The sequence below is a fragment of the Canis lupus genome, chromosome 31 (genome assembly GCF_003254725.2).
Source record: "Canis lupus dingo isolate Sandy chromosome 31, ASM325472v2, whole genome shotgun sequence".
NCBI lineage: Eukaryota > Metazoa > Chordata > Mammalia > Carnivora > Canidae > Canis > Canis lupus.
In genome coordinates this window covers 24,321,470-24,385,248 of record NC_064273.1, presented here as the reverse complement: position 1 = coordinate 24,385,248, position 63,779 = coordinate 24,321,470, and the positions used below count along the sequence as shown (strand labels likewise).

Sequence of the window (63,779 nt, the reverse complement as noted above, 5' to 3'; positions counted from 1 at the left end):
ATTTTCAAAGTTTCCATTTGCTTGCTGTGTAAATTCTTTTTTTTTTTTTAAGATTTATTTATTTATGAGAGAGAGAGAGAGAGAGAGAGAGGCAGAGACACAGGCAGAGGGAGAAGCAGGCTCCATGCAGGGAGCCTGACGCGGGACTCAATCCCGGGACTCCAGGATTGTGCCCTGGGCCGAAGGCAGGTGCCAAACCGCTGAGCCATCCAGGGATCCCCACTGTGTAAATTCTAATTTTGCGATGTTTCCTTGGTCATTAGCTTGTATGTTACTCTTTCATGGTGCTTGCTTACTTTTGACATTTGCTTTCTGGTTGCATGCCTGTCTTTGTAGTTGAAGTTGGGTCAGCCTGCATATGAACATAACATGTACACCACAGTCAGCCACAGGGATTGTAGAAGAGGGGGTGTTCAGCTGCCGGACAGGGCATACCAGTAAGCTTCTCTTAAGGAAGTGGAGCTCCCTCCTCCTCCTGAGCTTGGCCTCTCATACCCAATGTTCCAGCCTATCTCTGTTCTCTGCTCCAGGTAGGAGTTGATGAAATCAGTCACCCTGGTGGTTGCTCCATCCAGGATTCTCTCCGATAACTTGTGTCCACAGCCTCTACAACTTAGAGTTCTTCTAGAATTGCTCCTGGCTTTTCTTTGTCAATCACATGCTTTCTATTCTCTTTTCAGGATGGGTGGGACACTGTATGACTTCCCTGAGTATCCTTTCCATCTTTCTTCTAGAATGCCAAAACAAACAAATGGTGGCAGAAGGGGAGGTGGGCAGGGGGATGGGATAACTGGGTGGCAGGCACTAAGGAGGGCACTTGATAGGATGAGCACTGGGTGTTATATGTTGGCAAATTGAATTTAAATAAAAAATTTAAAAAATAGAATGCCTTCCTGAAATACTGAGGCTGGAACCCCCTAAAGCTCCATTTTTTAGATTCCCTTGAAGCTGTAGTATTGGATACGATTTAGGTTCCACTGATCATTTACAACATGTGAGTTTTAGAAGGCACAAGTAGAACACTATGAAGCAGAGGCTGACTTTGTCGTTTCTGTTATTGTGGCTGGCAAGCTGAGTTGGAGGGGAACTTGTAGCAGGAGTCTCAGCATTAGGGCTCTAGCTTTATAGGTGATGAGGTGTTGAGAGGCAGGGCACATCTTCTTTATTTTGCTGCTGTGGATGGTGGCATAGGTGGCCAGGCGCTGGAGCCAGCAGCCGCAGCAGCCAATTCCTTCTGGCAGGGCCAGAAGCTCAGTTCTATAGTGTGGCTTTAAGAGGTATTCTCAGAAGTTCAGCCCAGAGCTGACCTTCTTCAGACCTCTCAATGACTATGATACCCATTAGATATCTTGTAATAAATTCCTTTTAGCTTAAACAAAGTAGAGTGGGTTTTGTCTACAGTAAAACTCTCACTGGTACACAGAGATTCTGGCATTTTCTGGTATATTACAGTACAGCTTTCATATTACAGAGGTATTTTAGATTTGTTATTTTAGGGATGTCACTAGTGGTTTTGATAGTAGTAGGATCAAACACTAAGGCCTATTGATTTCATCTTCCTAGTAAGAATTCATTTTTCTTGGAGATAAGAGTTTAATAGCATACTGTAATAAGAGATATGTTTACTCTTAAGGCTTTGGCCCAAGTCTCTTGCAGTATAAGAGATAATATCCTTCCTTCCTTCCTTTTTTTTTTTTCTTTTCTTTTTTTTTGTGGCAAGAGTTATTTAACAGGTCCTTGTCCCACCTAAGCCTGGCTTGCATTTTAACAGAAACCACAAGCTGCAACTGATGCTCTCCACAAATCCAAGATTGGCACCAATCTTGACTAGATTCCAAGTCTCCTGTTGATATAAGGGGATTCTCTAGGAGATTTCAGTTAATTTCACCATATTTAGTAGTTAGTGAAATAATTGATGAATCTAACATAGTTCATTTTCAGGGCATCTTTAAAAATGAGCCTAAATTTTTACAACCAAAGAATTCTATTTTTTTAAAAAAGATTTTATTTATTTATTCATGAGAGACACAGAGAGGCAGAGACACAGGCAGAGGCAGAGCAGGCTCCCTATAGGGAGCCTGATGTGGGACTTGATCCCCGGACCCTGGGCTCCCCACCTGAGCCAAAGGCAGATGCTCAACCACTGAGCCACCCAGATGTCCCCAAAGAATTCTTTCTAAATGCTTTTTTGTTCCCATAAATCATCAATCCATTATGGTTGATTCTTACACTTAAAACACTATGACACAAGCTGGAGAAAGTATTTGCACAAGACATATCTGATAAAGGATTGTTATCCAACATATACAAAGAACTCTCAAAACTCAACAATAAGAAAAAAAAACAGATTAAGAAATTTGGCAAAATATCTGAAGAAATTATACAGATTGCAAATAAGCATGTGAAATTATGCTCAACATCATATGTCACTAGGAAATCTCAAATTATAACAAGATGATACAACTGTATACCAATTAGAATGGTCAAAATACAAAACACTGATAGCTCCAAATGTTGGTGAGGATGTGGAGCAATAGGACCTCTCACAGCCTGCTTTGGAAATGCAAAATGGTATAACCACTTTGGAAGACAGTTTTGTGGTTTCTTACAAAATTAAACATACTCTTACCATACAACCCAGTAATTATGCTCCTTGATATTTACCTAAATGAGTTGAAAACTTATGTCCACACAAAAATCTGTACAAAGATTTTTTTTTAATTGGAGTTCAATTTGCCAACATATAGCATAACACCCAGTGCTCATCCCATCAAGTCCCCCCCTCAGTGCCAGTCACCCAGTCACCCCCACCCCCCGCCCACCTCCCTTTCCACCACCCCTTGTTCGTTTCCCAGAGTTAGGAGTCTCTCATGTTCTGTCTCCCTTTTCCACTCATTTTTTCTCCCAAGATGTTTGTTGTAGCTTTATTCACAATTGACCAGACTTGGAAGCAACCAAAATTATTTGGTCCTTCAGTAGGTAAATGGACAAATAAAATGGTCTGGAAAAATATTCCAGACAATAGAATATTTTTAAAAAGATTTTATTTGTTTTGAGAGAGAGAAAGAATGAGCAGGGAAGGGGCAGAGGGAGAAGCAGACTCTCCACGGAACCTGATGCAGGGCTCAATCCTAGGACTCTGGGATCATGACCTGAGTCCAAGGCAGATGCTTTAACAGACTGAGCCACACAGGCATCCCAGGCAGTAGAATATTTTTGAGCCCTAAAAAGAAATGAAATGTAAAGCCATGAAAAGATATAGAGGAAACTTACATGTGTATTACTAAGAAGCCAATCTGAAAAGGCAACATGTGTCACGATTCTAACTATATGACATTCTTGAAAAGGCAAAACTAGAGAGACAGTAAAAAGTTCAGGGGTTGGGGCTGGGGGAAAGGATGAATAGGTGAAGTTCAGGAGATTTTTAGAGCAGTCAAATGACCCTGTATGATACTATTTTGGTGGATACATGTATACATTTGACCAAACCTTTAGAATGTATGACACCAAGTGTGAACATCAGTGTGACAGATGGACCTTGGGTGATAATAATGGGTCAAGATAGTTTCACTGGTAGTAATAAATATATCCCTTTGGTGTGTGTGTGATGTTGATAGTGAGGGAAGCTTGGTGTGTGTGCGTGTAGGTGGTATATGAGAACTCTTTACTTTCCAGTCAATTTTGCTGCCAGTCTAAAACTGCTCCAAAAAAATAAAATTTATTTAAAAGAAACATTATGACACATTAAAAACATATTTTTAGGGGTACCTGGCTGACTCATTTGGTAGAGCATGCAGCTATTGATCTTGGGGTTGTGAGCTCAAGCCCTACATTGGGCATAGAAATTACTTAAAAATAAAATCTTTAAAAAGTATATATTTTTGTTATTTGGTTAGACAGTAATTTTAAATATTTTTACTAAAATTACACTTAAAGTAGAGTGAAAAAGTAAGCATGTTTTAGTTAATAAAATGCCTATTATTATCATCATCATAATTATTATTATTTGACTATAAAAATCCTCAGTAGGCTTTAGAAATTTAGTGATCAGTGATATTCATATTGAGAAAAATATATCTATACTTGACAATATTGCTTTTGTTCTTCTGATGTTGCTATTGTTAATATTCTCATGCTACAATGATCTCAGTTAAAAATGTAGGAAAGAATCCTTCTAATACAGCATGACCAGTACAGTAAGCTGCATGCTTCCTGCCAGGACAGCTTTGTTTGCCTCAGCCAGTTGAATTGTCAAGATGGTTACTCATCCACTGGGTAACTTCCCAAGCCTCTTCTTAAATTTGGTTGCTTTGGACACATTTTATCCTGGAAACAAAATCTAAGCTCTATAATACATTCAGAAATAGTGGATTCGTGTCTTTTTTTTCCAGCTGGTACTGGTAGGGTTTACACATTTACTCCTGCACCATAGGAACAGCTGCTCGAAAAACCGAGGGTGCATTCAATTCCATTGCTTTGGCACAATAGAAGGTCAATAAAAGAGGGAGACTCTCTCAGCCTGTCGATAGTTGGAAAATTAATTCTTTTAAGTGCTTTTAAAAAAATCTTTACAGGTGGTCAGATCTTATGAACTTAGGACCAGCAATGACCTCATCACCTTCAGCTGGTCGAAAAGTTATCTTTGGCTGCTGAGTACTTTATGAAATCTTGTTAATTATGATGTTTTTTCCTAGTTATAAGTCCTTCTGGATAAATTTTTATAAAACATTTATTTTTATGGCTTACATAACTACATAAAATATTTTCATTGGTGTCAAAATGTCATGTTATTGCCAAACAGATTCCATTTCAATTTCTAGAAATTATTGGAAAGTTAATATTCACATTTTAATGGCACCCTTGCTGTAGTATTAAATCATGCTTTACTGAAATTTGCAACAGAAGTCATAATTACATTGTATTTATACAAAAGAAAGGACAGAATAGGCAACCTTTCCAGTTAATCTCTATGGTTAATAATTATATTTTCCTTTCTTTTAAAGATAAATCATGAATGAAATTCAGTGTCTTTTTGAAACTGAGTTTTCACGGAAGTGATTTTCACGGATACTCATCATTCACTTCTCTTTTCAGCACAGTAGCGTTTTAGTTTAGGAATCATAAATTGAATTTTCTCCTGGTTTGTGAAACTTTACCCTATCTATTTCTATGTCAAGAAAAATAAAAATATTTTAAAAAGTAAGATTAGGTAGGAAAGTCGTAGTCCTACCTACACGTTTGGTATCTTCTTGAGATGTCATGTCAAGAAAACTCACTCTCCATAGACATCATTTCAAGGATGTAATTGTTTTAAGTGCAAAGTTATACTTTTGGGTAAAAAATATCCTTTGGAGTCACACATTGAGGCTCATTTAGTCATCCTGAGAAATGAGCTTTTAGCAGTAATCACATTTACTCTGTGTTCCTGGCTTGGAAGAAGCCCAGGAGAGCTGGAGGGTAACCAAAGGGCTGACTTTAATCAGGTCTGCCAGGTCATATACCACCACTTGGAGGCTCTTCTTTGTCTGGATCTTGCATCTCCCCTCCTATGGACTGAATTGTGCAACCTACTCACCCTCTCCCCCTTCTTCTGGAGGTGTGGTCTTTGGAAGGTAAGTAGGTGTATCTTACATCATGAGAGGGCAGACCTTCATGATAGATTAGTGTCTAGTAAGAAGAGATATCAGAGAGCTTGCCATCTCTCTTCTGCTATATGAGCACAGAGTGAGTAGCCAGGAAGAAAGCTCTCAACAGAACTCAACCATGCTGGTACCCTGATCTTGGCCTTCCAACCTCCAGAACTGTGAGAAATAAATGTCTGTTGTTTAAACCACTCAGTCTGCGGTGTTTTGTTATGGAAGCAGCTGACTAATACATCCTCCAGGGAAAACAGATTTAGAGCCTAAGCACATGTGAAAGGTGCAGTGAGGAATTCAGATGGTGGTCTAGGGAGTTCAGGAACACAGTGTTATAAAACTTCATTTATTGGCTCAATACTCTCTTTTAGTGTATAAATAGAACCACAGAAGTAAGAAGATTAAGTTGAAGAGATGGGATTAAAAGAACAGTATTCTGGTGGGATCAATTAAAAGTTTGGAAGTCAATTACCATTTTGCCTGTACTGCTTTTCTAATGAGAGGAAATTTTTAAAGTAGGGATATTTTTAAGAAAGCTGGATACTATACAATCCTCATAATATTCTCATTAAACGTTTGTTGATATGACTTAAATATTTGTTGACCTACTTTATAGCATAAATTTAGCAAAGAATATGATTCCTATCAAAATCTTTATATTTTTTGTTAGAAAGTATACCTTTATGGCTCACTCATGCTAGATGTCATGCTAATTGCTTGGCAGTGATGGTAAACATTTGCCCTGGCAAATCTGGAAAAGCAGCTAAAAAAATACACACCTGGAGGCCCTTTCTCACCAGCCTCAACTCAGGTACCTATTCTCTGGTCTTTCTCTAAGTCATCAGAGCATATCTTTAAATTGCTTCCACCCCCCCCCCCCATTTTATTGAAATATAATTTGTCTTATAACCTTGCAATGATCATTGCAATAAGTTTTTAGTGAACGTCCATCACCTAACAGTCACAAATATTTTTCTTGTGATAAGATCTTTTAAAATCTACTTTTCTCATAAATTCCAAATATACACTTCAGTATTGTTAACTGTACTCATGATGTTATATGTAGTGTTCCCAGAACATATTTACCTTACAAATAGAAGTTTGTATCTTTTGACATTTTTGCACCTTTTGAATTGGGTGAAGGTGGTCAAAAGGTACAAATTTCCATCTTAAATTACTTCTAGAAACTGCCAAATCCTACTTAATAAAGACAAATGCATATATTTAATATTTATTGTGCTACATTTTTATTCTTATGAAATATTGCTTGAAATAAGCAGGGATTCATCTAGGATATAGCTAGTTTTTGTTACACGTAGATCTATGTCATAATTAAATGTTACTAAATGTGAAAGAATTCTACCTATATACCTGAGTAGGACATATTCCATTGTAATATAATAATGGTCCCCGAAGATGTTCACAACCTAATCCCCAGAATCTGTGACTGTGTTATCTTATCTGCCAAAAGGGACCTTGCATATGTGATAAAAATTAATGATTTTGATAGGGGAAGATTATCTTGGATCCTCCAGGTGTGATCAATATGATCATAAGGCTTCTTCTAAGAGAGAGGAAGTAGAGTAAGGGTCGAAGATGTGATGGATACAGAAGCCAGATTGAGGGAGAGACAGAGACAGAGAAAGAAAGGGGGTGGAGAGAAAAACAGAAACAAAGGTATTGAGATTTGAAGATGCTCTGCTCTGGATTTGAAGCTGGAAAAGGAGGCCAAGTCAAGAAATGCAAGTGGCCTCTAGAAGCTGGAAAAGGCAAGGAAATGATTTCTTCTCTAGAGTCTTCAAAAGGAATACAGCCCTGCTAACCCATTTTAGACGTCTGACTTCCTGAATTACAATAAATTTGTAGTTTTCTTTCTTTCTTTTTTTTTTTAAAGTAAATCTGTACACACAACATGGGTCTCGAATTCACAACCCTAAGATCAAGAGTCAGATGTTCTGTTGACTAAGCCAGCCAGGCCCCCTTGTTTTGTTTCAAGTCACTAAGCTCATGGTAATTTGTTACAGCAGCAATAGGGAAATAGTACATAAGTCACCACTGATTTTATTTTCTTAACACAGTACAACAGACACCAATTAAAAGCAATTTAAGCTTTAGACACTAGTTTTCAAATCTCTAAAGAAACAAGCATGGTGCATGTAAGACTGGCTAATTACACTTCTGACATGTTTTGGAACATCAAAAGCTGGGAGAGCTGGCGGTGAGCATTCAGTGCCTGTCCATTACTACTCAGCACTCTAGATTTGCACTGTTTATTCACCTGGGCTACAGAGCTCTGGAAATGTGACCAGTGAGGAGCATACTGCAAGTGTAAAATATACCATGAGTTTTGTAAAGGAGAATGTAAAATATCTTATTAATAATGGTTTAATATTGATCACACTGTCATTGAAATGTTACTATTTTGGATAAATTGGATTAAATAAAATTCATTATTAAATTAAATTTCAATTTCTCTTTGCTTTTTAAATGTGAAATGAAAAAATTTAGAATTACATTTGTGCATCATGCTATGTCTCTATTGGACAGTGCGGCTCTAAACAGATAATTCTATGTAATGATGTCATAGACATACTATAGATTATTTACTGTGTCGATTAATGTATTATTAAGTAATGAATATACCAGTGCAGCTAAGAGAGTTTGATGGGTTCATTTTCATACATTTTATACATCTTAAAACTAGTATCTCCATATTTTATAGTCACAGGCTCCTGAGCTCCACAATCTCAAGTTAAATTGTGGTGAGTTCAGTCAGAATTTAAATAAAATCTAGAGGGAATGCCTAAAGGATGTGGGAAATACTATGAGCATCAAAGGTGGCATTTTTGCAAGAGGAAAGGTGGGGTTTTCTGTGGTGGGGTTTTTGCACAGGTTTTGTTTTGTTGTTGTTTTCCAAGAAAGGAAGGTGGTCTGTAGATAGGAAGATAGTGTTACTAGGAGAGCCTTAATTTTTAGTAATGTTTCTTTGTAACATCAAAAACATGTTTTTCCTCTAGTACAGGAATACTCATAGAGAAGGTTTAGAAATAAAAAAGAAGAGGCAGCTTGCCTGGATGAAATAATCCCATTGAAACCATTAGGAATAATCTGAAACTTCTGGGCTCACGAAGACAGACATGTCTGGATGAAAACAGAACATGCTATCAAATGAATGATTGGGTTAGAGATGCCTAGACCACTGGTGCATTTCTATATGGTTTAGGAAAATGGAGAAATCCAGTATGACAGCTTCAACATTTGGGATACATATGCCTTTTACCTGCACATAGTGAGAGCATTTTTTGTCTTCTTTCAAAGACCTCATGGACATCACATCTTTCTCTTCCTGAAGAAATATAATTTCTTTTGAAATCAAGTTAATGTTTCATGACTGCATCTAGCCAGTATAATTTCCTGGATCAGATTAATGTTTGTAGGATCAAGAAATCTTAGGAAACTAAACAGAATCTGTAAGCAATTATATTTTGGGTGATGATTACCTTAGACTTCAGTGAGGAAAAAACTATATATGTGTATTAGGAATATATGGAATATATGTTTTTATACATAGAATATGTGTGTGTGTTTAGGATTAAATATACATATATATCAATACACATAGGGGTGCTTGGGTGGGCTCAGTCCATTAAGCGTCTGACCCTTGATTTTGCCTCAGGTCATGATCTCAGGGTCATGACATTGAGCCCCACGTCAGGCTCTTTGCTCAGCAGGTAATCTGTTTAGGATTCTCTCTCTCCCTCTCTCCCCCTCAGGCTCTCTCTCTCTTTAAAATTAATGAATAACAAATAAATAAAAATACATATATGTTATATATGTGTGTGTGTATATATGTGTATATATTATATATATATATATATTCCTAACATATACACACAGTTATATAAATGCAAAAGCAAAGTGATAAACATTTGGTAAAAGACAAATACAGACTTTGTCTCCCGGGTCCTCCATGACATTTTGGAAATGCCAAATATCATGTAGGACCTGAGGATCATAGTTTTTCAGCATGAGAAAATCTATATATTAAGGAAATTATTCAAACTTTAAAATTTCAGTAAGTGAGTAGATGTTTTAAACCACTCTTAGTGGGAGGATTTCTCTGTAATTTCTTGGATTATCCTCCCTCATCCCCTGTTGTCCACTTTATTTTCTAGGGGCTGCCACACCCAGCATCTCCCACTTGGTGTAAGTATCAATCATCTCCAATGATCTATAATGAAATGAGAGCCTTGGAAAAGGTTTCCCTACTTCCTGATAATGTCCCTGTGTATGTGTGTCATTGTGATACATGTACAGGGAAGTTATCAGGCAATAGGAAAAGCTTTCCAAAGACTATTTGCATTGGATGGAAGTCAGCTATCAGAGGCTACTATCCAACTGGACTTCCATCGGCAAATGTCCTCGTTTTTTCCCAATGGGGAGTGGAGTGTAAATTTCTTGGCTTCCCAAGGATATGAAAACAGCCCATTCATTAAAATAACTTAGCTTAAATACTTCAAATAAATAATCTGATTTCTTAGATAAGATACCAACTAGATACAAATGCCTGTAGGCAGGACCTATTGCCAACTGTTTTGCCAAATCCAGAACTGTTTTTGTTTGCAAAGGAGGCACTTCAAATCTAAGTACTCTTGGTTAAAATTGTCAAGGCATGAGGCTGAGTGAGGATATACCAGCTTTACCTGCCTTGGGGCACTACTGAGACTGGTTGGCTCTCTCTCTGAGCCACAAAACTTTTTATTATTTTTCTGCATATATTATGCCATGGAACCATGTAGCCTTCTGGGACTTCTGCTGCTTGTAAAATGGCCCAACATTTTTGTTGGCTGAAGTGCAGGGTGAGAATTGCTCATCACCCTTGCAGAGCAACTGGAGACCTCTTTCAGGGTTCATTGGTTAACCTGCACTAGAGAGCAGTTAATAAGCCAGTGAAGGAAATGTTAACCATTAAATTAAAATGTGAAGGAGGATTCCTGTGAGCATCAGATAAGCTACATGCAGCAGATGCACTGAAAGTCAGAATTCAGGGAAAGAACCAAGTGCTTTGTTCTTTTCTAAGGCATGCAGAACTCATTATTGTTTATGGAAATGAAATCCACAGGGCTGAGTGCCTCAAATAAGTCAGGGGTTGGAAACCCTTTGATTCAACTTTATTGGCCAAAGAGTTTCTCTAAAGAGAAGCTTGCTTACCCTACTGTGAGAACATGCATTATAAATCAAATATAAATAATATTTCATAAGTATTATTATAATTATTTCACAAATAATCACCATACATATTTCTATATATAGTTTCATCACTTTTTTTTTTAGAATTTAGTTTCTTCATCGTACAGAAGTTATGGATAGATTAAAATCAAATGCTTATAATTCACTCCCAAAGAATATGGTATTGGTCTCAGAACAAAGTGATCTTCAGACTGATAGGTAAATCATGGTACTAGATGTCACCTCTTGGTAGGTCCTACTGAATTCTTAAGATTCTCAGTGATTATAATTGAGCCAATTGGAGTAGTCAAAAGAATGATAGAAAGTATATGTAGCAATGATAAATCAGCCTTGGAATTTTCAGACCAGGTGCAAACTACCTATTAATTTCAGTCTTATTTGACACATAGAATTTAGTAATATATAGTATAACAAAATAATTGTGTAGAGTTTTATTTAGCTCTTTGTGTTGTAAAGACTAGAGTCACCTATTCCAAACAAACAAAAAAAAACGTTTAAATGTTTAATGTAGCAGTATACATATATTGCTTGGGAAGATAATGTCTCAGAAACCCAAGAACAGGGTGCAGAGCAAACATCCCTGTGAATGGAATAAGAACTGGAAAATGCTTTGGGATCAAAGGCAAATCAGAGATCCTCCAAAGTAGGAGCCTATTAATTTCACTCTGGGTGTCCAACTTTAATATGAAGACAATATGCATTCAGGATCTTCTCTACGGCTATCCTATGGCCTGCTTTTACTGTATTTCACTATTCAGATTCCTGGAAGAGGCATTCTGATCTGTTGAGGTGAGCATTTATTGGCCAGGCCAGGCCAATCTGCTAGTTCCTGGGAATTTGTTATGGTTGGGTTTGGTCTACATGCCATCTTATTTTCTAATTGCATTTTTTCACAATCACTGAGGCACAGGTAGAAAGAAGACAAAGACTCTCTTTATTAGAGACCACATCTTTTGAATGTCTGTGAATGTCAATGAAACTCAAGATACCTTCTCTAGGTAAGACTCAACTATTAACCTGTCTACCTTACAGTTGTAAATCATAGATTTCCTACAGGTAAGTGACAGAGCAGAGCCAATCTTAGGCAAATGGTCAAGCAGGCAATGAGGCTTTGTTTTCAGGGTTATTCTTTCTTCTCAAACCCAGAGCTATTTTATATCCTAGCAAATTAAAGGCAGCTGTAGTTTGCTAGGAAAAGGATATGACTTAGTGTCAGGAGATGCCCTTAAATCATACCTTTGCCCATATCTGGTAGCCTTGGGTAAGTTAATGAGCTCCTCTGAGCCTTAGTTTCCTTATTGTAAATTGTAACTATCATACAAGGTTGTTTTAAATACTGAATGGAAGAGATGGACATATGGTAGATCATGATTTAATAAATACTTGTAAAAAAAAAAAAAGAGGTGGAAGGGGCCCCTAAGTGTTCCATTTTCCAGATGTGGAAATTGGGTCCAGATATGTGATTTCACTTGTTTAAGTCCAAGCAACTACTTAATTGCAGTCAGCACTGAAACCAAGTCTCCTGAATTCCCAGACGAATGCTTCTGCAAGTTTTCTTTCAGCTTGTACGCAATTCTCAAAATTTGCTCTTCAGAAAGAACGTGTATATGGGTGTAAAGTTATAGCTTCTAGTTTCTTTCAGTGAACAAGACATATTTTTATAATTAGACTAAGAATTTCTGAAGTACTTTTTTTTTTTTTTTAAAGAAAAGATCTGATTCTTATTCGCTGTAAACAGTGAATAAAAATTAAATTGTCTAGGAGTGCCTGGGTGGCTCAGTTGGTTAAGCATCTGGTTCTTGACTTCAGCTCAGGTCATGATTTCAAGGTCAAAGGATAGAGCCCCACATTGGGCTCTGTGCTCAACATAAAGTCTGCTTGTCCCTCATCCTCTGCTCCCCCACCCCAAATCAATCAATCCATCAATCTAAATTACTAACTGTCCTTGAGAAACATGTGTTTAATAGTAACTCCAGTCTTAAAGGTCTGAAACTCCTCAGTGAGGTGTCCCTGGGCCTCCTGCAGTCACTCTGGCCACATTTTTTCCTCCTGTGGCTCTAGGTCAAGAGCAAAGCCAAGCCTCCAACTGGCAGCCAGATGATTTAGACTGAATGGCCATGAAACCCAAGGTGATCTGGGCTCACCTGGCTGAACACCACAACCCAGAAGTATGCTCCATGCCACACATTCCTCTGCCTCATAAGCGAAACATGGCATGATGCAGTGGAAACTGTGTGTAATCCATTATGTTTTCAAATACCAAGGAGTTGACTTTTAAGAAATGTTACAGCACTAGATTCCAGATCTCCTTAGCAGAATACAGTTGGTTTGTCCACATAATTATTTTCATTGCACAGGAGTGCAAGATTTTTGAAGCATGTCTTCCTCTTCCACTCCTTATGATTCCCTCATAAACACCTATTGTCTATTTGGTGCAAAGCCACCCTGGGAGATACAAAATGGTATCTGATGTACTCTTTCTTAGTGGAACCCATTTTCTTATTGAGATGAGAATGGAGGTTCTTTGAGGTCTGGGATCTTGTCAGTCTTATTTACTGTTAGGGTTCAGAGTCTGGAACAGTATCTGGCACAGAATAGGCATGCAGGAAATACTTACAGAATGCAGTAATGGATACACCTAAATGAGACATTAATCATAGCTAACATTTATGCTCACTAGTTTTCTCAATGCCTCCTCAATGACCTCAAAACTCTTGAGATAGGAGGTATTAATATTCCCATTTTGGAGATGGTAAAACTGAGGCTTAGGGAATTAGATAACTTCCCCATTGGTGACCCTGAGCTTCATACCAAAGTCATCTGGCTCTGAAGTCCATACTGTTAGCCACTCTGTTGCCCTGCATGTCATGCTGCTGTTTTCCTTGGGGCAAAAGGCACTCTTTCCATGGTTCTAGAACTAAAATCAAGGAATGTTTACAGTGGAATCTCATTTGTGGCATAGGCAACAAGCAAGTTAGAAAGTTTTGTAGAGTCTGAAACAAATGTGAGATCAAACTTCCGTGGCGGATAGGAAGAATTTAAAAGATGAGAAGTAGAGTTCATCTCCCTTTGACTTCTGGGAGATGACCTTGAAAATCCTCTTTATAATACGATTATATTATAAACGTATACAACATTATAATATTGTTTTTCTTTTTTAACCCCATTTCATCATCTTAAACAGTTCGTGTGGGGGAGAATCCAGTCTTGTTTATATTTCTATTCACCCTCAGTACTAGCATTGATTTGAAAGGAATTGAATTTTCACTAGAACGGTAAGCATGATGGACTGGGGAAGGCTAACTACACCAAAATATCCTAGCCAAATTTGAATTCTGGTAAGCTTATCTCTTTCATGCTTTGCTCCAATGCACTCCCCTCTTTTTTAAGAAGTCCCAAAGAAGAAAAAAAAAAAAACCTCCACAATTATTCATATGAAATCATTTTTGACCTCTTCACAGATTTCTCTAGGTTCTGGTCCAAGCCTGACTATTGTTCAATTCTACCTACATTCTTCCTACACTTGAGGGATTTCAAAAAATGTACTTAATGATTTGGACTTGTTTTAATTTTCTCTAACTGATTTTCTCTTGAGGTTAAGAACATTTTGTAAATTTGCAAATACCAAAAGTATTTTGCACACAATGAACAGGCTTAAAAAAATAATCAGATCAGATTCAGAACATTTCCCCATGGAAAGGAAGTACACAAAATAGTCAAATGATTAATTGAAAAACAAAGGAAAGAAACTAAAATATCTCCCTGAACTAGTTCCTAAGGTATGCTCTTTTTCCAATTATGAAACTGACTAGTCTGCAATGTTTGTTTTTTGAAGTAAAACTTTGATGGGAAAATTAATAACTGAATCCACTGTGTATTTCACACTAACATTAACATTCCTTTTCTTGCCAAACATTTTGCTATGAGCTTTGGCATTCATGCTCAATACGTTTTCCAGCCTATTTAGGTGTCCATCTTTCTTGTTCCCATAAATATTCTACTAAATTTTCAAGTGAAGCTCCTGGAAAGGTAGAAAGTCACCATATCTTTGCAAAGATTGATAATAAAAGCAAATTTTCTTTCATTGTCCATAAGAAATAACACAAACTCTTGTTTGAATTTTACTCCACTAGGTAGGATCTCCATAGTATGAAGATCGGTTGCTGATAAACTAATTAGTTTTGGAAATTCCTGGTATCTGAAGAAGAGTGACAAACTATGCATTACCTAATTGCTAAGTTGATAAATGGACCCAAATTGCTAAATTGACAAAATGATTAAAGTTGATAAATTGATAAATACGTGTTTCTTGAGCACCAACTATCTGCAAAGCCAATTTCAAATTGAGATTCACTATCTATTAAACAGAGGCAAGGATGTTGGGTCTTGGAATACAGGCCTAATTAGGGATGTGTTTCTCGATACCATGCCAGCAAGTCACGGACAAGAGTCAGCCCTTCTTCTTAGCTTGTTGTTCTAACTTACAATAACTGAATTGGATTCTCACACCCAAATCAGTTCCTCAGCATAACTGACACTTTCTAGTGCATTCTACTCCATAGCAAGTTGTGCCACCATATAATATTACTCTTGGCTTACACTGGAGTTAACACAACTTTTCTTTCTCTGAATCTCATCTTGCTAAGAAATATTCCCCAGGCCTGCAAGATCTAATTATATCTATTTGCAGAAGTCAAACTCAAAAATGTTGATAGACTTATTATGAGGCTCTTAAGTCAGGGACTCAGGAGACTATAGAGAGACATGAATAATAGTAACAGAAGCAGCAGTAACAATAGTACTAAAAAATAATAAAAATGATAAAAGTGCTAATTAATATTTGCTGAATTCCTTCTACCGGGCACTGCGCTAAGCATTTTATATGCATTAATGACTTCATTTTATAGAACAAACCAAAATGCAGAGAGGTGAAATAACCTGCCCCCAAACTCACACAGCCCTGTGGTGGATCTTGGAAGTGATTTTTCTGTACAGTTTAGCCGAACTCACCATCTGAGAGTGTTTTTATAAAAGGGGAAGGTTTTGCCTATGATTTCAATTTCCCACTATTTGTTGGATAGATTTTCTTCTCTGGGGTTAAAAGAGATACATTCTATTTTTATCCTTATAGTGGTTGCTCCTTACTTAAGCCCATTGTCATATTTTCTACTGAGTTCTGAAACTTTTTAATGTCCATGTTTTCCCTGAACTAGACAAGTAATTTAGTATGTTCTCATGTCACTTTGCTTTCTTTCTCCATCGCTACCTCACATCTTATCCTGATATTTTCTAGAATAATTCTGGATCCCTAAGGGCATATATTATCTTTTTACTTTCATCTTATCCTTTTAATTAATTAATTAGTATTATTTTTTAAGTGGGTTCCATATGCGGCATGGAGCCCAACACAAGGGCTTGAACCCACAATCCTGAGATCAAAATCTGACCTGAGATCAAGAGTCAGACACTTATCTGACTGAGCCACCCAGGTGCCCTTCATCTTATCTTTTTTATTGTTTTTTACTTTTTAAAAATATTTATTTTATTTATTTTAGAAAGAGAAGGAAGGAAGGGGGAAGATGCAGAGAGAGAGAAAGAGAGAGAATCTCAAGCAGACTCCCTGCTAAGTTTGGAGGTCATTCCATGACCCTGAGATGATGACCTGAGCAGAAATCAAGGGTTGGACACTCAACATACTGAGACACCCAGGCACCCCATGTCTTACCCTTTTAAAGACCACTTTTGTGATGTTTAAGTCCTCAATGCCTTTACAGATTTGCTTTTGTCTTCTTGTTCTATCAGACAGATGTGCTAAAATCTCCCACTAGGATTGCATATTGCTTTTTCTTTTTTTTTTAATTTTAATTTTTAAATTAAAAAAAGATTTTATTTGAGAAAAAGAGAGTATGAGCAGGGAGAAGGGGACTCCTCACTGAGCAGGGATCTCATGTTTTTTTCTTTTAGATTTTCAACTTTTGCATTATAGATTTTGGACCTCTTTTAACAGATAATCACATTTGCAGTAAATATATACTACCCGTGAATTGAATCTTTATCACTGTGAAATGTTTCTTTTCATCTTTAGTAAGGCTTCTTATCTGAAAGTATATTTTGTGTGATATTAGTATAGCTAAACTAGGTTGTGTTTGATTGATGTGCAGCATGTCTTGCATTTGCCCATCATTGAATCCTTTTGTATTTTTTTTTTTTTTTTAGCTTAGGTATATATTATGGATTGAATGTTTCTGTCCCCCACTGAATACATATATTGAAGTCCTAACTCCCATTGTGGCTGTGTCTGAAGATAGGGCCTCTAAGGAAGTAATTAAGGTCAAATGAGGTCATAAGGGTAGGGCTCTGATCAGATAGGATGAGTGACCTTATAAGAGACATTGGAGAGACTATTCTCTCTCTCCACATGCGCTGGAGTAAAGGGCCGTGTGTGTATACAGTAAGAAGGCAACTGTCTATAAGCCAGGAGGGAGACAATGACCAGGTTCCTCGATCTTGTGCCTCTCAGCCTCCAGAATTGTGAAAAACTAAGTGTCTATTATGTAATCACTCGGTCTGTGGTATTTTGTTATGGCAGCTGAAGCTGATAATATAGATATTTGTACCAAGAAGTGGGCTGCTGCTGTATAAATACCTACATATGTGGAAGTGCTTTAAGACAGTAATAGGCAGAGGCTGGGAGAGTTTTTAAGTGCATTCTAGAAAGTCTCACTTGCCCCAAGGGAGAGTTGGTAGAGACATGGACATTAGGGGCACCTGGGTGGCTCAGTCATTTAAACGTCTGCCTTCAGCTCAGGTCATGATCTTGGGGTCCTGGGATTGAGCCCCCCATCAGGCTCCCTGCTCAGCCTGCTTCTCTTTCTCCCTCTGCTCTTCTCCCCTGCTCATGCTCTCTCTCTCTCTCAAATAAATTAAAAAATGAATAAAAAGAAATATGGATGTTAAAGGTAATTTTGGTAAGGTCTCAGGTGGAAGCAAGGAATAAGTTAATGGAAACTGGAAGCAAGGCGATTCTCATTACAAAGTGTCAGGGAACATGGCTGAATTATGTTCCTGCTGTGGGGAAGTTAGGACTTGTGAGCAAAGAAATGAGACACTTAGTGGAGAGGATGTTCCTGCAAAGTGTTCAAGGAGCAGCATGGTGTCTCCTCACTGCTTATCATAAAGTTCGAGAGGAGGGAGATATACTGAAGAGATTGCTAAGCAAAAGGGAACTAGAGCTTGAAGATCCAGGATGTTTCCATATTATAAAAATGAGGGACCATGTACTAAAAGAACAATAAGGCTATGGATGAACAACTATTTGATAAAGAGATCGTGTGTGCTTCATGGATGTAACAGACCTTCTCAGGAGAAGCCAGGGGTAAAAATGGGATGACACCAATAAGACACTGCCCGTTTGAACTAAAGGGGGGCAGAGAAAGTAGAAAGGAATAAAACAAAGCTATTGGAATCTCTGGAATTCTACAAGCCAAGAGATATAGCTATTCAGCTGCAAGCCTGGTTTGTTCTTCAAGAGAAGTACAATTCTGAAGGCGATTTGAGATCTCAGGGCTGCTGCTTCCACCACAGGCCCAGCAGCAAGATGGCTTCCTCCTTGATCTCAGAGGGTTGGGCCCCCTCCTCAGTTTTGACAGGCTGGGGAGTGTGGGCCTTAAATCCAGTGACAGGTGTTCTTATAATAGTGAAGCAGCAGGAGGGTGCTCAGGGACATGCAGAGGAGAAGGCAAAGTAGCTATAGCAGCAGAGTTGGATCGATGTCACCACAAGCCAAGGAATGTCTGGAGCCTCTAGAAGCTGCAAGAGGCAAAGATTGGATTCTCCACTAGAGCACTCTGAAGGAGCCTGGCCCTCCTGGCATCTCAATTTTGAACTTCTGGCCTCTAGAATTGTGAGAGAATATGTTTTGTTTTCTAATGCCACAGGAGTTTGGCAATTGGTTGTTAGAGCACTGTAGGAGACAAATACGACCTACAACCCTTTCTACAGTGATTCTCCCCTCTCCCCTGGCCATTTTGTGGTTTTATTGTCTTGTTGTTGTTGTTGTTGTTGTTCTTTTTCTTTTTCTTCCCACTAATTTTTGCATGCATCTATTTTATTTTATCTTTTCCATCATGGTAAGTGTACCTCTTCATCCCCACCCCCCCTTTCACCCATCCTCCCACCCATCTCCCCTTTGGTAACCACCGCTTTGTTCTCTCTAGTTAAGCGTTGGCTTCTTGGTTTGTCTGTCTCTCTCCCCCCACCTCTTCTTTTTTCTCCTCTGCTCATTTGTTTTGTTTCTTAAATCCTACCTATGAGTGAGATCATATGGTATTTGTCTTTCTCTGACTTAGTTTGCTTAGCATGATATTCTCTAGTTCTAGTCATGTTGGTGCAAATCCATTATCTTGTTTATTTCACCTTGAGCATGACTTACTTCTCTGGGTCTTAGTGTCCTCATTTATAAAGTGAGGTGGTTGACTTAGATGTGGTCAATAACAATTTGCCTGTTAGAAGACATAAGCTCAAATAAATAATCCTTTCAAACTCTATTTCTATTTTTTATGAGTGTTCTATCCCCAAATTCAAACAACTTTACAAATAGCCTGTTAATTTCACATCAGGCAGGTTTTTTCTTTTTAATTTATACCAAGATGAATGTTAGTGAGCAGCACTTTTCATAAGAAAGAAAGTGCGGCAGACCCTTGAACAATGTGTTACGGGTGCTGACCAACCCCTACACAGTTGAAGATCTGGATGGTAACTTTTGATTCCCTGAAAACTTAACTACTAATATCCCACTGTTGACTGGAAGCTTTATCGATAACATAAACAGTTGGTTAGCACATATTTTGTATGTCATATATGATGAGGGAGCATAAGGCAAGCTGAGGACAAAGCACAAGCTACATCCTGCAACCACCCCCCACACACTCCTCAAGATTTATGTGACATTCCTCCAGGAAACTAACAACTCTCTTAATGTTAATGCTTAGCTAGGGGGACAAACAACCTTGACAATAGCCAGTCTTCCAGTATCTGGAGGGTCTTCTTTAGCATGTGAAAGTCCTTTTGGACACCTCCCTTTTTCCTTAACCCCAACTCCCAAGTATATAAGTAGCCACCCCTCATAACCCCAGTGCAGCACCTCTGTCTGCCCGCCAGTCCTGTCCTGCTTTAATAAAACCACCTTTTTGCACCAAAGATGTCTCAAGAATTCTCTCTTGGCCATCTGCTCTAGACTCCAACCTACATTCAAAATCTACATCAGTATGTACTAACACAGTATTCTTACAGAAAAGTAAGCTAGAGAAAAGAAAATGTTATTAAGAAAATTATGAGGGATGCCTGGATGGCTCGGTGGTTGAGCATCTGCCTTTGGCTCAGGTCATGATCCTGGGGTCCTGGGACTGAGTCCCACATCAGGCTCCCATAGGGAGCCTGCTTCCCCCTCTGCCTATGTCTCTACCTCTCTCTTTGAGTCCCCCATGAATAAATAAATAAAATTTAAAAAGAGAAAAGCATGAAAAAATACATGTGTAGTATCGTACTGTATTTATTGAAAAAAAAATCTGCATATAACTGGACCTGTGCAGTTCAAACCCCTGTTTTGTTCAAGGTCATCAGTAGTAGGAAAAACAGTTCTGTGTTCTCAGCTTCTGTTTCCAGTCTCCAATTTTTGGCTCAAGGACCATCAGCCTCCAAAGCCCCAAGGATCACCTTTTAGGAGTTTTTTTTGGTATTGCTAAATGATCCTGGTGAGTTTACTGTATAGACCAGGATAAGGAAAGATGATTTGGAAAAATCAAAATTGGCAAAAAGAAGGAATAGAGGGGCACCTGGGTTGGCTCTGTTGGTTGGGTGTCTGACTTTGGCTCTAGTCATGATCTTGGGGCCCTAGGATCAAGCCCCACGTCGAGCTCCCTGCTCAGCGTGGAGACAGCTTCTCCCTCTCCTTCTGTTCTCCCCCTCCTGCTCATGTGCTCTCTCTCAAATAAATAAAATGTTAAAAAAGATAGGAAGGATATTTGATTAAAGAGATAAAGGAGAGAGAAATAAGGTAGTATGAGGAGGAGGAAGAGATTGGAAGTTAGTGTTTTGTGGAAAAAAATGTGATGACCCCACCTCAAGTGTGCAGATTACCCCATTAAAAACAGCACCATTGTATTAAATTATGTCCTGAAAAAGGGACATTTTGGGAATATCAGGTTGTTAAATTATGAAAGGTACAAACAGTTTAACTCTTAAGGGCATAGGTCAGATGAGAATCCACTTCTTCCTGGCTCTGTGACCTTAATTTCTTTATTTTTTTATTTTTTATTTTTTTTATTTTTTTATTTTTTTATTTTTTATTTTTTATTTTTTTTACCTTAATTTCTTTAAATTGTCATTTCCTTATCTGAAAAATGAGTGGCTCTGTGACCTTAATTTCTTTAAATTGTCATTTCCTTAGCTGAAAAATGAGTGCCTTAATAGTGGCTACCTCACATGATAGTTCTGGGGATTAAATAAAATATTCACAGTTCAGATTTTGGCACAGTTGTTAAGTCCTTAGTAAGTATTACCTATTTTCAATGTTATTATTGTTATAATTATTATTGGCATCCTAGGTCGGCAACAGAATGTTATAAGCCTCATGTCTTAATTCAGCCCTAACTAGAGATTATAACTCACTCCAGCAGCCATGAGTGTCAATTAGCAGTTTAATGAAGAACTAGTTCTCATAAAACTTAAATTATATCTATTTTTATCTAGTTTCTTATAATAAAATTGAGTTTTCTGTTAAGAATGGAAAAGAGCTTTCCCGAAATAAGTTTTGTTTAAGAGTTTTAAGGAACATTGATTTCTAACTTTGAGATATTCTTTTTTTTTTTTTTTTAAGATTTTATTTATTTATTCATGAGAGATACACAGAGAGAGACAGAGACACAGGCAGAGGGAGAAGCAGGCTCCAGGGCTCCAGGATCAGGCCCTGGGCCGAAGGCAGGTGCTAAACCGCTGAGCCACCCAGGGATCACCAACTTTGAGATATTCTAACTTTAAATGTGGTTGTGGAATGTAACCACATGTAGAATGGAATGTGTGTTTGCTATCATTGTTCATTATGTGAAGTTGCATCTGTTTATTAGAAGTTGGTTAAAGTAAACTTTGTTTATTAGAATATGTTTGATGTAGGAATTACACACTTACTCACCAGGCCATATAATGTACATACCAGCCCTATAATCTTAAACTCACCATCCATAATTTCTGACTTGAATCTGCAACTTCATTAGAATATCTGTGACCTTTGTCTCAATAGGCATATTTGTAAGAAACTTATCTGCGGTTTTGCTTTCTGCGGCCAGCTGTGGTCTGGAAGCTGATGATCCTCCTTCTGACATGTGGTCAGAAGGTTATGGTATCCCAATACCATGTCACAAAGCCTGAGGTATTTACCTCTCTTCATTTAATCATGTAGGCATTTTATCATCTCATCTCATCACAAGATGAAAGGAGAATAGAGTATAAGAAGATATTTTGAGAGACCACAGTCACGTAATCTACAGTATACTATTATAATTGTCCTATTATTATTGCTTTAATATTTATGGTGCCTAATTTACAAATCAAAATTTATCATAGGTGTGTGTGTGTATAGGAAAGAACAGTCTATATAGAGTTCAATATTATCCGGGGTTTCAGGAAATCTGCTGGGGATCTTGGAACATATTCCTAGTGGATAAGGAGGAATGACTGTGTTTTGTTTTGTTTTGTTTTTTTTTAAAGATTTTATTTATTTATTCACGAGAGAGAGAGAGAGGCAGAGATATAGGCAGAGGGAGAAGCAGGTTCCCTGTGGGGAGCCTGTGGCAGGTCTTGATCCCAGGACCCCGAGATCATGAGTTGAACTGAAGGCAGATGCTCAACCACTGAGTCACCCTGGTGCCCCAAACTACTGTGTTTTAACAGATTTAGTTAGTAGAGCAAATACAAGAGTTTCTATCACTACCAATGCAGCATTCTAGAAATAACATTATGTCTCTGTGAGATGTTTTCCGTGGAATGTAATTCTCTAAAAATTCCTTATGTCATCAGAGTTTATACTATTATTCTGGAGTAGGTTATTATTACTATTTTGCCAAAGAGTACATGGGGATCAGGGGCTTCAAAAATGCCAATAGCTGCTCTCCTTTGTGACCAAGACCATAATTTGAATCATTTATTACAGATTCTCTTTTCAGTGTATATTATTGCTATACAAAATTAAAATACTTAGGTAACACCAAAAAGAAAACAAAAACAAAACAAAACAAAACAAAAAAAAACAAAACCCAAAACAAAAAACCAAATAACCGATCCAATCTAGAAAGTCCTAAATTAGATGTAAGCCCTTTAAATAGTCTCTGGATATGAAACTAATAAAGATTATTTGCCATATTAGATGGAATGCTAAGAAGCTATTTTTGTTGGATTGTGAAAATTCATTAAAGTCTCTATATGAAGAGCAATAAAAGTGTACTATCTATTAAAAGTTACCTATTTGCTGATTTTGCCCACATTTTCAGGTATGCGCGCCTTGGCATTTCAACAAAATTAATGACCATCTTATTTTGGGTTACCAATTCCTTGCAGTTGATTATTATTCCCCAGAGATTTCCTGGTCCAAGTCTTATAGCCAAACTAATTCTTTAAGAAAAAGTATAATTGTGAATAGGTGTAATAACTCCATAAAGTTATATGAAATAGATGGAGCTGCCAGTGTTTGGTAAATTAAGAGAATAAATGAACTGTTTATATGTAAAAGAGTACATGAATGTCAATAAGAAGTAGTACCTTCACCCTTCCACCTGCCAGAAATATATCACCTTTGTGATATATGCGATGCCAATTATTGAGATAATTAAGTAAATGTGAGAGAAATCAATAGACTAAAATATCAAATGACCAATCAATGTGTTAATGTCTATTCTGTGTGTGAAATTTCCATAGATTCTGTGGGGGATAAAGATATGTTTAAGGCACACCTAGTATTTCTAAAGATCTCATAATTTGATTCATAAAGTAATATTTGATACAGAAAAAACAGAATGTTAGAGCATGAATCAAATAGAGAAAGTTTTATAACTGGAAGAGACCTTAAGTATCACCTAGCCTAATCTTCATGATTAAAAAAAAATAATTTAGTGAGATTTTTAAAATGAATTGGCTCCTTATAATTGTAACTGACCTGACAGGCTTGGGTTTTTTATTTAATTTAATTTATTTATTTATTTATTTATTTATTTATTTATTTATTTATTTATTCATGAAAGACACACACACACACAGAGGGGCAGAGACACAGGCAGAGGGAGAAGCAGGCTCCATGCGGGGAGCCCAATGTGGGACTTGATCCCAGGATCACACCCTGGGCCAAAGGCAGGTGCTAATCCGCTGGGCCACCCCGGGATCCCCAACAGGCTTGATTTTAAATGTATTTTTTCTCCTTTTTTATTGAGCATTGTGTTCTCAGTTGACCATATAAATTGAGTTTGAATTCAATTGATAATTGAGTTATGAATAATACGTGAATTTTTAATATATATGTTGAAATCCTAACCCCCACGGCAAAGCTTCAGGAGGTGGGGCCTTTGGGAGGTGACTAGGTTATGAGGGTGGGGTTCCCAAGAACAGGGTGCGTGCCCTTACAAAGGGGATCTCACAGAGCTCCCTTGTCTTCTTTGGTCATCTACCAAAAGCGTCCCTTTACTATAAAAGGCTTTTGGTCTTAGATATCTCTAGAAACTTATAAGAGGGGTGAATGGCTAAAGTTCAAGCTTCAAGTGCTAGCTCTTTTGTTACCATAGCTTATAACCCCTTCATTCCGCCAAAGGAAGGATTCTGTTCAGTGTAATGGTTAAGACTGCCTCTAGGAACAGAGCAGCAAATGTTCAGTAAGGCCAAGGTTTAAGAGCAGTTTCAATGACCCTGCTGTTCTTAGTCTGAAGCAAGCAGAGGAATGACAAGACTGTAGCTCTTTGGAGATCTTTCTCTTAAGATTTTATTTATTTGAGAGAGAGAGAGAGAGAGAGAGTGCATGCGCACTGTGGAGGGGGAAGGGAGGTAGAGAAGGGGGAGAAGCAATCTCCCTGAGCAGGGAGCCCCATGCAGGGCTTGATTCCAGGACCCTGGGATCATGGCCTGAGTGGAAGGCAGATGTGTAACCGACTGAGCATCCCTGGAGATCTCTTAACTTGAAGTTCATAGACTTCAGAGGTCTGGCAACTCTCTGAATACACACGAGAGCATTTTCCTTCTTGAGAAAGGGTTTCTAACTTTGTTCAGTTTCTCACCCATGTCTGTTATTCCCCAAAAGTTAAGAACTATTTATTTCCCTAAGGCCTGGAAACACGATACAGTGGAACCTCAGTTTATCTTACTACAAAAGGTGAAACTCAAATAGTTCATTTATTAATTCATTAAAAACCAACAAACAGGGGATCCCTGGGTGGCTCAGCGGTTGAGCGCTTGCCTTTGGCCAGGGCGTGATCCTGGAGTCCCTGGATCGAGTCCCAGGATCGAGTCCCGCGTCGGGCTCCCTGCATGGAGTCTGCTTCTCCCTCTGCCTGTGTCTCTGCCTCTCTCTCTCTCTGTGTCTCTCATGAATAAATAGGTGAAATCTTAAAAAAAAAACAAAAACAAAAATAAAAAACCCAACAAACATTGAGGAAAAGTATGGATAGCAGTAGGGCTCTGGGTAAAATGGTAACCTGATTTTGCTTCCTTTTCTATTAATGGAGACTCACAGGCCTCCTGGGCAGAGGCTGCGTCTCCTTACCACATCCAAGAGAGTCTAGCCATCTAGAGCTCTCCACACCATGACTGGATCCTAACGAGCTGCTAAAGATAAAAAACAAATCTAAGGGTCTCAGAGTTGAGGGGGGAAAAATAGGTAGGAAAATTATAGCACAAGTCCAGTGCAAGAGAATTGTTAGAAGAGCAGATATTAAAAAAAGAAAAAAGAAAAAAAAAGAACTGCAGTTACATGCAGCAGGTAGAAGGCTTCTCTGAATTGGACAGCATGATTTCTGAATTAAACAACTCTGCAGGTAAATTGAAGATAAAAATAGGTGTTATTGATGCTTGGACTGGTTGCTCGCAGGATCAGCTGCAAGGACAACCACAAAGCCCAAAGAACCCCCCGCCGCACCCCCCCCCCCCGCCCCCCTCCCAGAGCCACAGCCCCGGGGAGTGGAGGAGGGGGGAGGGAGGAAGGGAGGGAGGAGTGGTGGAGGAGGATGGTGGGGGAGAGGGGAGGGAGGGGAGGGAGGAGGGAGGGAGGGAGTGGAGGAGGGGAGGGGGGAGGGGAGGGGGGAGGCGAGGAGGGAGGAGTAGGGGAGGAGGGGTGGAGGATGAGTGGAGGAGGGAGGGAAGGGTGGAGGAGGGTGGAGGGGGGGAAGGGTGGAGGAGGGGGGAGGGGGGAGGGAATGTGGAGGAGGAAGGGAGAAGGTGGAGGAGGGGGAGGGTGGATGAGGGGGGAGGGTGGAGAGAAGGGTGGAGGCGGAGGGAGTGGGGAGGGAAGGGGGAGGGGAGAGGGGAGAGCGCACGGAAGGGCCCAGGTGCGTGCCCACGGGGCTCCCTCCCGCCCTGGTGGTGGGGGAGGGGGAGGGTGGAGGAGGGGAGGGTGTAGAGAGGAGGAGTGGAGGTGGGGTGGAGGGGGGAAAGGGGGAGGGGAAGGGAAGGGGGAGGAGGGGGAAGGTGGAGGAGGGGAGGAAGAAGGGAGGATGGGTGGAGGAGGGGGGAGGGTGGAGAGAAGGGTGGAGGCGGAGGGTGCCCACGGGGCTCCCTCCCCGTCCTGGTGGTGGGGGAGGGGGAGGGTGGAGGAGGGGAGAGGGTGGAGGAGGAGAGGGTGTAGAGAGGAGGAGTGGAGGTGGGGTGGAGGGGGGGAAGGGGGAGGGGAAGGGAAGGGGGAGGAGGGGGAAGGTGGAGGAGGGGAGGAAGAAGGGAGGATCGGTGGAGGAGGGGGGAGGGTGGAGAAGGGTGGAGGGGAGGGGAGAGCGCACGGAAGGGCCCAGGTGCCCGCGGGGCTGCGTCCCCGCCCTGGTGGTGGTGGCTCTTCTGGCCCCTCCGGCCACCTGATGGCACGGTATGGCCTCCTCACCTGTGCCTGGGAGGGGAGCGTGGCCGCGTGGTCTTCAGTGACCTCCGTGTGCCTGTGCGTCCCCCGAGGAGGCCTTGGGCTCGGAGGTGGCCGTGGGCCTCCCGTGCGTCGCCCCCCATCCTGCGCGCGTCCACGGCCGTCGTCGGCCCCGCCTCCCCTGCTGAGTAGGCGGCGAGGGACGGGGCCACCGGCTGTGGCTTGGCCCGGAGAACCCGGACGCACCGCGCCTGCCCCCGCCGCACCTGCCCCCTGGGCCACCGCGGGGATGTCCCCACAGCTGGCGTCCCGGCGCCACAGGCCAGGGGCCACCCTGGGAGGGCCAGCCTGACACTGCGGGGTGAAATCAGCTTCCGGGCTTGGGGAGCCCCAGGGTGCTGCGCTGGGGACTCTAGCGGGTTGTCCAGCCCCAGGGGAGCCCAGCTGGAGCAGCTTTTCTGGAGAAGCTTCCATGAAAGCGTTGCTGAGGTTCTGGAACCAGCTGCAGCCTCCAGCCGGGCGCCTGCAGAGGGGCGGCAGGACGTTTAGGGGCAAATCTAGCCCGGAGTGGTGGAGTAGGAAGCCAGCAGCCTCATCTTCCTCTGCAGGGTAGGGCCTGTGCCTGTAGTCTTAATTAATTAATTAATTTTATTTTAGAGAGAGAGAGAGGCAGAGACACAGGCAGAGGGAGAAGCAGGCTCCATGCACCGGGAGCCCGACGTGGGATTCGATCCCGGGTCTCCAGGATCGCGCCCTGGGCCAAAGGCAGGCGCTAAACCGCTGCGCCACCCAGGGATCCCTGGGTCTGTGCCTGCAGATAAGGACCCTGCTGGATGCTGCATCCCTTATCTGCAAAGTAGCCATCAGGGATGAGAGGTGTGGAAGAAACAGTTCTAATACTGGATTAAAAAAAAAAAAAAAGTAGGCAACTTGGGATGTATGATTTGAGGATCCCTACCACAGCAATAATTGGCATTTCTAAAGTGAAAAAGAGAAGCAGAATTAAACAAATACTAGAAAGACATTTATCTGAAGTAAAGAATTTCCTGAGATTGTAGATTGTAAAGACTGCCCAAATTACAGGCTTTACTACACCTGCGCATGTGCTAGTAAGGTGCTGGAACTTTGCATAATGAAGAGAATATCATCAGCCTCCAAGCAGGAAGAACAGACAATCAACCAAAGCAAATATCAGCGAAGCATTGGGCAATGACGTCCTGTTCTAACTTTTAAAATTAACTTACTGAAAGTTCACAGTGGACCAGCATCAATCAGAGAGCCGCAAGCAAAGGTAGTCCGAAGTCAGATATCGCTGGCCTGAAGGATGGAGTGAAAGGCAGCTATGTGAGCAGAGATAAGGATACGGAGACTATATCAACTCTGCACCTTAAAAAAACGCCTTGTGAAAATGGCTAAACAATAATTGAACCACACAGAAATCTTAAGATGGAGTAAATAAAGAGGCTAGACAAGTGGTGAGCAGCAACAAATGTCCCTGCCTCCCTTCCTCTCTTCTTCCTTTCTTCTTTCCTTCTTTCCTGTTTCCATCTATACATCTGTCTGAATAGAATTTATTATTTGAAATGTGATCCATAACTACTATGCAAAGTTTTCAAACAGGAAGAATATGCTTTAAGGGAATCTTTCTTTTCTTTATTTCCCTCCCTCCCTCCCTTCTTTCTTTTCTTTCTTTTCTTTCTTTCTTTCTTTCTTTCTTTCTTTCTTTCTTTCTTTCTTTCTTTCTTCTTTCTTTCTTTCTTTTTTTTTTCTTTCTTTCTTTCTTTCTTTCTTTCTTTCTTTCTTTCTTTTCTTTCTCTTTCTTTCTTTCTTTCTTTTTTTCTTTTCTTTCTTTTCTTCTCCTGTCTCTTTGTTATTAACTGATAAGTCTTAAGAGCAAGGAATAAACCTCACACTAAAGAATTCTACCTTAGTGAACATGGTGTTTCTCTTGCCCTGTAAGTGCTCCTTTTCTTTGTTTTTAAACCACTTTAGTGAGTATGAAATATTTAATGTATACAACTTGATGAATTTAGAGGTACACACCTGTGAAACCATCACCATAACCAATACCATAAACCTATCCAATAGTTTCTTCCTGCCCTTTTTATTTTTAGTTTTCATGGTTGGAGATTACGTGGGATTTGTTCCTTTGTGTCTGGCTTGTTTCACTTAGTGTAGTATCCTCTAGGTTCATCCAAGGATCTCCTCCTCCTCCTCCTCCTCCTCCTCCTCCTCCTCCTCCTCCTTCTTCTTCTTCTCCTCCTCCTCCTCCTCTTTCTCCTCCTTCTTCTTCTTCTCCTTCTTCTTCTCCTTTTTTAAAGATTTTACTTATTTATCATGAGAGACAGAGAGGAGAGAAAGAGAGGCAGAGACACAGGCAAAGGGGGAAAAGCAGGCTCCACACAGGGAGCCGATGTGGGACTCGATCCTGGGACTCCAGGATCAAGCCCTGGACTGAAGGTGGTGTTAAACTGCTGAGCCACCCAGGCATCCCCGGATTCCCTTCTTTTTTAAAGACTGCATAGTATTCCATTGGATGTATATATCATATTTTCTTTATCCGTTCATCTGTTGATGGACATACAGTTTGCTTCCATGTCTTGACTATTGTGAATAATGCTGCAATGAACATGGATATACAGATGATCTCTTCGGATCCCAATTTTAATTCTTCTGGATATATACCCAAAAATGAGATTGCTGGATCATATGGTAATTCTATTTTTAGTTTTTTTGAAGAATCTTAATACTGTTCTCCAGAGAGGCTGCATCAATTTATATTCCCACTAACAGTGTAGAAAGAGTCCATTATCTCCGCGTCCTCACCAACAATGTTATCTTTTGTTTTATTGATAATAGACATCCTAACAGGTATGAGGTGGTATCTTATGGTTTTGGTTTACATTTCTCCGATGATTAGTGCTGTTGAGTACATTTTTATATGCCTCTTGACCATTTGTATGTCTTTTTTTGAGAAATATCTGTTTAGATCCTTTGCCCATTTTTAAATTGGGCTATTTGAGGTTTTTATTTTGTGTTTTTTTTCTATTGAATGGTTTGAATTCCTTATATATTTTGGATATAAAGATATATGGTTTGCAAATATTTCCTTCCATTCTGTAGGTTGCCTTTTCACTTTGTAGATATTTTTTCCTTGCTGTGCAGAAGTATTTTAGTTTGAAATTTTTAAATATTTACTATCCTAGCTCAGAAATGCCTAGGAGCTGGTGATTGTGGAGAGTGGTATGAAGTAGAAGCACTCTCTGGTTCTCACTGGAGCAGAAGGTCAAAGAGGGGAGGAAAGTGGGGAATGAATATATTTGATGGGCCTCATCTTATTGGAGTTGAGGGAAAAGTAGAGGTGAAGCAGAGCAACTTGGTGGGGAAAAGAGTAGTTAGGGACGTAGTTGACAGAGTATAGACTGGGCTACAAATAAAATGTAGTTATATGCTATTTGCAAGACAAATAAAACCTCATTTAGGCCATGTTAACAACTAAAATGAAAGATTGAATGGAGAGATATGAGACAAATTCAAATAAAAAGAAAAAAAGGAGTGTGTGGTAGAACTTTGCAGCTATTATGCAGTCCAGTCACATAAAGATAAGAACAAGGATAGAAGGTCTTACTAGTGGGATTACAGGCTGCATTGGGTCAACATGACCTCTGAAACAGGAATCTGTTATTGTCTAAAAGTAAAAACCAACCCAAATACCTGCTGCCATCTGGATAGCGTTTCAGTGAACATCTGACCACTCAAGAACACTGTTCTTAGAACATACATAGCATTATGACATAAATGCATGCTAGTTAAACAGTATAAAGACTTATATGGAAAGTAGCTCATAGAATGCCTTTCCCCAAAGAAGGGCATTCTTTGGCCATTCAATGTAAGACCTGGAACACCTATTTTCTGATAATATGCATGCAATTTGTTTTAAGTAACAAATGGCAATATTAATAACAGAGAAGGTCAAATTTAAAGTTAAATGTATTGAAGAGTTAGTTTATATAATAATGGAAGGAATAGTTCATAAAGACTATATTACATTTCTAAATTTGTTTGCACCAAATAACATACCAGGTAACTATACAAGGCAAAATATTTTAGGGATGGAGGCAAAATTTGAAAAAAATAAAATTAATGTGGAAGACAAACTATTCCTCTTCCAGAATTGGACTAGTCAAGAACAGAAAAAAGACATAGGAAGGAATTGTATAATCAATAAACTTAACTTAGTAGATGTATATTAAACCTACATCCTTCTAAGAGAGAATAAACATTTTTTTGCATATGTTCATAGAACATTTACAAAATAGGTCTTTTTCTTTTACTGTACTTGGCCTCAGAAAACTTCAATAATTTTCAAAGTAGAAATTTTGTACTTCAAAATCTCTGATCAAATGCAGTAAAACTGAAGAAGAAATAATAAAAAGTTGGCCTAAAATGTTAATCTCTTTGGAAGTGAATAAGTGTGCTTCTAGATAGACTTTGGGTCAAATAAAATATTAAAAGGGAATCTACAAATTATATTGAAAACAATGAAAATGAGGACATTTCACATCTAACTAAACTTCTAGAAGCCATCAAAAGATGATCAGAGGAAAATATTTTCAGGGGAAAATTTTTAGCTTTTAATGTCATCATTAGTAAAAGAAGAAAAATGTAATTGTATCAATAGATGCTTAAAAGTCATTTGGTAGAAATCATTAGATGGAGTAATGACTCCACTTAAGCAATTAGAAAATGAAAAACAAAATGTAACAAAGTCATTTCATAATAAATAAAATTTGAAATTAATGGATAAACAACAATAAGGGAAAAGGATAAACAAATCCAAAAGTAATTTTTAATGTTCCCATAAAATAGACGAGCACCTTACAACTCTGAATAAGGAAAAGGGAAAATGCATAAATATTAGTAATAAGGAAAAAAATAATTAGAGAGGAGTTTAAAATAATTCTAATATAAAGGTGTATGTAATTCTAGGGTAATACATTTGAAAAACCTAGAAACAAATAATTTCCAAACAAAAAAGAGCAGTAGATTTAAAGTGACCTAGAGTATATCAAATCTTAGAGGTAATATAAGAAAGGTGATAATAACTTTAATATGAGAAAGGCACCATGATCAGATGTTTTTGTAAACAAGATTTAGCTAATCCTTAAAGATTGGGTAACTGTACAATATTATTTGAACTGTTGAAGGAAGTCTTTCAAATCAGTTATATCAAGCCAAAATAACTTTAAAACAAAACCTGTGAAAGATGGCCAACAAATAAAATCATGTATCATTCTTTCTAAGGAATGTAGAGGGTAATTCTTAATAAATTTTATCATATGATATCTATGGTGCATTTTACAGAGCAGATTTTCCCTCCCAGATTTTTATGAGTTGTTGAATATTAGGAAGTCCATCAACATAATCTATTATGTCAACACACTGAAGAAAAAATGTAATTGTATCAATAGATGCTTAAAAGTCATTTGGTAGAAATCATTAGTCACTTCTAATAAAACTACTAAGTAAAATGGGATATAATGAAATATGAAAATATAAAGCCACTCAGCAAATACTTTGAATTTTAAAACATGAAAACTATTCTAATTAAATTAGTTATTTGATAGGGATATTCACTATTACCATTATACTTAATATTATCTTGGAGATGTAAGTGAATGATGAAGGTAAGAAAAGAAAACAGATATAAACTTTGAGAAAAAGGATATAAAATTATCTTTTGCTGATGATATTATTATACACCTAGAAAAACCAAGATGCCCTAGTGAGTATTACTGTATTTAAAAAGTAGAATTTGGGGGATCCTTGGGTGGCTCAGCAGTTTGGCACCTGCCTTTGGCCCAGGGCGCCATCCTGGAGTCCCGGGATTGAGTCCCGTGTCGGGCTCCCAGCATGGAGCCTGCTTCTCCCTCTGCCTGTGTCTTTGCCTCTCTCTCTCTCTCTCTCTCTCTCTCTCTCTATGTCTATCATGAATAAATAAATAATAATAAAAATCTTTAAAAAATATAAAAATAAAAATAAAAAGTAGAATTTGCTAAGGGCAATGTACAAGATAAATTTTTTTTTTAAGTAAGGGATTTTATCTACTTTAACAACATAGAAATGGAAAATTTTTTCTATTTACAGTCACTGAAAAATATAAAATACTTAATAAATTTAATGAGAGTGACCAAGTATCTCTACAAAAATTTAAAAATTTACTGAAAGGGCGCCTCGGTGGCTCAGTCAATTGAATATCCAGCTCTTGATTTCTGCTCAGGTTGTGATTTCAGGGTTGTGAGATTGAACCTCATGTCCCAGCATGGAGCATGCTTAAGATTCTCTCTCTAGGGGCCCCTGGGCAGCTCAGCGGTTGAGTGTCTGCCTTCTGGCTCAGGGCGTGATCCTGGTCTGGGGATCGAGTTCTGCATCAGGCTCCCTGCAAGGGAACTGCTTCTCCCTCTCTCTCTCTCTCTCTCTCTGTCTCTCTCTGTGTCTGCCGTGAATAAAGAAAATCTTAAAAAAAAAAAAAAAAAAAAGAAAAGAAAAGATTCTCCTTTTCTCTCTATCCCTCCTTACCCCCATTTTTTTTTAACTGAAAGAAATTGAATAAGATTCAAACAATGAAAAGGCATACTTGTTAGATACAGATACTTTACACCTGATTGATGTATAAACATGATATCCCAAAATTAGAACTGGCATTCTTTGGAGGGATTTTTAAAAGAAGATTAGAGTCCCTACTAAAGAATAAATACCCCAGGATAGCTAAGAAAGTACACAAATGAAAAATAGTGAGAGGTCTTATCTTACTGGATATTAGTTTGTATAATAAAGCTATTATGTCTCAGTCATGTGGTGTTGGTAAAGGAATGAAATAAAGAATGAGGAAAAAGAGTAGATGATAGTTTAATCATCACTGTAGATGATAGTTTACTATGTTTTTAAAGTGGTAGTTCATTTTAGTGGGAAATGGATCAATTATTTAATAAATGGTATACGGCCAACTGACTATCCATCTGGAAGAAATGCAAAATGGATCCTTATCCTAGTCCACATTTAAATATAAATTCTAGATGGTTGAAAAGCTTATGTGGTAAAAAAAAAATTGCATAAGTCTTACAAGAAAATCTAAAAACTAAATGTATAAAATCTATAGACCAAGAAGTATCTCTTCCAGAAGCTATGGAAATCCAGAAGCTGTAAAAGAAAAGAGAGACAGGAGTGTCTGAGTGGTTCAGTTGGTTAAGTGTCTGCCTTGGGCTTAGGTCATGATCTCAAGGTCCTGAGATGGAGCCTGCGCCAGGCTCCCTGCTCAGAGGGAAGTCTGTTTCTCCTTCTGCCCCCCTCCCCCATCCCCCACTCAGGTTCTTTCTTTCTCAAATAAATATATAAAATCTTAAAAAAAAGAAAGGAGAGACATATTTAAATTTATAAAAACTAAGAACCTTGATATTACAAAAGATCTTATAAATATAACAATAGACATTCAATTTAGAACAAAATATTTATAACTGATTTGTCCAAATAGCTAAACATTTGACAGAAAAAGAAAGAACTCAGTTGAAAAATGGGCAAAGAACAGTGAGTCCAAATGGCCAACAAATTTATAAAAAGATTCCCAAATTCATTATTAGTAAGGAAAATTCAAGTTAAAGTAAGAGCAAAATGTCATTTTACAGCAGACTGACAAAAATGGGAAAGAACTATGATAACTATTACTGGTGGTGATTGAGGAAAAGGATTACTCTCAGCTGGGAGAAATATGAGGTGTTACTGGTTTTGCAAATCTATCTGCCAACATCTATTACAATTTTTAAAATATGCATACTCTTTGGCCTAGTAATTTCAATCCTTGGGTTCTTTCCCATAGAAAAGAAGGCACCAGCATATAAGGCCATGTGTTTGTAGTGGCAAAAATCTCATTAGAAATAATGAATCAGGGGAGCCTGAGTGGCTTAGTTGGTTAGGGGTCTTCCTTCGGCTCAGGTCATGATCTTGGAGTCATGGGATCAAGCCCCATGTTGGGCTCCTGGCTCAGTGGGGACCTTGCTTCTGCCTCTCCTTCTGCCCCACCCCACTGCTGGCGCTCTTGGTCTCAATCTCAAATAAATAAATAAAATCTTTAAAAAAAAATGTTTAATAAGAAATAATGAGTCCGTGCTGCATCTCTTGACTTATAGTGATTTCCACAAAGTATTTTTGAGAGAGAAGAGAAAGACATGGAAAGTTTAAGGTACTCTTTTGTAAAATTACTAATAATACTCTCATGTGTAGGCATATTTACATGTACATTTTATAGGGTTACATGGCCAGGAATTATATGGAAATTTAGGCTAAGTGGGGAACAGAGAGAAAGAAGATGAGTAGCTAAAGAAAACAATCTCTTCTCCACAAAGGATGGATACTAGCCATAGTTGAGGATATAAAATTCCATGATACTGATTGTGAATAAAATTCCCAATGACAAATCCAAAAAACTGAAGCCTGTCAAATCACCTGCTTTAGAGGGTATAGACTTTTGGTATTTGTGTATGTACGAAAGTATATAATTTTTTGGTTATGTTTTGTTTAGAGTCTCACAGTTTTAGAAGTAGGTGTTATAAAGCCCATAAATAAGCAATAGATTTTTAAAACCCTTTCTCTAAAACAGCCATACCTATAATACCCTAAATATAATTTATAAATATACGTTTTATCTTTCATTTTATTTATTTATTTATTTATTTATTTATTTATTTATTTATTTATTTAATTTTACATATTTTGCTTATTTATTCATGAGAGACACAGAAAGAGAGGCAGAGACATAGGCAGAGGGAGCAGCAGGCTCCTTGCAAGAAGCCTCATGTGGGACTCAATCCCAGCATCCCAGGATCACGACCTGAGCCTAAAGCAGATACTTAACCACTGAGCCAATATTTCATTTTCTTTATTTTAGTTTTAAAAAATATGTTTTTTATTCATTCACAAGAGACACAGAGAGAGGCAGAGGGAGAAGCAGGCTACATGCAGGGAGCCCCATGTGGAACTTGATCCCAGTTCTCCAGGATCACGCCCTGGGCTGAAGGCAGTGCTAAACCACTGAGCCACCCAAGCTGCCCTATATTTAATTTAATTTAATTTAATTTAATTTAATTTAATTTAATTTAATTTAAATTTTATTTTATTTTTATTAAAAAAATATTTTATTTATTTATTCACAAGAGACAGAGAGAGGCAGAGACACAGGCAGAGGGAGAAGCAGGCTCCATGCAGAGAGCCCCATGTGGAACTTGATCCCAGTTCTCCAGGATCACGCCCTGGGCTGGAGGCAGGCGCTAAACTGCTGAGCCACCCAAGCTGCCCTATGTTTCATTTTAAATAGCTGATGGAAAAGTAAAAATAAAGGATTTCTATTTTGTTTAAAGATTTTATTTATTTGAGAGAGAGAGTAAAAGAGAGAGAGAGAGCACAAGCAGAGAGAGAAGCAGAGGGAGGAGCAGAGGGAGAAAGAGAAGCAGGCTCCCCACTGAGCAGGGAGCACTATGCAGGGCTGGATTCCAGGACTCTGGGATCAGAATTCGAGCCAAAGGCAGATGCTTAACTGACTGAGCCACCCAGGAGCCCCAAAAGTAAAAGACTTCCTTTTGATATTAGAAGACAGTCTGTTTCAGACTAATGAAATAAGTTTTTTTCTTCTTATATTTACACAGTGTTTGCTTCATGTTCTTTTACTTTCCGTGTTTGGAAAATCCTCTATTGAAAATTAAAATTGGACAGTAGACTTGCTTTTGAAGGAATAAGGAGAATAAAAGCCAGACATTTTCTAGGACACAGATGTCCTGCCAGCATCAATTTCAGATCTTCTTTAGAAGGAAAATTAGGGATATTCTTTTGCTGTCTGTCTGTTAATTATATGAGGTATTTGAGAACTCAGCATTGTTCAGAGAGGTTTCAAGATTTATAGATCTTTCAACTCTTAAAATTCATATTTCAGTTTCAGAAGTATTTTTAACTCAAGTTTTGGACCAAGGTATGGGATGTAGAATTTTTGTTTATTGTTATCAAGTCAAAATCTTGTCACACTGTCATTTGAGGTAGTGCGACATAGGTAGTATGAGGTAGTGTGACATCTTCCACCTCACCTCCAGCTTCTCACCACAGTAATGGAAAATGTAGGCACTGATCCATGTTTCTTCGATAAACACCTTGACTTTTATGCTCAGCTGTATTGAATTTCAAAGAAGCATATATTGCCAGTTTTAACTACTGCAGAATAATCTATAGGAGAATCATCATAAATCTTTAGAAACAACTCAAATATCAGTAACCATCTTTGGAGCGGATGACCTAAAACCAACTTTGAAAAGGAAATTAAAATATTTAAACACTGGAAATATACCCAGTGTAATCACAGGATAAGTGCAGTTCAAATTATTATATTATTTTCCTACTAGTTTGGCACTGAAAAGTGCATATTGACAAAGGTATGGAAAAACAAGAACTCTCGTATGTTACTGGTGGAAATATACTCTTCCAAATTTTTTGGAAGGTAGTTGTCAATATCTGTAATAATTTAAAATAGAATCTTCAATCCAAAATTCACTCTTCTGGGATTTTTCTACAGATGAACTCTTACATGTACGCACAAAGATGTTCATTGCAATATTTATTTGAAGGAGCAAAATATTGGAATGCCAATAGGAATCTGGTTTAAAAAATTATGGTATAACTATAAAATGGAATGTTATGTATAATTTACAAATGAAAGTGGCAAGTCTACATAAGTCAATATAGAAATATCTCCAAAATATTTTGTTTTGTTTAATTAATTTTTTTAAAATATTTTATTTTTTTTTTATTTATTTGGGGGAGAGAGAGAGAGAGAGCATGAGCAGGGGGAGGAGCAGAGGGAAAGGGAGAGAGAGAATCTCAAGCCAACTAGCATGAAGCCTGATGTGGGGTTTGACTGTGAGACCCTGAGATCATGACTTGAGCCAAAATCAAGAGTTGGATGCTTAACCAATGGAGCCACCCAGGTGCCTCTCCAAAATATTTTAAAGGATAAAGCAACATGTGTAGGATGTGGCTTATATTTGTGAAATAAAGGAAAACATGCATACATATTATATAAATGTGTACTTAAGTGTGTGTGTGTGTGTGTGTGTGTGTGTGTATACATAGAATGTTTGAACTGATACTAAGGATTATCCTGGGAAGGAGAACTGGGAAACCTGAAGGGTGTGGATGGGTTTAATTGTATACTCTTTTATACTATTTGAATTTTAAAAAGGTAAGCATTTATTTATCACTTAGTATATTCCTGATTTTATGTTTTATGAGGAAACTGAAGGCCAGTAAAGCAAGATGCTTCTTTCCCTAGCTGATTAGTAATGGAACCAGTATTTGCACACAGGCAGTATAATTTAAGAGCTTATGCTCTTAACTAAACGTGTATATATATGGCCTTTTCCACAAATTAAAACAAAAAAAATTAAGGTTCATTCACCAAGTTAGAAAATCCACAATACTGGAGCCAAGCAAGAGATATAGTTTGATTTAATTTGATTTATGCTTCTTTGGTTGGGAAATGGTTTCTTTTTGGTTAAAGTGCTGAGTTGCACCTGATTGATAAATCCTCATTCTTGGACATGTTGTAAGAGTCATTTAGAAAAATCTTGACACTATGTAGCTGTTATTGCTGGACTATGTCACGTCCATCTGTTTATGTGCCTCTGCTCTAAAGTTATGAGTAGTACCTTTTGGGCCTTATGGTCCTAGGAACTGAAAAGATTTGATGTCATGTGCCATGCCTCTGGGGTTTGCGTTTCCTTGGCATGGTGTGAATTAATCTATCAGCCTGTGAACACACTGATTCTGGGTGTTCGTGGTTTCATTTCTTTTTGATTAAACTACAACTGATTTTGCTTCTTTCTGATCAGACACTCTTTAACATAGAACAGGGAAATTAAGGCATGAACATAAGAGAGAAAATATTACCAACTGGAAAGAGCCAGAGGGCTTAGGACCAAAAGACCAATTTTAAATCTTGGCTGATTATATGGCTTTGGACAAATCACTTAACTTTTCTGAGTCTCGGTTTACTATCTATACAGTTGAAAATGCTCATACCCACCAGAGGTTGTTTGGAAGGTAACATGTTAAAATAACTAGCACAATACCTAGCAATGATAGATGCCTACATAAATTAAGAGTGTGCTAACTCAATACTTAGTGTGTGGTGGTTTCTCAAAATATATGAACTAAATTTGAGTTTGAGTTCCTGGAGAGCAGGCACTCTATTCATAGTTGTTGCTTGAATATATGAATCAGTGAATGAATGATTGTGATGAACTTAGTTGTGTGCATGTAATGCAACACCTGTATGCTACAGCTTGTAATGGTGTATAGTGAGTCGGGCTGAAGACCCAGAGTGTGAATATTTGCTACTGAAGTATGAGAATGGGGGAGTTAATATTTCTCAGATGAATTGTGATGTTTTGAGAGAGTTTTAATTCACAGTGTATAGTTTAGAACAATTTTCTTAATTAATATCACAGTACAGGTTCTTTTAGTGCAATAGAATCTGCCCTTGATTCAGTGATTCATTTGTTAATTTACTACTGTTATTATATTTGTGTTCAAAAGAGCTCAAGTGTTCAAAAACTTTTGCTTCCGGCTCTTGTTACTAATTATTTACATCAGCGGTAACTGAGACTCTTGGAGAGTTAGAGAGGGAAAAGTACAGGAAGACTCCAGGTAGTGAGAACACATTCAAGACAACTCCTGATTGTCATTTCCTCTCTCAACCCCGTCCTATGATCATATCACCTTTGGCTGAAACCACACCCTGAACATGACTGTGCTTCTTTGTCCTGGCTCAAGAGTGTTTGTCCTACAATGTGAGATTTTGTGCCCCTTCCAGGGAAGGATACTTAAGTCCAGTGCTGATAATAAGGCAGAGTGACTCCAAGGAAATGCCCAGTGTCTGGACCCCGCTATGTTGGGTTTATGCTGAAAAGCTGCAAATCAAAAATCTTACGCACGATAATTGTGCTTTTAAAGTCTGGAAGCGAAAAAAATAAAAAATAAAAGTCTGGAAGCACTACATAAATATATGAATCATGTTCAGAGTAGTTTAATTAGTAAATTCCCCTTAGCAATTTGCTAATAAATTAAATCCTGTTGCTCCTAAAGCTTTTTTTTTTAGTAAGCAATTATACTACACATATTAGATTAAAAAGAAGAGAATCTGAACTAAACAGTATTTTTTGTTTTCTGTTAATTTGTATACAGACAGGGATGCCTATCTACCTTAACTATGATATAATGCCCTTCTTCATTTCTTGTTACCATCTTTGTTTTAAAAACTAGTTTGTGGGGTGCCTGGGTGGCTCAATGGTCAAGGTCTGCCTTTGGCTCAGGTCATGATCCCGGGATCCTAGGATCCAGTTCCACACTGGGCTCCCTGCAGGGAGCCTGCTTCTCGCTCTGCCTATGTCTCTGCCTCTCTCCGTGTGTCTCTCATGAATAAATAAATAAAATCTTTTAAAAAATTTGTGTGCAGTGCAAATAACATTGAATAGAGATAGTCATGGACAGTCTGACAATACTTGACACATACATAGATGTCAGGGATCAATCACTGTTGAAAGATGATACTGTTATTTATTTTTAAATTAACAAGCCTCTGCTGTTTTTGTAGCCATGGCATCCCATTGTATCTCTGTTGTCCCCATGGACTGATTTCTACTCATTTACCAACTAGCAGTGATCCTTGGCTCATAGACCCATAAATTGAGTCCAAAAGAAATAAGAATGGAAGAAAATACACATTTTTTCAAGGTTTTTTCACCCCACTGATGGAGCTTTTTTTCTTCCTTCCTCTCTTCTTTCCTCACCCCTTTCTATCTCTACCTACCCATTAAAAAATATTGTTTTTATTTATTATTAAGAAATAAAGATATTTCCCTCTATGAGTATAGGGAATGCCATACTCAAAATTTTTGCTTTCAAATAACAACATTTGACTCTGATTAACTTAGGTTAAAAAAAAAAAAAAAAAGAACTTAATGGACCTACGTGGGATAACTCACAGCCTAGAGGACTGGCAAGAATTTGGGGAGGCAGAGCCTGGCTAAGATCTTGGTAGAAGAGAGACCCACTCTGTGGGAAAAGAAAGGTCTTCTGCCTCTTAGGGTTCCATATTGGGAGGAGGGACCTTTACCTGCTCCCTGTTTAGAAATTTCTTCCAAATGAGCAGAACATTTCATGATAGTTGGCCTAATAAAATATGTCTTACATTGGGTACTGATGAAACTTTTGCTCTGATGGGAAATGCATCTCTGTTTTCCAAAGTTCTCGGAACAAGTAGAGAGCCCATGTTCTTGTACTGATTGGCGTAAGGCCTAAGGAAAATTCCTCTTTGAGAGGACACACTTAACTCTCCCCATCCAGATAGCTCAGCGTCCATGGTACTATAACTGAGAAGGGAATCCAAGGAGAAAGTTAAAACCAACAAGATTTGGGGGATGCCTGGGTGGCTCAGCGGTTGAGCATCTGCCTTTGGCTCAGGGTATGATCCTGGAGTCCTGGAATCGAGCCCCACATCGGGCTTCCAGTGAGGAGCCTGCCTCTCCTTCTGTCTATGTCTCTGCCTCTCTCTCTGTCTGTTTCTCTCATGAATAACTAAGTAAAATCTTTTTAAAAACCCCAAAAACAAAACAAAACAAAAAAACTAACAAGATTTGGGTAATGGGAGATGCCTAAGAACATAATATATAAATAGAAATTACACTGTTCTAAAGAAAGATTCCTCAAGAGGCAGCCACAGACCATCTTCATCAAAATCATTGCCAAAAAATGAAGGTTCTTAAAGATCATTTTAGGCTTATAACATTAGAAATTCTGGGAGTAACCCTAGGGGTTAGCAATTTTTATAAACCCCCAGATGAACTTTAAGCCCACTAAGTTTGAGAAACACTAGGAATGTAAAGGCCCATCAAAAATTTGTTAGCTTCTCTTTTCCTCACTTACACTTATCTGTATATGTATTTTTATTAAATATTATAGTTATATTTTATGAAGAAAGATGCTATTCTAAGGCTTAATGAGTTTTAAAAATCAAAACAGGTTGTTGCTGTTGAGTGAAGCTCTTTATGGGAAGATAGATATTTGTAAAGTGCTAGTCTCCTATTTGTGTAAAAGGTCAATGAGCCCAATGGAAACTATTAGGTAAGGAGGTATGGAGTTTCTGGAAGGGAAGGGCACATTTTCTGAGAGTGGTTGGTCAGTGGTCAGCTTTCTCCACTTCCTCAGAGTTATGGAAGATTGACCATCCAAGGGCTCTGTAAACTCAGTGGCACAGAGTCTGTCTGTGGTCTTTTTTTTTTTTTTTTACCTGCTTAGTGTCTAGTCACTTCTCAATTAAAGAAAAAAGAAACCTTGAAGCTTTAATTTTTTTTTTCCAAATGTGTTGTTCAGAACTGGTACTGCTATTGTGAGTCTTCACCTAGTAGGTCTTAGAGCTAAGCAGATGTTAAAGACACCTTACTCTCTACTTTTCAGTGGTACATCAAACATTAAAATGGAAGATTCAGTGTCTGGGGAGGGCCCTCTTCCTAGTTCGCTGAAGGCTTCTTCTTGCTGTATCCTCATGGGACAGAGGGAAAGAGTGAGCTCTCTCAGGTTTCTTCTTACAAGGCCACTAATCTCTCATACGAGATCACTCCCTAAAGGCTTCATCCCATGTACCATCACATTTGGGATGAAGATTTCAACATCTGAACCTGGGGGGACACAATCATGGCACATTGGATATGGCATACGGATGACACTTCGTAACTATTTGCTGAATGAATGATTGCATGGGTGAGCAAACTTGTGTTTCTTCTGGCATTCTCTCTCAGATTTTCTGGGAAATACTCAATTTTTTTTTCACTCTTTTCTGAACTTTCACTTAGCCTTTGAGAAATGTCCTTGTTGGATTCAGGAAGGACATAGTTGCACTTTGAAGACCCTGGTGAGGCTGAACTCTTTGCCATCATTGAGGACTTAGCATATTGGAGCACTCTTCTGTCTAACCCACTTTGGCTGACGTTCGTCACCATAAATGAAAATTTTAAGTGTGATTGAGGAGGTTGTTTTCATGTAAGCAGCATTTAGCAGATTTACTTGGTTGCTAGGAGAATGGGCTAGTTCAGGGTTTGCCTGCAGATTCTTTATGTTAGTTTGGGTACTCTCCTTGGTGATGAGCTTAGTTACTGTTGGAAAGTTTTCTGTTATTAATTTATTTTTACACAGTATAAAATAAATGGATGACCTTTGTGAAAAACACCTTGAACAGCTATCAGTTATTCGTGGGAGGATATGCTATTGTCAATAGTGGCTTCATGGTCCTCATTCTGGTGGAATGTTAATTAATGTTTAGTCATGAGAGAGATTTAAATGGCTCTGGCATGCTAGCCGATGGCACTAAGGATCTTATATATAATCTATATTCCCCCAGAGAGATTTTTTCCCCCTAGATTTAAACGTTCTTTAGTGTTTCGATCATCTTAAACTGTGTGGAATAAAACTTAAACTATCATCCTAAACTAAGTGGAATAATCCACTTAGCTTTTAAAATAATTTTTATGGGGGGAACCAAAATAACATGAGATTCTCTGCCAGTATTTACAATTTTTTTTTCCTATTGGAGTGTGCATGTGTACATATCGGAGCCCTTTAAGACTATACTTACAATGGGATCTTAAGTGCGTGTGATCATTTTCAAAAGGCAGTGACGGTGACTTCCATCTACGGGGTGTCTGGGTTGCTCTGTTTGTGCTGAACTTTTCCACTTTTGTGAGTTTAGAAAAACTGCAGGCCTGTGGAGTCCTTTTACGTTTTTTGACCATTTAAAGCAAATACATTTCATCATTTATAGCCTACTTTTCTGGGTACCGTTTATCCCTCCCTTGAAGGTCATAGGCTGAAATGGCCAATCTGGTGCTGTGCCCATCTTTCCAGCTAGGTCCTTTCCTTTCCACTTGTTCTTCCTCTCTTCTGGCCAAAGCCACCCCAACCTGGAGATGCTCCAGTCTCCTGAGATCACTTTTAGGTAACCAGCTGTCATGAAACTGAGTAGTTTCCTAGGCCAAGGCCTTACAGTGCTAAAAATTAGGAAAGAACTGGGCAAACCAGGATGGTTGATCACCCTTCTTTTATTCTTGTCAGAAGATCTTTAAAATTCCTAATTCACTAACTCTAGTGACTGGACATTGAGTCTGTGACCTTGCATTGTTGCTCCAGTACTGAATTGTACTTTGATCTAAGGTCAAGAGCCCACTTTGCACCTATAGTGAATAGAATGATCTGGATATATATATATATATATATATATATATATATATATATAATTTTTTTTTTTTTTTTTAACAACGAAGTCCTGTTTTGATTATCTGTCTTGTTCCATGTATCCTGGGTCATGCTTTGCTAACTCAGATCTGCTCAGGGCCTAGAATCCTATCCTTGGGCCCCAGCCTATATCTCCATCTAATGTGGCCTACTTCTAGCTCTTTGTTGCCAAGATACCACCTGCACTACCTGTTACTTATGTTAGCTAACTAAAAGTCTACTTAGGCTCAGAGCAGTGGTTCTCAGAGTGTGACTTGGGACCCAAAACATCAGCATCACATGGGAATATGTTAGAAATGCAAATTCTCAGGCCCCACCTTAGCCCTGCTTAATCAGGAACTTCCGGGGGTGAGGCCCAGGGAGCTGTGTTTTAACTAGCCCGCCAGGTGACTCTAATATACACTCAAATTTGAGAGCCACTACCCTTGATTGTATACTTTACCTTTCCTTTTACCTTGAAGTCTAAAGGCAAGTACGCCTACTTTGATGAATATTTATTGTCTTACTCCCTGCCTATTGCTTGCATGGCCTGTCTCCTTCCTGACCAGCCTCAAGCTTTCATTCCTACATAGATCCTTCAAATATTGTTACTTCCACTTCTGACAGAGATTGTCTGGGTTTGTCCAGGACTGAGGTGTTTACTGGTTTAGTTTTCTGGGAAAACTGGACAGATGAAAACCCTAACTGTACAGCCCATTAACTTATTCAATGTTTGTTGACTTGCAGAGAGATAAGAAATAGGGAAATAGAAGAAGGATTATTGATCCTTCAGGATATCCCCTCCTTTACAACCAAAAAAGAAAGAATAGCCAAAAGGAAGAAGAGTCTATTATAGGGTATGAGTGTACTCGTATATTGGAATATTTTTGGAATTGAACAGGTTACATTTCAACCGGGACTGTTTGAAGAATCTTTTTTTTTTTCTTTCTTTTCTGAAAAACGAATCCAGTGTAGTCAGATTTTTAGAATGAATTTGCTGTGTTATCTCAGGCGAAGCAATGGTCTTCTTTCTCTGTAATTGAGTAGCAATAAATTCTTCTACTAATTACATTTATAGGGGATGAATTGAGGATAAATGAGATTAAGTGGTGCCTACAAAAATACTGGTTCTTGGATGGACACTGTATAAATATGTCATTTTGTTAGCAATAATAAACCCATATACAGACACTGTCCAAAGAAAACATAATGTCTTTTGCAAGATACGAGAAGAAACTACAGGTAGCATCTGATCTCTCTAGATGGGCATTATTTCTCTCTCTTATGAATTCCTGGAGGGCTTACTGTTCAGGCTGGTTCTCAACCTTGGCTGCACTGGAGGATCCCTTAGAGAACAAAACAAAAACAAAAACAAAAACAAATTGATGCCAAGGTCTTCCTCCCTCTATAGGCTGTGTCTGGATTGATCTGCTATAGTCCTAGGTCACCTGTGGCTTTAAATTCACAGGTGATTCAAATGTGCAACCAGATTTTCGAGTCATGGGTCTCAAATATTAGTTTGAAGAATCTCTAAGGAGCATGTTAGAAATACAAAATTATCCCCTCCATTAACCCGGTTAGGTAGATCTAGGGTAGGATTCAGGAATCTGCTCAGTACATAAACTTAACCTGAGGGTTCTAATGGAGCTGGCTGGAGATCTGGTCACTTTCAGAAACCTTCCACTCTGACATGTTTTTTTTTTTTTTTTTTTTGCCCGGTATGTAGCACATGGTTGGTAGAGTGTCTAACATGGTAGGTATCTAATAAGTGTGTATTGAATGAGGCTTGCTGGTTTGTGTCCACTGTGTGACAGTGATTTCAGCTCTTAGAGTGTAGGGCACCAGGCCTTAGGACCTGGGGGCTACTTTTAAAATGAGTGCCTCAGTTAAGCTTGACACAGATGAGGTAATGTAAGAAGGGCTCAGTATATATCTCCATAGTGTTGAGAACCTTACCCAACTGGAAAATGTCCCAACAGTAGAAAGATAACCCCACACTGTGTTTGTAACTCAGCCTCGTGATTCCGTTTCTGAGATGGTTCAGCGGAAACAAGAGATCCGATGCACACTCTAAAAAGGTACCAGCCAAAAGAAATGAGCGGAGTGCACTGTGATATCAAAATTAATGATTTTATTACATTTTTTTTTCTCTTAGAACCCAATTTCTAAGCTCGGATTCAGCAAACAATGATTTATTGAGTTTGCTAAGTGTTATCGTGGCCTCAGAAGTGACCCCCTCTCCACCCCGCTCCTGCCCCGGACACTTTGAACTTTCCTGCTGAAAAATCACAATAGAAAAGCAAAGCCTTCAGATATAAAATTGTCAAGAGCCTTTGGATATAAAACTGTCGACTTGGCAGTTTAACAAGGCCCACCCTGTATGCGGCAAAGGCTAAAAGTCCAAGACAAGCAGAGGCCTATAGCAATCACTTAACAGAATTAGACCTGCTGCCCTGTTCACATTACACTGCATTTGTCAAGCTCGATAGTGATCTCTCTCTTCTTGGATGAACCAACTCTTTTTTTTTTTTTCGAGTTGACTTTTGTTTTCTGAGCCATGCCAACATTCCAGCCACATGAGAAAGCCTGAACAGATTTAAAGCTTGCTTTCAAAGTACTGTTTGTACTACAAACATGTTACAGTTGTCAGTGAGCAGTTCACAAACACATTGTAGGGTGGGGTTGGGGGGGTGGAAATTGAATGGACGTTAAGTTCTGGGGTTAGCTGTCAGATGCGATGCTATATTTCAGAAGGTCTATCCAAACCGTAATAGCCTTCCCAATGGTGGAGTTCAAGTCATTGTGGGACAAAGCTTTGTGGATGCTCTTTACAGCAGCCCAGCTAGATAATTAAATCAAACCTTCACTAACAATTTGAGAAAGGAAAGACTCCAGCTGGAGTTTATCAGCTCTTTCATAGCAAGTTCATCTAACAATCCAACAATTAAGAGGGCCCTGGGACATTTATATATATAAAAGTGTGCTACAACCACTTTTATGGTGTGGCTCATTTTAAGGAAATAAACTAGAGGAATTCCTCACATATTTTATTCCGCAAATGTTCTATAAAATTCTTGCTGCAATTGGTCCCTGTATAATATACCTTTTAGAACATGGGTCAAGAAATTGAGCATTTTTCAGGAAAATTACTATTTCGTATGATTATTGATTTACATTGTAGGTATCTTAATATTGTCAATAAGACTTAAAACATACATGTGTTCAAATGTTTAAAATAATTTTACTTTATTTTCTGCTTAATTTGGACTGATACTATTAGGTAAATTTGTAATTGCTAAGGAAATGAAAAAATACTTTATTTTCTTTGTCCCAGATGGCATATAAGATACCTCCCAAAGGGCTTCTAAATCCATTGGCTCCCCTATAATTTTGAGTGGGAAAATGACTTCTCAGAGTGTGGCTAAACTGTTGACTGGAAGTTTGAAGGACAAAATGTCCACAAAAAGGGAACAGAGAATGTGATATTCCTCAAGATAGAATAACTCTCTTCTTTGCAGTTATTTGCCCAAATTCCCATATTCAGTTACCCTAATATTTCTGTTTATGTCACTTTTTGGTCTTCTACAATGTATTATGAAAGTAAGCTACTAATATCTAGCTCCAGAGAAGTTGACAGTGAAAGTAACCAGAATAAAATAAATAAATGTTCTTATCAGCAAACAGAGATAGTACAAGATCTTGGAAATGCTTTCTGACTCGTAAACATAATACTACATTATACACTTTTTTTTTTTTAAAGTGGTCTCCATACCCAGCATGGAGTCCAACATGAGACTTAAACTCATGACCCTGAGATCAAGACCTAAGCTGAGATCAAGAGTCAGATGCTTAACCAATAGTGCCACCCAGGTGCCCCAGCAAAATACTACCTTATACTTTAATTTGAATACATTGGGTTATATTATGATTTTATTGAAGCCTGAGCTACCACTGTATTCTAACAGTAAGCAAACGCCAGGTCTGTTGGTCTTATTATTAGCAATTGGAGGAGGGGTGAGGGAAATTCTTGGTAAGAGTATTCTGGGTTGTCTGACACTATGGACATTTGGCAGAAGATTTTAGTGTTTTTTTTTTTTTTTTTCCCCAAACCTTTTAGCGTCTTTTCTTTGGTACTCTGCCCTTGAATTTGCATTTCGATTGTTAAGATAAAGGTTTGTGGAGGTCAAGTGATAGGAGTTTGTAGCCATAAACATTGTTGTTCTTCTTTCCACGTTCCTTAAACTAGGGGAGAGAAACCAGTGCTTAATACGCATCTATTATGAGCCAATTTCTTTCACATAGGTCAACTCATTTAATCGTTTCAAGATGACCTTGTGCTACTACCATTTTTACAGATAGGAAAGCAGAGGCTCATGATATCCCACTACTGCTTAGTAGGGCAGCAGACGTTCAAACTGAGTTTGCTGATTCCAGAGCCTACACCCGCTTCCACTCTGGTGCACTGTGATGCTGGGTATTTGAATAGGTTTTCGATGGAGGATGGGTGAGGATACTAAAGGAAAAGAGAACACTTGAATGAGTCCCAAATCAGATTAAAGCTACATTTCAGGCATGTCATATCCATAGCTTTACTCTGCCTGTATCTTCTTTTAATGGTATAGCCTTTTGGGGGGCTCCTGGGTGGCTCAGTGTGTTGAGCTTCTGACTTTTCATTTCATCTTAGATCACAATCTCAGGGTTGTGGTATTGGCCCTGAGTGGAGCTTTGTGTGGAGCCCTGTGTGGGGTTCTGATGTAGGAACAAGTTAGGGGCAGATGGTGTTAGGCAGGAAAGGATAAGGGAAAGGCCCAGAGTCAGGCTCCCAGGAATCTGGGCTCCTATAAACCCTAAGGACACCAAAAGGCCCCAGAGTCAGGTTCCTACCCATCCCAAGAAAACAGAGGTAAGACAGTAAAAACAGAAAAACCTGGCTCCCTAGCTCCAAAATGTTAGGGAGTATCCCTTTTAATGGCTACTAGGCCCACAGAAGCCCTGGATGTAGAAGAATATTATGGAGCAGATATTAACCAGAGAGAAGGGAACCCCTTGTTTGTGCTCATGTTATGTATAAAGAAACATCTCCTTATAAGTCTACCTTGTTTGTTCTAAATATAGACATGATATTTACAAATCCACCCTGATATTGACAAGAAATTTACCAAGTTCCCTGTTCAGTTCCCTATAAAACACAGACCATAAACACCCTCAGTGGCAATGCTGCTGGAACCCCTCTTATTTTTGAGTGATTTCTGTTTCTCTGCTTAATAAACTTCTACTGCTTTTCTCACACTCTGTTGTCCATGAATCAAGAACCAAGCTCTCTCCTAGCAGGTCCATGCTTGGCAGGGAATCTGCTTGGGATTTTTTTTCTCTCTCCCACTGACACCCTCCCTGCCAACTTGCATGCTTTCTCACTCTAAAATAAATAAATATATCTTTAAAATACTAAGAACAGGGACACAGTGAAAAAGAAAGAGTCCCAGCTTTTTGGGGGCACCTGGCTGGCTCAGTTGGTGGAGCATGTGACTCTTGATCTCAGGGTGGTGAGTTCAAGTCTCATGCTGGGTGTGGAGATTACTTAAAAATAAAATCTTACCAAAAAAAACAAAAAAGTGTTACAACCTTTTGAATCCAAGGAATGAAAACATTTGGTTTGTGGAAACCTGAAAAGAAGAAACATACTTGTTGTGGGTAGTAAGTGTTAAGACAGCAGCGCTACATTTGGAATTTATTTTCTGATGTAGGTATGTGGGGAAAAGCCACTTTACTTGGGTATTTTGTGTAGGAGGTCAAACAGAAGCATATATGATTGCTTTGGATTCCCTCCACTTTAGGTTCCCCATGTTTTATTAGATAAAGTCCATTATTGTAAACATTAAAAAGAATTAGTGTTAGGAATACAGTCAACTTATATGCTTTAAAGCATTTTGACATCACGATGAAATCTAGAAATTTTTGTACACTGAACATTTTTTTGAAAAGGAGATAAAGTGCCAACACAAATTTTTCTGGATTTTTTAAAGTATACATGTGTCATCACCTCAGATGGATATGCTATCAATGTAACTTCCCATATTCTATGTCTGGATTCATATCATTTACAATAAATTGAAAACTAGAATGACATTTCTGAGGTTTTTCTTCCCCCAGAGAACCTATTTTTATTCCTGTTTGAGACCCTGAGTCTCATCTCTTCTCTCCATTTAGTAGGGTAAAACAGTGTTGGGGCACAATGAGGTCAATATCTGCTCCTCGCCAGACCACTCCCACTGGCCCCTAGGCTGCCACTCTAATGTCAGCTGATGTGAGGAGCCAAGCCAGCCAGTTTTTTCAGGATGGACAGTGGCTTCATGAGAAACATATTTGCAGTGAAATAAGGATTCTCTATCTTAACCAGAAAGGGGGATTGTCTGAAAGGAGCTAAGAAGGAAATGCTACTCAATGGCACAACACTAGAGCTGTGAGGTTTAGCCCTGTTGGTAGGCTGCTGGGGGAACAGGAGGAGGAGGCTCCAGAAAAGTGTCCATCTAAGCTGCTTCAAGTTGATCAGGACACTTGGTGTGAAATCTTAATGGGGCTGATCCCAGTGTCCTAGCCTGAGTGGGGGACCACAGTTTAAGGGGCTGGATCTCACCTCTGTATCTGAGTCTCTGCCTGTATCGGAGTCTCTGCATACCCTTGGGGCTGAGGACCTGTGTCCCAGAAACTTCCTCTCCACTTCTCTGCTCGTAGGAGGGCCTGCCTTCAGGACTGGACTTGCCTCTGTAGTCCTCCCCCAGACCCCACCAGCCTTGATCCCCACCCAGTTCCCAGAAGGGAGGGGCCAAGGCCTCCCCTGAAGTTGACTGTGGTACCCCTACAGTTGGGAGCAGGCTGGGGCAGGGTCCACATTAGAAGACCAGTCTATGGAAGTCCCTGCCATTGCCACCTACAGGATTGCAGCCTCCTGCGGAGAGCTTTTCCTTATCTTTGTCTTTATCAAAGCTCTTCTCTCAACATGGGGATGCAGGGATTACAGAGGTGTAGGGCATCCTAGTCGGGGCCTCCTCCTGCTCCTGCAGGTAAAGGATGTTATCTTTGGAAATAGCCTCCATCGAGTCTTTGGGGAGGGTGGGCTCCATCAGGCCTGAGGTATTTTAAAATAAGTCATTGGTGAAAACAGTTGTGTTCCTTAAGCATGATGTATCTGTTGAGTCAAGGACCTGGGACGATTTTTGAAAGAAACCATTGGAAAATAGAGGTAGAAAGCTACAGGAATATGGACTAAATCCTTTGCTAACTACAAACTCTGTAAGCCAAAAAATCAAATACATGAGCTCATGTATTCTCATGTATTTGGTTTTTAATTACTGACTTTTACCTATGATTAAATTTAAAAAGTTAGATATCTTCACATATAAAGTATATAAAAATACATATAAACAGCATAGATTTGAATGGCATAGATTTGAATGACCATGATATTTTTAAGCTAATAAATTTTATGGCTGTTACTCAGTTTAGATGGCACATTTTGACCCTGTAACACAAAAGACTTTATGTTTGCTTATATCATGCACCCCACAATACCCATCTAGTTTTACTTGAGGCTTTTCTGTACCCTATTATTTGCTGGCTTTTTCCTTGAACAACAACCAGAGCTTCAAAAATTCCCCAATTTCTTCCAGTATTCACTGACTGAGTGAAACTAAAACATTAATGACTGATTATAGATAACCCACAGTTCTAAGGCTTGGGAGTGGTAAGGAAGTGGCAGATAAGAAAGAACATTTAATTTTTTTTAAAGATTTTATTTATTTATTCATGAGAGACACACACACACAGAGAGAGAGAGAGAGAGAGAGAGAGGCAGAGACACGGGCAGAGGGAGAAGCAGGCTCCATGCAGGGAGCCCGACGTGGGACTCGATCCGGGACTCCAGGATCACGCCCTGGGCTGAAGGCGGCACTAAACCACTGAGCCATCCGGGTTGCCCAAGAAAGAACATTTAAAACAAAACAATAAATATAGGTGATCGTTCAACATACCAAAAAGCAACTTTTATTTTCTGAAAGATTTTCTTTATTTATTCATGAGAAACACAGGCTCCCTGTGGGGAGCCCGATGAGGGACTCCATTCCAGGACCCCGGGTCATGAGATGATCACATGAGCCCAAGGCAGATGCTCAACTGCTGAGCCACCCGGGTCCCCCAAAAAGCAGCTTTTAAATCAGTAGGAACAGACCTCTGTAATTCTGTTACATTTGGCATTAAGAAATGAATCCTGATGCCTCCTCTCTGTGGTCCTATCCCCTTCTTTCTATGAGTGACCCAACATAATTGTAGTGGATATGAAAACAATTCTTTACTTCAATATGATGGTGATCAATGGCAAAGCAAGCTGATGCTGCTAGAGCTTTACACCAACACCCCTGGGCTGTGACAAAGGTCCTATGAGGTTCTGGGAAAGACACAATAGGGGCCCGGCTGCAGCAAGCTCACCATGGTGACAACTTTTCTCCATAACGGTCCCAAAGTTTGGATTTGTTGAAAATTCCTCAGAGGAAGGTAGGAGAAGATGAGAAAGAAGAGAAAAGCAGAAGGTAGTTTGGAGGGGGACAGTGCCAGGCTTTGTCTAGATCTCTCTCTTGTATGTCTGTCCACAAGTGCAGATGATTGATCACCAGGGAAGCTTACCTTATTTTATTTATCCACACAGCAATTTTACAAGGGGGTTAATTCCACTTAAATGATGAACAAACCATGGCTCCAAGAAGGTAAGTATGGTGGCGAAGGTCATAAAACTAGTAAATAGGGAGATGGGACTTAGTTTGTATTATTGATCACTGTTGGGTCTATTTCCCCACATGGATGGCCGGTCACGGAAGAGGCAACTGAGGAAGATCATTGCTCTCTGCTCCTGTCATAAGCCCATTCTTCAATCCATCAGACATTTATTAACAACTATGTGGTACAGTTATTTTCTTAATAAGATCCCTCATTTCCCTTCTTAATGACTCCTGTAAGGTATATATTTCTCAAAAATGAAAACTTCAAAAATAAACCATTTTAAGCTTATGTTTTTTTTTTTAAATTTATTTGTTTATGTAGAGAGGAAGAGAAAATGTGAGCAGTGGGGTGGGGGCATGTGGGCAGAGAGAGGGAGAGAGAGAATCCTTTGGCAGACTCTGTGCTGAGTGTGGAGTCTACCTCAGGGCTTAAACTCATGACCCTGAGATCACAACCTGAGCCAAAATCAAGAGTCAGAAGCCTAACTGATGAGCCACCCAGGCACCCCTAAGCTTATGTTTTCCAATTGAAATCTAGAGTTAATAAGTATCTAAACATTACTCCCAAACAAGAGAGGAATGCTTTCACTCCTTTCCTCACTGATTTATCCCATATTTCCCATGTTGACGTTATTTGTGATTTTGGTTATAAATGATTATTAAACTTACAAAAACAGATCAATAACTTTTGGAATAGCTACTATTCTCTTCTGCTTTCCACAATTTATTATATCCCACATCTTCTTCTTTCTTATATTTAATTTTTAATTTTTTTTGGAGTATATCCCTTGAGAAATTATCTCAGAAAGGGTGAACAAGTAAGTTTTCTGAGTCCTTCTGTATCTGACCATTTCTTTATTTTGTGTTTCCATTTGAAATTTGGTTGGCATAGGATTCAAGGTTCACATTTATTTTTAGAATTTTGAATATGGTACTCCAACATCTTCTCACATTCAGTGTTGGAGTTGAAATGACAGATACTAATCTAAATTCCCATTCCTCAGTTGTTAATCTTTTCTCCCTCTCTGGAAGTTTTTAGGATTTTCTTTTTATCATTAGATTTTTGAAGTTCTGTGTGGATGTGACTTATTGTGGTTCTTTTATTCATCCTGAGGGGCACTTGATGGGGCATTTGAATGAAAAGACTCCTGTGTTTTTTAAGCTCTGGGGAAGTTTCTTCAATACTGTGTTATCTTCTCTTTTCTATTATCTCTGTTTTCACCCTGGGATACCTATCAGATAGCTGTTGAAACTCCTGGATCTGTTCTCCTTGTCTTCTAGTCCTTCCTTTGTGCTTTCTATCTCATTTTTCTTTTATGCAACATTTTAAGAGAATTACTTAATTTGCTCTTCCAGTTCATCAATTCATTCTTCAGCTATGTCCATTCTATTTAGATAACTTAAAAAAATTCAACAATAACATTTTAAATTTCTGAACTCTTTAGTTTTTATTTTTTTGCAATATCCCCCTGATTTCTCTCTGAAAACATCTTTGTTATCTACATGTGGGAGGGCTGCCGTAACAAAACCATAGCTGTCATTTTGTTGGTGGCATCAACAAAAGAAATGTATTTTCTCACAGTTCTGGAGGCTGGAAGTCCAAAATCAAGTTGCTGATAAAGTTGATTTGCTCTGAGGCCTCTCTCTTTGGCTTGTAACAGGCTGCCCTTTCATATGGTCTTCCCTCTGTGCATGTGCATATCTGGTGTCTCTTGTGTGTCCAAAGCTTCTCTTCTTATATAAGGACATCAGTCAGATTGGATTAGGGCCCATTCTGATGACCTCATGTAACTTACCTCTTTAAAAGCCGTATCTTCAAATACAATCATATTCTAAGGCATTGGGATTTAGGGCTTCAACATATGAATTTTAAAGGGACAAAATTCTGTGCCATATCAACTCTATATAGATTTTGCCTCAAGTTCTTTCCCTTGTGATTGTTCTATTATGTTTTCTCAGTTGTTGGTTACTTGGTTGGTTGGATTTGGTGCCATTCATTGATGGTGTGGCTTTTACTCAAATGTTTGGTAATTTTTGGTTGTTCTCCCATCTTTGTCCTTGTCACGTGTATGAGATGCTGATTGTAGTAATTGTATTTCCCCTTTAGCAATTGTGTAGGAGGGATGGAATGCTTGGCTGGCTGAGGGGTGCTGCGTAAGGAGGTTCTTGGGCTCCTCCTTGGGTCAGTTTCTACCTGGATACTACCTTGGTCTTGGACTCTGACATCAGTGCTTTAGGCAAGTTGCTAATGTCTCTTTTGGCAGCTGGTTAGCAGGATATGGGAATGACTGACCAGCTTTGCATCTTCAAAGCTGTCTTCAGACTCTTCCCTATTATTTTATTTATTGACTCTGGAACTTTCTGAACTGTATATAGCCTTCTCCTGTATGTGTTTCACACTGAGGCTCTTTTCAGTTTTGTGACTCTAGAGCTTATTCTGTCTGCTTACCCCATTTCAGAGTCCTTAAAATGTCTTCAGATAGTAATACACTTTCTTTTCTTCTAACATGATGGCAGTGAGTTTACCCTCATTTGTGTCTTTCTTTTTTCTTTTTATGAAATATGGGGTAGAAGTGAAAAATATTTCCAATTGTTCCTAAAATTTTACATCATTGTGAAATAAACCTAGAAATAGCAATAGGTATTAAGATACTTTAAAAAATGCTATCAGTACCACTGGCTAGATCAGTTAGTTGTTGCCTAATGCCCAATAGTTTTCATTTCTATCTTCCCGGAAAGTTTTTTCTCTGTTCATTTTTGTTCCTACATCTCTTTTTAAGTGTCTTCAATAGCTATATGGATCTGTAAGACATCTTGATATGACGATTTATCCATTTTTAAAAAAAATCACTATTAACTTGTTGAGAGAAGAAAGATTTAAGAAATAAATGAATTTTATTTTGGCTATATTGTGTTTGAAATGACTAAGTGCTTATACACAGGAACATTGAACAGCCAGTTGGAGATGTGGTAGAGAAGTTTTCAAACTCCATCTTTCCATTCCATTTATTCATGGAAATCCTGCTATGTAGTTGGTATCATATTATGCACCAGAGATACAAATTATGTTAACAAACCATGATACTTGCACTCAAGTAGTTCACAATCCAAGGAGAAAATCAGACACATAAGAGGGATGCATATGGAATTACTATAAAAGATATGTGTGCACAGTGCCTGAGTAGCTCAGTCCGTTAGGTGTTTGACTCTTGACTTTGGCTCAGGTCGTGATCTCAGTGTGGTACGATTGGGCCCCATGTGGCGCTCTGCACTGAGGGAGGAGCCTGCTTTAGATTCTCATTCTTCCTCTCCCTCTGCCCCTCCCCCAATGCTGCCCACTCACTTGTGCATGCTCTCTCTCTAAAACACAAAGAAATGTATGCAGTGGGTATGGAGGGTGAGTGGAATAATGAGGATCAGACACACCAAATCTCTAACTGCTCTGTGGATTCTTTTTGGGTTGGAATATTCCAACCTAAAGCAATGTACAGGCTTCTTGACTTTGTACATACTCGGCTGGCTAACTGGGCCCTGCTCAGTATGATTTTGCACAACCTATTTTTTTCATGTGAGGGGCTTAATCTTGAGCCTCTCTACACTATTCCTCCTCCACCTCTCCATACACAGTAGCCCACACACTGCTATTTGAACTCTGGAAAAGTGGCTCTTTGGAAGATGAGGTACTATTTCCAGGGAGAAGCAGATATGGTCACCAGAAGGATTGAAAGAATACAGCATAGGGAAGGAGGAACACTGATCTAAATCTTTGGAGGGAAGTCACCACAATAAGAATATTGTGAAGGAATGAGTCTTGATTTCCTGGGAATGGTTGTAGCTATGGATTGTCAAGAGAAAAGGGTGTGCTGGACATTGCTTTTCAGCAATATCCTTGTCTTTCTAAGCTCCTTGCTGCATTGTTAGGCTAGAATGCTAAAAATTACATTTCCCCATTTACCTTGTCAATAGGTTCCAGTTTAGATTCCCTCAGCATGAGGCATGTGTGTGAGTTCGGGAGAGCAGAAATGAAGGATGAACCATTTATCTTTGGTTGCAGTGGCAGGCACGTGACTGAGCATTAGCAGATGATGGAAGTGAGATTTTACAAATAGCTGGTGGGTGTCCTCTTGAGAATGGCCTACTCTGATGCTAGTGGAAATTCTTTAGAGTTCCTGGACTTTCTGATTTACTCAATGTAAATAGAGGCTTCCATGACTGTTATTCCTTTAGTCCTTTAAATAGTTTTAAGTTTTGGAATCCGTTTATTAAATTATTTCTTGGGGGACACCTGGGTGGCTCAGTGGTTGAGCATCTACCTTTGGTTCAGGTCGTGATCCTGGAGTCTTGGAATCTATTTCCACATCAGGCTCCTCCCAGGGAGCCTGCTTCTCCTTCTGCCCATGTCTCTGCCTCTCTCTCTGTGTCTCTCATGAATAAATAAATAAAATCTTAAAAAATATCACTTCTTGGCTGAAATACTTAGAGTGGCTTCTATGTTCCTGGCTTACCCTGTTTGACCAAAGGGAAATGAATGCTGCTTGAGCTGGCACAAAAGGGGTGTGTGCCATTGGGGAGTATCATTTAGCGCTCTTTCCAAAGATGATCTTCCCAAGAACCAGAAACATGGATGCTATTGGGTGGAGAGGAGTGCATTTCTGGCAGGCAGAGCGCTGTCACTGGACTGAGGGAATCTCTTCTTGCACTTTGGCCACGGTGGCTCCAGGCATTCAGAGTTGTTGCATTTTGTAATGTACTATTTCAGTAGTCTTGTAGACCATGAGACTCTGTGGGAGATCAAGGCATTGAGAGAATGCAAGGAAATTTATACTCAGATATTGTTAAAAGTACTCAAAACATTTCTCTGAGTATTTCAGACCTTTTTTTTTTTTTTTGGTATTTCAAAGATGAAATTCTTTCTGGTTGGTATTCAAGGTAGATCCAACCCCATATGAATTCTCATTGTAATTAGTAGCTTTAGAATAAGTTCTCAACACAATATATCAAAGTATTTTAAGAAAAACTTTAGAATGCAAGACTTTTTTCCTGAACAATTTTATCCACATAGCAGAAAGTGCTTCCTCTTTTCAGAATATTAAATATATGTTAATCTTATATTAAGTCATTCTTATAGAATCTGAAGTGAGGACTTCCAGCTATGGCATTTTCAATGAAGTTATCAGGATGTCATCAGGAACATTAATTACTTATTTGGCTTTGCATAAACACCGACAAAGGAAAACTGTGTCAACTCTTATGTGGACTGCCAATGGTAGTGGTATTTATATCCATCATTTCGTCTAAAAGTTCTGGCTTTCTTGGACTGTGGTCTAGTTGAGAGATTTCCTCTTGTCCTACTTTCCTGCTTAATGACCTTTAAGTAAGTAGAAAGTGAAATTCAAATTTAGTAGCTAGTTATGTAAAACTTTCTGCCATTAGCTGCCAGTACTCCTTATAACAATCTGCTTTGGTCTCTTTATCTTTGGAACATGTTTTGTGCATCTCTCCCTCGGTACCTTTGTTTACTCTATTCCTGTATCTTTCCTACCATAAATCTGAATGCTACTCTTTTTTTCCCCAAAGGCTAATTCAGATGTCTTGTTCTCAAAAACATTTCTTTAGTTTATACCACTGGCTATCAATCTCTCCCACCTTTTGAAGTTACAACTTATGTATCACCTCTGTAGTGGGAGTGTGAATTCCTTTAGGACAATTCATCTAAGAAAGTATCTTATTCTGCTTTATCCCCACACTAGGAAGAAAGTACATAAAAATTTAGTGATTCAACAGTTTTAATGTGTTGTTTTTGAGAGCTTTAAAAATGACATCTTGGTGAAGATTAAAAATACCATTCTCTTAATTAAAACTATTAAATTAGGCAGCCCCAGTGGCGCAGCGGTTTGGTGCCGCCTGCAGCCCAGGGCGTGATCCTGGAGACCCGAGATCGAGTCCCACGTCAGGCTCCCTGCGTGGAGCCTGCTTCTCCCTCTGCCTGTGTCTCTGCCTCTCTCTCTCTCTCTCTCTCTGTGTGTGTCGATCATGAATAAATAAATAAAAAAATCTTAAAAAAAACTATTAAACTGAATCAGTTAAAATTCACTTAAGGACAAAGATCAGAAGAAGTAGAACTGTTTCTATTTGTAGATGATAGGATTGTTTAAACAGATAATCTTCAGGAATCTATAAAATGGCCATCAGTATACATAAATGAATTTAGTTGGTTCATAGGATATAAAGTTAATATTAGAAAATCAGTTGTATTTCATATAATAGCAGTAAATAATTGGAAAACAAAATAAAAACAATTCTATTTATAATAGTATAAAAAAGTATAACATATTGAACAATAACTGTACGCCAATGAATTGGATAACTAGATGAAGTGAACAAATCTCTAGAAACACAAAACCTACCAAGAGTGAATTATGGAGAAATAGAAAATCTGAATAGATCTATAACTAGTAAGGAGATCGAAACAGCAATCAAAGAAGATGTGGTTTATGTATACAATGGAATATTACTCAGCTATTAGAAATGACAAATACCCACCATTTGCTTCAACGTGGATGGAACTGGAGGGTATTATGCTGAGTGAAGTAAGCCAGTTGGAGAAGGACAAACATTATATGTTCTCATTCATTTGGGGAATATAAATAATAGTGAAAGGGAATATAAGGGAAGGGGGAAGAAATGTGTGGGAAATATCAGAAAGGGAGACAGAACGTAAAGACTGCTAACTCTGGGAAACGAACTAGGGGTGTTGGAAGGGGAGGAGGGCGGGGGGTGGGAGTGAATGGGTGACGGGCACTGGGGTTTATTCTGTGTGTTAGTAAATTGAACACCAATAAAAAATAAAAAAACAAAAAAGACAAAAATAAATAAATAAAAAAAAAAACAAAAAAACAAAAAACAAAAACCTAACCAAGAAAAGTCCTGGATCTGATGACTTCACTGGTGAATTCTATTAGACACTTAAAGAAGAATTAATGTCAATCTTCCCCAAATTCTTTCAAAAAATTGAAGAGGAGGGACTAGTTCCTAACTCATTCTGTGAGGCCAGCATTACTCTGATATGAAAACTAGATAAAGACACTATAAGAAAACTGCAAAGCAATATCCCTCATGAACATTGATGCAAAATCTTCAACAAAATACTAGCAAACCAAATTTAACAGCACATTAAAAGGATCACACACGATCCAGTGGAATTTATTCCTCAAATGCAAAGATGGTTCAACATATGAGAATTGATCCATGTAATACATGATATTAATAGAATGAAGGGAAATGGCTTTATCATCTCAATTGAAGCAGAAAAAGCATTTGACAAAATTCAGCATACTTTCATGATAACATTCAACAAAATAGGTATACAAGGAAACTACCTTAATATGATAAAAGCCATATAGTAAAAACCCACAGTGAACATCATATTCAATGAAAAGACTGAAAGTTTTCCTTCAACATCAGGAATAAGATGACTGCTTTCACTTCTTCTTCAGTTTGACTATCTTAAATGTAGAAGACCCTAAGGAATCCACAAAAAAACCCTGTCTAATAAAAGAATTCAGTGATGTTATAGGATATGAAATCAGCATACAAAAATTAGTTTTGTTTTTATACAGTCACAGTGGACAATCCAAAAAGGTAATAATAATGTCATTTACAACATCATCAAAATAATAAAACACATAGGAATAAACTTAACTAAGGAGATGAAAAACGTGTACACTGGAAACTATAAAACATTGCTGAAAAAAAATTAAAGAAAACACAAAGAAATGGAAAGACATCCTATGTTCACTGGAAGACCTAATTTTATTAAGATGTCCATATAATCCAAAGCAATGTACACATTCAATGAAATCCCTATAAAATTCCCAATGGTGTTTTTTGCTAAATTATTTTATTACAAATCTTCATCCCAGAGTGAGTGTCTCAGGGAACTGACCAGGGACATATTTTGGAGGTAGAACTTAAGAAGACACACAGATGGATTGTAGATGGTAATAGGAAGGAGGAAGAAGACTCCAAGTTTTAACCTAATAATAATTAACTTAGTAGATGATGATGATGGCACTTACTCAGCTGGACCAGACTAGGGGAAGATTGGGTGGGCATTGAATTCAAAGCCTGCTTTGGTCATGCTGATTTCCAGATGTCATTAGACTTTCAAGAGCCATCCTGGGAGCAGTTGGAGATTTGATTCTTGACCTCAGGGAGAGGTCATGAGTATAGATAATACTTTTGGAAGTCATAGGATATAAATGGCATTTAAACCCGTGAGCTGGATTAAGTTTACTTAAAAAGGGATCTCAGTTTAATTCTGGCTCTCTCTGACATTTTCCAGCAGTCACAGATACATACCAGCAAGTTCTCTGTATTAGTTTCCTAGGGCTGTCATAGGGAAGTTCCACAAAATAGGTCTTAGAACAGCAGAAATTTATTGTCTCACAGTTCTGGAGGTTAGAAATTCCAAATAGAGCTGTCATCAGGGCTATGCCCCACCTGAACCAATTAAGGAAGGATACTTCCTTGTCTCTTTCTCTCTTTCTTTCTTTTTATTTATTTTAAAATTTTATTTAAATTCAACTTGCCAACGTATAGTGTAACACCCAGTGCTCATCTCATCATGTGCCCTTCTTAATGCCTGTCACCCAGTTACCCCATCCCCTCACCTTCCTCCCCTCTGCAATGCTTTGTTTGTTTCCCAGAGTTAGGAGTCTCTCATGGTTTGTCTCCCTCTTTAATTTTCCCCATTCAGTTTCTCTCCTTCCGTTATGGTCCCTTTCACTATTTCTTATATTACATATATGAGTGAGACCATTTGATAATTCTCTTTCTTCAGTTGACTTATCCTTGTCTCTTTCTAACTTTCGGTGGTCTCAGGCACTCTTTGGCTTGTGATAGGGTAACTTGAATCTTTGCTTTCATCTTCACGTGGTTGTCCTCTCCCTGTAGGTCTCTTCACATGATCTTCCTTCTGTGCATGTTTGTGTCTGTGTCCACATTTCCCCTTTTTATAAATACGCTAGTCCTATTGGAGTAGAGCTCCACCTACTCCAGTATGGCCTCATCCTAACTAATTACATCTTCAGTGACTCTGTTTCTAAGTAAAGTTGTATTCATTCTGAGTTATTGGGGGTTAGGATATATATATATATACATCCGGGTTCAAGTCCCATGTCGGGATCCCTGCATGGAGTCTGCTTCTCCCTCTGCCTGTGTCTCTGCCTCTCTATGTGTCTCATGAAAAAAATAAAATCTAAAAAAAAAAACAATTATTCCAATCCATAACCATGGAATATCTTTCCATTTACCTGTGTTGTTTTCAATTTCTTTCACCAATCTGATAGTTTTCAGAATATTGGTCTTTTACCTCCTTGGTTAAATTTATTCCTAGATGTTTTATATTTTTTGACTCTATTGTAAAAGGCATTGTTTTATTGATTACTCTCTCTCTGATAGTTCATTGTTAGTGTATAAAAATGCAACAGATTTTTGTATATTGATTTACTATACAAGTTTACTGAATTTATTAGTTCTTAACATTTTTTTTGATGGAGTCGTTAGGGTTTTCTATATATGAAATCACATTACCTATAAGTAGTGACAATTTTACTTTTTCCTTTCCAATTTGGATGCCTTTTATTCCTTTTCCTGCCTAATAGTTCTGTCTAGGAATTCTAATACTATGTTGTCTGAAAATGATGAGAATGGGCATCTTTGTCTTGTTCCTGATCTTAAGGGAAAAGCTTTCAGCTTTTTTCAGTGAGTTTGATGTTAACCATGGAGTTGTCATGTATGGCTTTTATTATGTTGAGGTATATTCTGTCTATACCTCATTTTTTTAAGAGTTTTTATCATAAATGGATGTTGAATTTTGTCAAATGCTTTTTCTGTGTCTATTGAGATGATCATATGATATTTATCCTTTATGTGGTGTATCACATTGATTGGTGGATATTGAACCATCCTTGTATCCCTGGAGTAAGTCCCATTGATTGTGGTATATGATCCTTTCACTATATTGTTGAATTTGGTTTGCCAATATATTGTTGAGGATTTTGCATCTATGTTCATCAGGGATATTGGCATGTAATTTTCTTCTTCTTTTTTTTTTAAGATTTAAAGATTTAATTTATTCATGAGAGATATGCAGAGAGAGAAGCAGAGACACAGGCAGAGAGAGAAGCAGGCTCCATGCAGGGTGCCTGAGGTAGGACTCTATCCCAGGTCTCCAGGATCATGCCCTGGGCTGAAGGCGGAGCTAAACTGCTGAGCCACCTAAGCTGCCCTGTAATTTTCTTTTTATGTGGATTGTTGTCTGGTTTTGGTACCAGGGTAATGCTGGCCTCATTAAATGAGTTTGGGAGAATTTATTCCTCTTCAATTTTTTGGAAGGTTTTGAGAAGGATTTGGGTTCTTATTTTTAAATTTTTTATTTTTTAGTTCCTTAAGTGTAATGTTATATTGCTTATTTGATATTTTTCTTGTTTCTTGAAGTAGGACTGTATTATTGTGGGTGGGGGGCTGTGACAGGGACATGGGATAGGGGACAGGGTGCTCATTCATATCCTGAGGTAGTGCTACAGTCACAGTATTGGCGGGGGGCATGCAAACAGGGTAGGGAGTGAAATGGCATCTGCCAGCTCTGGTGCCACCAAAGTAGAGGGAGAA

The 63,779-nt window shown here is 38.6% G+C and overlaps 1 protein-coding gene and 2 long non-coding RNA genes across 4 annotated transcripts; 1 reads left to right on the top strand and 2 right to left on the bottom strand.

The window, feature by feature from the left end:
* The first annotated feature begins 8,260 nt into the window (after positions 1-8,260).
* LOC112661865 (uncharacterized) lies at positions 8,261-15,588 on the top strand. Its single transcript, XR_003138049.3, has 6 exons — positions 8,261-8,398; positions 9,812-9,842; positions 11,645-11,675; positions 11,797-11,884; positions 14,071-14,161; positions 15,020-15,588. It is a non-coding gene; the product is annotated as an uncharacterized LOC112661865 (long non-coding RNA).
* Positions 12,243-13,984, bottom strand: LOC125754122 (uncharacterized). Its single transcript, XR_007407551.1, has 2 exons — positions 13,698-13,984; positions 12,243-12,474 (listed from the first exon to the last, which is right to left on the bottom strand). It is a non-coding gene; the product is annotated as an uncharacterized LOC125754122 (long non-coding RNA).
* Positions 15,589-25,291: 9,703 nt separating the features above from the next.
* LOC118352987 (voltage-dependent calcium channel gamma-8 subunit-like) lies at positions 25,292-30,742 on the bottom strand. 2 transcript variants are annotated; one of them, XR_004811062.2, is made up of 4 exons: positions 30,694-30,742; positions 28,224-28,296; positions 27,004-27,502; positions 25,292-25,522 (listed from the first exon to the last, which is right to left on the bottom strand). XR_004811062.2 is itself a non-coding variant. In XM_049104736.1 (4 exons), the coding sequence occupies exons 3-4, from the start codon at positions 27,451-27,453 to the stop codon at positions 25,502-25,504; spliced, it is 471 nt and encodes a 156-aa protein (XP_048960693.1). In that variant the 5' UTR covers positions 27,454-27,608; positions 28,224-28,296; positions 30,694-30,740; the 3' UTR covers positions 25,292-25,501. The 2 variants fall into 2 exon arrangements, 1 of the variants encoding a protein (XP_048960693.1); XM_049104736.1 differs by having other exon boundaries at positions 27,004-27,608; positions 30,694-30,740.
* Between the last annotated feature and the right edge of the window lie 33,037 nt (positions 30,743-63,779).

Excerpts from the sequence above, each read along its gene's own strand:
- LOC118352987 (XM_049104736.1), bottom strand. The coding sequence starts at position 27,453 with ATGGAAGCTTCTCCAGAAAAGCTGCTCCAGCTGGGCTCCCCTGGGGCT. Across the intron at positions 25,523-27,003 it reads CGCTCCCCTCCCAGGCACAG|ATTTCACCTATTTATTCATG; the intron begins GTGAGGAGGCCA and ends TTTTTTTTTAAG.